Source organism: Lissotriton vulgaris, chromosome 6, assembly GCF_964263255.1.
Source record: "Lissotriton vulgaris chromosome 6, aLisVul1.2, whole genome shotgun sequence".
In the NCBI taxonomy this organism is placed as follows: domain Eukaryota; kingdom Metazoa; phylum Chordata; class Amphibia; order Caudata; family Salamandridae; genus Lissotriton; species Lissotriton vulgaris.
Genome location: NC_141694.1, coordinates 454,328,974 through 454,401,062, shown reverse-complemented (window position 1 = coordinate 454,401,062; position 72,089 = coordinate 454,328,974).

Here is a 72,089-nt window from a genome sequence, read left to right as displayed (position 1 = left end):
TTTAAATTGTCATAATATATGCATCAATCATTACTGCGATTAGAGTTCGCTTGAGCAGCCAAACCCTGGAATGTTAATCATCGCTCATAAAGTGTTATCCCTAACTGGCCGCAGTGAATCCTGAAATTTCAAAGGAAGCCCTCTTTGAATTTTTTAGGGCACTAATGAATCCTTGATCAACATACTTTACAACCACGCCCAACAATCTGAATGTAGACATAGAGTCAGTAATAGCAACAAATTCACACCAGGCTATAGAAAGGACAGTCTAAAAACTGTCTTGGCACTCTGACCTGGAAAAGATTTGGGATGGCCCTTACGCCCAATACAATATAAATTATTATGCAACACCAAAGAAACAGCCTTATTGAAAGAAAGCCTTAAATAGAAACTCCAGACATCTTTTACAATGCGCCAGATTAATGGTCCTGCCAGTAGGTGAGCATCAATACAACTGGCCAAATACCCAACTTCAATAGCCTGCAGGTTCTGTGACTATGGAATAGAATCTCTGTTGCATCTCCTATGTTGCTGGCCATAATTTTTAACCGCCTGCCGCAGTTTATTGAGGTTGATGTTTCTATATGTTGATATGGCAATCTATCATGATGAACTTGAGATTTTGTCTCCAAACCAGTCGCCTGATGCACTTAACACGTTTTGGCAAGTTTGTAAATTCTGTGTACATTCCTATGAAGAACTTCGATAAAACGGGCCCACTATAAATTTGCCTTTTAAACTGACAATCGTCAATGATTTTTTATCACTTTTATCATAATACTTTTATCTTTCTAGGCAGGTAAGTGTATTTTACTCATTATGTTCGATTTTACATTTGAGGATAATTTTAAGTACTGTCACTGTGTGCATAACAACCAACCTGCAGAACACAACTGCAAGAACAGGCAAAGTGAATGAAGCAAGAGGAGCATAATTCCAAAGCAAGGCTCCGGAAAATTAGGACAGAGTCATGAAATGAGCAAATCCAGAAGTAAGAAACTTGGAATGGGAAAAACAAAAAGGAAAGCTGAACCAGCAGACAGATCTGCGTAATTGGGAAAACTAGAAACAGACGGTAACAAGCATTTGCAATGCAATAGGTCTCACATTAGGAAAGTTTGAGCTATTGGTATTGTAAATGACAATTTTTTTATTTATGTGTTGGTTTTGAAAATAGCAAAATTAATAACTTTGTCAATACAATGCCAATAGTTATAACTTTCACAAATGTGACACCTATAGCATTTGTAATGCAATATGTGTTGTATTTACGTGACTTAGATATATTGATATTACAAAAAAAAGGCTTTTAATTTATTTTAATAATTAATACTGAAATAAATGTTATTGTAATTTATAACGGCAATAGCTTAAACCTTTGTAAATAACTTTTGTGAAGATTATGGTCAGTGTATTTTATTGTGAAGAAAATCCAAGAACAGAAGTTAAATAATATCATCATTTTGTGACATTTGTAATAAAGTTTGAAACATTGATAGAACATATTTGAACCAGTTGTTGTTGAATGGTTGCACAGATTGATACTGTGGTGGCGCCGAGTGATGTTGTGGTGGCGATGAGTGATGCTGTGGCGTTCAGTGATGCTGTGGTAGCGCATAGTGACGTTGTAGTGCCCCTGAGTGATGCTGTGGTGGTGCTGAGTGATGCTGTTGTGATGCGATAGATAGATAGAAGGAGTGCGATAGATAGATAGAGTGAGGGCAAAAGATAGATAAAGTGAAGGTGATAGATAGAGTGAGGGCGATAGATAGACAGATAGAGTGAGGGAGATAGATAGACAGAGTGAGGGCAATAGATAGATAGAGTGAGGGGGATAGATATAGTGAGGGCGATGGATACAGTGAGGGCGATAGATAGATAGATTGATAGAGTGAGGGGCAATAGATAGATAGATTGATAGGGTGAGGGTGATAGATAGATAGAGTGAGGGCGATAGAGTGATGGCGATGGATAGAGCGAGGCCGCTGGATAGATAGTGTGAAGGTGATAGATAGAGTGGGGGCGATAGATAGATAGATAGAGTGAGGGCGATACATAGATAGATAGATAGATAGATAGATAGATAGATAGATAGATAGATAGATAGATAGATAGATAGATAGAAGATAGATAGATAGGTAGATAGATAGATAGTTAGATAGATAGATAGATAGATAGATAGATAGATAGATAGATAGATAGATAGATAGATAGATAGATAGATAGATAGATAGATAGATAGATAGAGTAATTATGTGGTGTGCAATTATGTGGTAATGAGTGGTATTGGAGTGTATGTTGCGTTGAGCGCAGTGTAAATATGTAGCATAAAATTATGTGGCACTTAGTGGTATTTGGAGTGGATGTTGCATTGAGTGCAGTGTAATTATGTGGTATGTAATTATGTGGCACTGAGTGGTATTGTGTGGAGTGTGTGTTGCATTCAGGAGAGTGTAATTATGTGGTGTGTAACTATGTGGCACAGAGTGGTATTTGGAGTGTATGTTGCGTTGAGCGCAGTGTAATTATGTAGCATATAATTATGTGGCAGTGAGTGGTATTGTGTGGAGTGTATGTTGTATTCAGGAGAGTGTAATTGTTTGGTGTGTAATTATGTGGCACTGAGTGGTATTGTCGGGAGTGTATGTTGCATTGAGTGCAGTTTAATTATGTAGCATATACTTATGTGGCACTGAGTGGTATTGTGTGGAGTGTATGTTGTATTCAGGAGAGTGTAATTGTTTGGTGTGTAATTATGTGGCACTGAGTGGTATTGTCAGGAGTGTATGTTGCATTGAGTGCAGTTTAATTATGTAGCATATACTTGTGTGGCACTGAGTGGTATTGTGTGGAGTGTATGTTGTATTCAGGAGAGTGTAATTGTTTGGTGTGTAATTATATGGCACTGAGTGGTATTGTCGGGAGTGTATGTTGCATTGAGTGCAGTGTAATTATGTAGCATATACTTATGTGGCACTGAGTGGTATTGTGTGGAGTGTGTGTTGTATTCAGTAGAGTGTAATTATGTGGCACTGAGTGGTATTTGGAATGTATGTTGCATTGAGTGCAGTGCAATTATGTGGCGTGTAAATATGTGGCACTGAGTGGTATTTGAAGTGTATGTTGCATTGAGTGCCTGTGTAATTATGTGGAGTGTAACTATGTGGAAATTATTGGTATTTGGAGTGTATGTTGCATTGAGGGTGCAGTGTGTGATGGTGCAGAGTGTGAGGGTGCAGAGTGTGTGGCCTAAAGTAGTGTGAGGCAACAGTGCGCGTGACCTAAAGTAGTGTGAGGGCACAGTGTGTGTGGCCTAAAGTAGTGTGAGGGTGCAGTGTGTGTGGCCTAAAGTAGTGTGAGGGTGCAGTGTGCATGGCCTAAAGTAGTGTGAGGGAGCAGTGTGCGTGGCCTAAAGTAGTGTGAGGGTGCAGTGTGCGTGGCCTAAAGTAGTGTGAAGGTGCAGTGTGTGTGGACTAAAGTAGTATGTGGGCGTAGTGTGTGTGGACTAAAGTAGTGTGAGTGGCACACAGTGTGTGAGTGTGCAGTGTGTGAGTACGTAGTGTGTGTGGCCTAAAGTAGATTAGTGTGAGGGCACAGTGTGTGAGGGTGCAGTGTGTGAGTGCGCAGTGTGTGAAGGCACAGTGTGTGAGTGTGCAGTGTGCGAGGGCACAGTGTGTGAGGGTGCAGTGCGTGAGTGTGCAGTGTGTGAGAGTGCAGTGTGTGAGGGTGCAGTGTGTGAGGGCGCAGTGTGCGAGTGTGCAGTGTATCTAAGTGTCAGTATAATATACATGGTGCTCATGTAAAGCACTCCAATGCCTTCAGGTACACGAGTGAGGGCGCAGGACATGGCTGAAGCTGGGGCTGAGTAAAACAGAGCACGGAAAAGGTTGTGGTGGGTTAAAAAAAACATGGCGGCAAGCAGGTCGGGGCTATTGGGTTAACACAACGAATGCATGCCTATGTGTGTTTCTACGAAAAATAAAATGATAATAATGACGTCCTTATTATTTTATTTTTCCTGGGCTGAGAGCAATGTAGTGACGCTCCTATGCCTTAGCGGAGGAGCCGCCCTGCTTCCTATGAATTATGCGACATGACTAATTCTCTCAATTTGCTTTCTTCTCTTTCATGAAAGGGCAGCTACTGGGGAGTCCCTGCTGTTACTGGAAACCTCTAAATCACGCAACCTATTGTTACATGTGTGAAACCTCTGAATAAGAAGGGTTATCTACTCCCCTAACCCCACTATCTAAGTTTCTTCTGCCATGCACAGGAGGGTGCCCTATGAGTTGTGAATACCTCAAGCTAATCCAGTCATTTTAGTCAACAGCACATTGCATTCTAGGACCTGTAGTTTTATTGTCAATAATTTATTTAAGACATTTATAAAGCGCAGCTATCACCTTACGGGCATCCTGGCACTGTGGCTTCGCGAAGTGGCAGCACGAAAAGTGGCAGAGAGAGGTGTCCAGCAGGTTAAGCCTTTTGGAACAGCCAAGGTTTGACACCTTTCCTAAAAGGGAGAAGTTCCTCTGTTTAACGGATCTCCAAGGGCAGACTGTTCCAGAGTTTGGCAGCAGCAACTCCGAAAGATCTGCCCCCGGCCCTAGCCTTCTTAAATCTAGGAACTCTCACCAAACAAGCAGTTGCTGAGCGAAGTGCTCTGGTTGGGGTGTTCCAAGCAGATTTGGCTTGCAAAGAGCTGGGCCCAAGTCCATGCAGGGCTTTGAAGACAAGGCAGAGGGATTTAAAGGACACTCGCTGCCTAAGCGGGAGCTAGTGGAGTTCAGCCAGCGCCGCTGAGGCCGAAGACCTTCTAGGCCAGCCAAGACCCAGTTTGGCGGCAGCTGACTGAACTCTTTGAAGTCTGTCTAACAGCAGACCTGGTGAGTCGAGCAGGAGCGCGTTGCAATAGTCAAGGCGGCTTAAGATGGGACACCTAACTACCAAAGCCCGGGCCTGTAGGGGAAGTAGCGGTAGGATCTTTCGAAGGGACCTGATAAGGGCAATACAACTGGACACCGTTTTCGCAACCTGTGCTTCCATGCTCAATTTGTTATCCATAACAACAAGAAGGGGATGCCAGTACTGATACAAGTAACCATTTAGCAATTTAAGACACTCAACCTGAAGTAAAATTCAAGGCTTGGAGCTGATCAGTAGCTTTTATTATTTTGCTTAATGTTATCAAAGAACAATTGGTTCAAAATTAAACAGTATTACATGCTAGGTACAAAAAATGTGGGAAGGAAAAATCTATCATTCTATCAGGCATGTCACAAGCTTACAACAATCAATCATACAGGGACAGTGGGGGACATGGAAACTCATATATTACAGTGGACAGTATTTACAGTGAACAGACAAGCACAAGAATAGTGCAATAGGCCACAGTCTGCTAAATTTCTAAAAAGTTTAGTTATAGAATTATTTACATAAACTGTACATTCCTAACGCAAGTTTTAAATAATCACAATTTTTGATGCAGTCAACCAAAAAGATGAGTAAGGTAATGTACAACTAAGGGTGAAAAAGTGGCAAAACAATTCAGGTCAACTTGTCACCCAGGCAGACTTAAAGGTGGTGGAAGGCCTACGCGTTTCGAATCCTACAGGTGTACGAGGATTCTCATCAGGGCCTTTGGTTCTGGAGAAAGAAAAGAAAAAGAGTGATAGTAAGATCAAAGGGTTTGACCTCAAGTGTATTTAAAACGGATCATCATTAGAATCTACACTCAGTCCACACCCTCTCCTGTACAGCTTACCAAAACACGGTGTTATAACATCCGAATGTAGTTTTTCACAGCATATATACTGAAGGGGGTATTTTGTACCTGAAATGTCCGAAGCAGACTTGAATTACATAACGGACTTGGATGCGGTGGCAAAAAAAGGGATTAAGGGCTTTTAATATTACCTGCTACCGTGTTTACAGATGATGCTTTACCAGGTGCGGGGTCACTTTGGAAAGGCTGAAGGGTTCCTAAAAGATGGTGAACATGCGAGATTTTAGGGAGGGTTTGCTACAATTGTCACACCAACAGGTTATCTACAGGTGGCACTTCGCCTTACCTAATATTTTAAAATCTCTATTCTTATTTATAACCGATGTCCCTGTCCTTAGGGTAGCTGTCGCTTTATTTGAGACACTGTCGCCGTGGGAGTAGAAGTGAAGTTGAATCAGAGGCCTGCGAAACAGGAGAGGCAATGTTTCATTATTATAAGCAATTGCTTCAGGGATTAAACAGGGTCGACAGCGGCGCTGAAGCCTAATTCGGCAATTTGGGTTTGTCAACTCAGAAGTTTAATGGACCTGTAAGAAAGCACACGCGGCGCTTAACCTTGCGGTTATGAAGTAGAGACAGCCACTAGTTGCGTGCAGGAGGAAAAAAGGGAGAACTCAGCGGCTTACCGTGTTTTAAATTACGGCGGGCGTGGTCCGCTAACCGTGGTTGCAAACGTTCAAACCATTCTACGATCCGTCAACATTACACAGCATGCTGCAGAAAGGTGATTTAATCCTGCCAAGAAAGCAGAAGTTTCTAGATTAGTTAAGCAACATGGGGCTTTAACTGGCTCCTAACGTGAAGAGAGTAACTTCAAATACTCACTTTCAAAGGTTCAGGCTGGCGACCTTAGCGACGGCGAACGCGAACAAAGTGGTAACCTTCAAGCAAGGGCGCCTAAGCAGACTGAGCTGCTGGGGAACACCCTTAAATGCAGGTGATTATCAAGGCCACACCCACCAGGTGTGCTGGCCGGTTTAGAAAAAAGAGTGGGGGCAAGAATGAAAACCCGGACCGGAGTGGCCAATCCTTAGTCACTTTCAGACCTTAGTAATATGCATAGAATCTGCAGTATAGAAAGAGGCAGGAGGAGAGAGTTAAAGCTTGAATATCTCACTTAATTCATTTAAACCAGACACTGCAGTGTCGAATTTCAGTATCAAAAGGGCTTCCCGTTTTGACAAGGCAAGGTTCTGGTCACCACCTCGCGGATTTTTTTCCACTTTGGAAATTACAGTCCACTTCAAGTCACTAACAGTATGTTGCATACGTGTCCAGTGGAGCACCAGGGGTGCATTCTCAACACGCTTTTTGACTCTTGATTTGTGCTGCGAGATCCTTTGCCGGATCTCTTGGTTGGTTTTGCCTATATAAAGTAGGCGGCATGGGCATATGATACCGTAGACAACAAACTTGCTCTTGCAGTTACTGAATGATTCATGTTTCCAAAAAATTCCGTTGTGCTGGAACAATGAGCCCTCAATCGAGGATTCACAACAGAGGCAAATGCCACACTTATGGTGTCCAAGAATCGGGGGCATCCCCATCATTTGGCGCAATGTAGCTGGTTTGGATGTAGGCATATCGGCCCGAACTACATAGTTGGCAATGTTGTTTTCCTTTTTAAAGGCAAATAAAGGGGTGTCTACTAAGCTGTTATCCAAGTCTTTCACTAAATGCCAGTTTTGTTTTATGACTTTCTTCAATTGGTTGGCATTCGGGCAGTATGTCGTAACACAAACCTGTCTTTTTAATTCAGGTTTGGTCTTGCGTACTAGAGTGGTCTCACGCGGTGTCCATTGTGCTCGCCTCATACAGCTCTTCACGAGTTTTTTGGGGTAACCTCTTTCGCATAATTTAGATGTTAATTTCTCTGAATGTTTTTGAAAATCCTCTTTGAATGTGCAATTCCTACGAACTCGCAGGAACTGCCCATATGGCAGGTTCTCTTTTAGGTTCCTCGGATGGTTACTAGAAAACATGAGTGATTTATTTCTATCCGTGGGCTTGCTGTATAGGGTCGTGGCCAATTTCCCTTCAGAAGGGAAGACTTCCACATCTAGAAACGCAATCCTTTTGGTTGAGCTGGAAATGCTGAATTTTATATCAGCAGTTCTATTATTCAACCACTGGTAGAACTGGTCGAGGGTGTTACTATCACCTGTCCATGTCATGAAGACGTCGTCAATAAACCGGAGCCAAGCTCCGATGTATTGAGTGAAAGGGTTGTTCTGGTAGATATATGCCTCCTCGTACATAGCCATAAATAATACCGCCAATTCGGGCGCAAAGGGGCAGCCCATGGCTACTCCCTTGGTTTGGTAGTAGTACTCGCCATTAAAGCAGAAATAATTCTTCTTTAAGGCGAAAGCTGCCAGGTCGACAATGAATTTGGTGGGCACCTGCATGGGTCTTAGTCTGGAATCAAGGTAGTGTGTTAGAACTGCTATCGCCTCATCCTGAGGGATCTGGGTGTATAGAGCAGTTACGTCCAACGTAACAAGTATGTCTCTGTCTTCGCGAAACTCAATGTTTTCGAGTTTGTTAATGAAGTCAGTTGTGTCCTGGAGGTAGGACTTCACGCTGGTCATGAATTCTTTTAAGAAACAGTCTACATATTTGGCTGCCGGTTCTAATAACGAACCACACCCGGCGACAATAGGTCTGCCGGGGGGTTGATGTGGGTCCTTGTGTACCTTGGGCAGTACATAAAACAACGGCACCTTGGGATGTAAATTTTTAAGGTATTCAAGCTCTTTAGGTCCGACAAAGCCAAGATCAAAACCTTCTTGTATGATGGAAAAAAGTTGGTCTTGTAGTTCAGAGGTAGGATCTTTCTTTATTTTACGATAACAGCTGTTGTCAGCCAGCTGTCTCATAACTTCGGTAGTATAGTCGTTGATGTCCCATACTACGATTGCTCCGCCTTTGTCGGCTTGTTTTATTATGACTGTACTGTCATTTTTAAGGTTGTTCAGAGCTGTCATTTGTGCCTTAGGGGTGTTAAATTTAACGTATTTTCTTTCTTTTTCCATAGCTGATATCGCTGACAATACGCTTTTTTCGAATGTCAGAAGGTTTTTTGGGACTTTACTTGCAGGAGGACAAAAGGAGGATTTATTCCTAAGACCAGTCACCTCTAAAGACTGGGAACTGGGGGAATCTTTGAAGAACAGAGTCAGTCTTAGTTTCTGCAGAATTCAATAAATTCTGACTTCATTTTAACGAAGTCAGTTTTTTTGGAAGGGACAAATGATAGGCCTTTGGCCAACACGTTTTCCTCATCAGCTGTTAGAACTCTCTTAGATAGATTGAAAATAGGCGACATATCTAATTTTTGTAATGTTGTCGTCTGGTTTTCATTTCCCAAGGGGTGTGGACTGAGTGTAGATTCTAATGATGATCCGTTTTAAATACACTTGAGGTCAAACCCTTTGATCTTACTATCACTCTTTTTCTTTTCTTTCTCCAGAACCAAAGGCCCTGATGAGAATCCTCGTACACCTGTAGGATTCGAAACGCGTAGGCCTTCCACCACCTTTAAGTCTGCCTGGGTGACAAGTTGACCTGAATTGTTTTGCCACTTTTTCACCCTTAGTTGTACATTACCTTACTCATCTTTTTGGTTGACTGCATCAAAAATTGTGATTATTTAAAACTTGCGTTAGGAATGTACAGTTTATGTAAATAATTCTATAACTAAACTTTTTAGAAATTTAGCAGACTGTGGCCTATTGCACTATTCTTGTGCTTGTCTGTTCACTGTAAATACTGTCCACTGTAATATATGAGTTTCCATGTCCCCCACTGTCCCTGTATGATTGATTGTTGTAAGCTTGTGACATGCCTGATAGAATGATAGATTTTTCCTTCCCACATTTTTTGTACCTAGCATGTAATACTGTTTAATTTTGAACCAATTGTTCTTTGATAACATTAAGCAAAATAATAAAAGCTACTGATCAGCTCCAAGCCTTGAATTTTACTTCAGGTTGAGTGTCTTAAATTGCTAAATGGTTACTTGTATCAGTACTGGCATCCCCTTCTTGTTGTTATAGATACTGGCTCAGCCATACTGATTAGAGCCACCCCTTTGTAGTTTTCAATTTGTTATCCAGCATAACGCCCAGATTGCGAACAGTAGTGACCGGCTGAGTTTTTGTCACTGATTCTGGAGGTCAGAAATTAACCGGGAAAGGGCGAGGGATCCAACTTCCAGAACAAAACAATACCTCAGTTTTGCTAGCGTTGAACTGCAGTGAGTTGTTATGTAGCCAGCCAGCCGTAACTCACAGACAATCATGAAAAGTCTCCTCACCCTCCCAAGATAAGATGAGTTGAGTATCATCTGCGAAGTTGATAGCATTAATCCGATGAGATTTTATCAACGTAATCAGGGGTTTCAGATAAATGTTAAATAAGATCAGGCTGACTGCCGAACCTTGAGGCACCCCATGAGACACCGGAGAAAAAGCAGATTGAAACGGGGGAGGGACACCGCCTGCTTCCTATCAAGCAGGAAGGAGCGAAACCACCGCAGGGCACCACCACCCAGCCCGGCCTCACTCAGTCTTTCTAGGAGGATCACATGATTTACTGTGTCAAATGCGGCAGACAGGTCAAGCAGAATCAGAGCCACTGCTTGACCTCTGTCTGCACGCATTCCAAGATCCTCCATGGCAGTGAGTAGAGCTGTTTCGGTCCCGTGGGCTGGGCGAAAGCGAAATTGTATTTCATCCAGAAATTGATGATGCTCCAGATGTTTGGAAAGGCTTGAGCTCACCCAGCGTTCAGCAATTTTTGCAGGGAACGGTAACAAGGAGATAGGTCTATAGTTCTGTAGACATTCTGGATTCAGGGAGGTTTTTTTTAACAATGGAGATACTAGGGCCTGTTTCCAGGAGGCACGAACCGTGCCACTAGCCAATGGGTAGGAAAAAGTTTATCTCCATAGTCTTTCCAAATTTTATGAGGAACATGTGCACATGAACTCCAAAATGCCAAGATACACCTGCCCTGTCGGCTAAAAAACCTGATGGAGCTGGAGGAGTCACATCTGGCAATGGGACCACTTGGTAGCTGGGCATTCTAGGTGGGTGCTTGAGTGCTTAATTTGTACTGGTGTTTGCAGTGGTCAGCACTGGCAGCATTAGTAGAGAATTTAACTATGTGATATCCCTTAAAACATGATCAAACTACTGCTTGAACCTACAGTTTTAAGTGACTTGTAGGTAGTATCAGCTACAGTGGACTTGTGTCAATAATCAGGGGCCAGGGACTTTTTTTTATTTTTTACAAATGAAGCACTGTGCTTGGCACACATTCCGCCCATTCCCTGAGGCATCCTCGCCTATGCACGTGCTTCAATAATTCTAGCATCAGCCGACAAGGAGCAGGGAATCCATCTGCTGCAAGGGGTCAGAGCTCCATGCATAGAGTGGGGGGCTCTTCTTTGGACGTATATCCTTTCAGTAACATGAAACTGCCCCGCCTGCGGCGGAAACAGCCAGAGGAAAGCTTGAACAGTTGTGGTGACCTGACCTCTGATCTTTACAAGAAGGTGTGACTCTACCTGGCTGAAGTAGCTGCTTGCCCGGGCCTACTATAAACCACTCCTAACATGATGTTGGCTCCATTTCTCAATAAAAATTGTTTAAACAAAATAAAATGACATACCACTAGGTGTCAAAGTTGCCATTTCCTGTGAGTCCATCGGTATCAGTGGCGAGGGGGTGTGATTGTTTCTTTTTTTTGCCAGGGAATTGTACATTCTCACCTGGGCTACAAATTGACCAAGATGCCCAACCTGGTGGGGCACGAGCTGCATACGGACGCTGAGCTGCAGCTCACCACCTTCACGCCCCTCATCCAGTACGGATGATCCAGCCAGCTGCAGGTAGGTGCCGTGTGCCCACACGCGCATCTCCACCCTGTGCCCAGGAGCACATGGCACCTGCTGCTCGGGTGGGTTGAGCCTGTCACTGCTGGTGCCAATGTTGGAGAGAGGCAGGGCTCCTAATGAAGAGAAGCGAGAAACCCTGCATGCACTGGGGACATACATTCCTATATTTATTTATTTATTTATTTTTGATATTTCTAAAGCGCAAACAAAGGCCCGTGGGCGTCTCGGCGCTGAGTATCTGTAGTATTTAACCTGAGAGGAGAGAGCGGGATCTATTGATTAAAAAGCCAGGTCTTAAGTTGCTTACGAAAAGACCAGAGAGAAGGGCTGGCTTTGATCAAGTGGGGCAGAGTGTTCCACAGCTTTGGAGCTGACACCAGAAATCTTCTGTCACCCCATGAGACAGTTTTAGTGCGGGGAACCACAAGATCAATTAGACTTGAGGAACGTAATGTTCTGGACGGAAAATAGGGAATCAGATTGTGGACGAGATAGGCTGGTCTTAGATTATGCAAGGCCTTATACACAATGCATGAAGTCTTAAACTTTATTCTGTTTCTGATGGATAGCCAGTGTAACTCTCTGATGGTGTTCGAGGCAGATTGATGTTTGGGGATTTTTCCCAGAAGCCTGGCAGCTGAGTTCTGTATTATTTGCAATTTATTTAAGACTCCCTCTTGTGCATTGAGGAATAAAGCATTGCAGTAGTCCAAAGTGGACAGCACAAGGGAAGTGACCAGGGTTTTACCAGCTGTGTCTGGAAGAAAAGGGAGGGTTTTTTAATGAGTCTCAATTTGTAGAAGGCTGAGGAGGTGATCTGGTTGGCGTGTGGGTGAAAAGTAAGGCGGTCATCAAAAATGACACCCAGATTCCTCACCTTTCCAACAGGCTCGGGAGGGGGGCCTAGTGACGATGGCCACCAATTGGACGACCACTCAGGAGTTAGTGGTCCGAAGATGACTACTTCCGTCTTATCGGAGTTTAACTTTAAACAATTGGAGGCCATCCAACTCCCATACAGAAGTGGAAGATTGTTCTGTACCTCCTGCTGGGTGAATTTGAAATGAATATATACAATAACACTTCTATTGATGGTAATAATTTTTTCTACGTTCTTCCTGGTTTTAGGAAAAAGAGGCATAGAAAGATGACTTAAATTGTCCAAGGTCACATGACTTGAAGCAATAGGTAGCCGGGATTCGAACTCAGTTAGCGTTGTTTTACAGTTGACAGCGAAGTCGGCTAGATTAAAGAGAAGTGGCAAGACTATTTTTTTTTTTTGTTTTTCTCTATATGTATCTCTTGTGTTCAGTCTTTTTCACCATTGAAAAGTCTCTTGGAGTGTAAACAGTTCGGATCACCTGTTAGGTTTTCTCCTTATGTGTTTTTTTTGGTGGCGGCTAAGAACAGGTGTGCCCTTGCCAGGCTTGTGAAAATGATGCCCCCTGTAGTCTCTGGCTATTGTGGGGGGCTCATCTGCCGTCACCTCTCGGTGATTCACTGTTTTCTGGTACGTACACACAGAATGTGCCACGTGTGCCTAGGGGTTGTGGAAGGCGCCCTCCCCCCCTTAGTTGTCATTTTATTGAGTTTTGAACGAGGGTCCAGAGGGAGGTGACCCCTTGTGCGGCTCACCCACAGCTCCCTGCTCAGATCTTGGATGCACTGGGCTGGCATTCAGGGTACAACACGAGAACTCTGAGGGGAGAACCCATAGGTAACATCACCAGTGCGGAGAGAGTTTTAAGAATGGGGGTGCTGCCATCAATGTTAGTCCTGAAGCCGGAGGGGTTGTGAAAACTCCAAGCATTACACAAATCACAAGTGCAGGAAGCGAGCCACGCTTGTTCAGCCGGAGTGTGACAGGAAAGCAATATGTGCACAGTGGTGTATTTTTGAGCATATTGCCCGAAATACACTAAAGCATGGGACGGTAGTCCACTACTGTTACAGGGATCAGAGTTTACATTGAAAGGCACACTAAATATGCACCACACATGCCTAAATGGTGCAAAATACTTGTGTGGCACCGGGATACCTAGAGCACCTCACGACAACTCTTAGTGCCTGGCAGTGGACAGATGTGCACCTTCTAAGATCTGTGTGAACCTGGGCAGTAGGCAGGCTGCTCTGCACCCCTGCATGGGAAGTGGGCAGGGTGTGCAGTGCCGTGGCGCAGGGGGCAACAGGTGCTCTGCTTGAGTGCAGTGGACAGGGTGTCTTGTGTCATAGTGCAGTGAGCAGTGCTGTTTCTACGTGCAGCGGGCAGACAGGCGCGCTCTAGAGTCTGCGGTGCCCATCACTGCTCCACACAAAAACAAGGGGGCCAAGTAATTGGCTGATACGTGCCATTTGAAAACAGGGTAGCATTAAATAATAGAGTGGTTGAGGGCCTTAAAGTAGACAACTTAACATGGTTTGTTTGTGACATCAAAGTGTAACCTCTGATAACGTGATATAGAAAGCGCTTCCAGATGGTGGTCTAAAAAGATCGAAAAGGACTGCAGCAAGCACAGCCAGAGTCGCGTCCCCTCAGGCCCGCTGCGTCAGAGCCGGAAGTCTGACGGGGACTCTTTCCGTAAGATCAGGCTTCTCACTGATGAGCAGATTGGTTCACAAACTGATTACATGTATCACTATCTCTTATATCTTCTGGCGGGAATGCCGATTGAGCAACATTGGCTTTTCATGTTGACAAGAATAAGAAACGCGGGGGGACACTGCCGTATGTAGAACTTCTTGCACTGTTGTAGGCTTGGTTGTAGACTCCCAAGGCAGGCGGTGCGCATGTGAGAGCTGATGTGCATTTGGGGCAGAGCTATGTGCACTGTAGGATGGCAGTGCGTGGGTTTTGCAGGACACAGTTGATGGACACTGACAGAGTTGGGTGCATATACCAGCTTCGCCTGAGTCCCGCCACGGAAACCATCTCAAGTCTAGGAAATCTTCTGTTCAGTCCTATTCTTCTCCCACTAGGGGGCGCTAATGCTCCACAAGCCATCATCCAAATATGTCAAAATGCTGCAAGAAAAAGCAGCACTGAAAGTGGTCGCTTTCGCGATCGCTATTGTAACAAGTCTAAGCACCTGAAATATGGACGCCATTCCTGAAGCACTACACCTTTCTTGCCGTACTTATGCCGCAACATGGATCCCTCCCCCTCTTATCGCAACCAGAGTGTGCCATCGCCTTGTTACCACGGCAGTGGCTTCCTCCTTCCTACCTTCTTTTTGCATGCCTGCCATGGGCTGTTCTTTTTTTTTTAAGTTTGAAAAGCTTTATTGAGTTGAAGAAAACAATGTAAAACATCAGTACAACAGCACAAATAAAGAGCAATAGGAATTAAAATAATTGTGGAGAATAATGTGCCAATAAACAAGAAAGGCCCCAAAAGGGGAAAACGCTATACAAAGAAAAAATGCTTTTATAACTTTTCATTTTGTGGGGAAGGAAGAGAGAAAGAAAGAGGGAAGAAAGGGGAAAATGGGGGAATGGAAGGGGAACAGCAATAGAAAAATATATGGTAAGAGAAATAAAGAGGTATGAAATACAGAGAAGTTCACAGTAATAATAATAACAGTAATACTAAATATAACAATAACATGAGATCAAGAGGCACTTTTAGATAAAAAGTCTGTTAAAGGGGACCAAAGTAAATCACGTTTTATCAACAATGGAATAGAAGAAGCACATGCACGATCTAGTCTATGATGATGGCAGAGCAAATTCCACCAAGCATTATAAACCACGTTTGTAGTGTCTTTCCAATTAGTTGTTATAATTTGAAAAGCGATAGCTATGCAAAGATTAATAAATTTACGAGTATGGAGTGGGACATCCCAAACTGGGGCCAAACCACCGAGGAATACAGAAGAAATAACAAAGGGAACATTAGTAGATAAAATCTTATTAAGTGTAGACCAAATGTGGGACCACATAAGTTGGACCTTAGGACAAAGAAAAAACATGTGAACAAAGTCACCAGGAGTGCATGAACAGGACCAACACTTCTTAGTGTCTAACAATTTAAATTTAAACAAGTCACAGGGAGTATAAAATAATCTATTATAAAAAAAATAAAGGGTTTGTGTGGTACTAGCGGAACGAGAGGTGGAATGAAGTTTGGACCAAATAGAGTCCCAGGTAAGTGAGGGGAAAGTTTGATTGAGGTCCGATTCCCAGATAAGTTCAAGATTAGTTTTAGGCCTGTCAATAAGTGAGGGAGAAAGTAATTTATAAATAGCAGAGGCCTTAAGGGGAACCTTAAAGTTAGGTGGAGAGGCAAGGAGGGGAGGTGAAGAGGATGAAGGAGTGTTGTGTAGGATAACAGTGGATAGTTTCGGTAGAAGTTCATGAAAGTGTATGCAGTATTTGTTAGAGATACCGAAGGAGTCACGAAGTGCTGGAAAGGTTAATAAGGAATTGTCAGAAATAAGATTGTGGTAAGTGAGAATTCCTTTGTCAATCCATTCCTTCCAAAAGAGCGCACGGTCGCGTAATTTAAGAGATGTATTATACCAAAGTGGGGTATTCATATGAAGAGTAGATGGTACAGAGAATGAACGAAAAAGGGCTAGTGTTAAATGGCCGCCTCCCCCCGGGCGCTCCCATCCATAATGGGTGACACCCCACCTCTAGGGATCTTCTAATTCCTGCTCACCGATCATGACCTTACCGCCCGACCAAAAATAAATACGACAATCTAAGACTAAAGTGGAGAAAAAACAATTTATACTTAAGAAATTCAAAGTATAATCTCTACCGAGCATCCGGTGCAACTACTTTGTTGAATAAAACATGCTGAAAAGGAAAAATTATCAACTTTATTACACACCAAATTACCAACTTTTACTCAAAACAACCTGTAAGAAAACAATATCACGACACTCGACTTTATTCCAACAAATCGCTGTCATCAGGGGCTGGTGGGTGGGTCAAAAATGGCTCTTTGTTCCGTCTCGAGCTCATGTGCAACGGGGAGGTGCAGCTTCAGAGCACAGGAACAAGAGGATGCTTCTTTGGCTTGTCGCTCCTTTTATCCTTCTTTGGGCGGGCGTGGACCCACCTCCAATCCGCCTCCCGGGCGTGGCTAGCGGTGTTGGTGTCTAGGACAACCCCCTCTTGGGCGGGAAAAGGCACGCCACGGCTACGCCGCTTCGGGCATACCAGCCGAGTCTCGCCTCCCGCCCAAAATGGCTTCCCGGGGGGATTGGGGTACTCCACCATACGTTCGGGGGGACCGAGTGGTCGCCCCTTTCCATATGGCTGAGATACCCGCCACCCCCTCTCAACACAATCCCCAAGGATGGGAAGACGGAAACGGTTCTGAACTTTTGGAAGGCGGGAGGGAGTTACCCTCCCGGCCGTATTTATTAAAATATGAAACAAAATTAAAACGTTAAAATAACAGTTTCATATCATGTACAATTTCATTTACACATTACGATGTTCTTGGCTGACCTTAACACATCTCTAATACAAAGGTTCTCCTAGCCGATACTAAACATCCTGCAAATGCATTACTCAACATTGAAATTGTACATCCTAACATTACGGGCCAACGGCAAGGTCGTAACCGGTGTCAGATCCCCAATATCAGAACTCCCCCCTCACTTGTGAGGGGCGGTGGCACAGAGGACTGTACCTCTGTGCCAACTTCCAATTTCCCTTGTCTTAGCGGGGGGCCCCCTGTTAACTCGACGCCATCTTAGTGGTCGTCCGAGGACTCGTGTGAGGTGTCTAGAAGGTAGCGTAGACCCCCCTCCCACCCCACACACCTTACCACATCTGCCGTCGCAGATGTCCTGGCCCCGGGAAATTCCCAGGAGGGGCCCTAGCCCCTCCTCCCCAGGGAGGGGCCTATGGCCGCCTTCCCTTTCGGCGTCCCCATCCTTAGAGGGGACCGCCTCCCCGTTTGAGGGGCCAATGGCCGCCTCCCCCCGGGCGCTCCCATCCATAATGGGTGACGCCCCACCTCTAGGGATCTTCTAATTCCTGCTCACCGATCATGACCTTACCGCCACAGGCCGGATAGTTGACCGGCTATCCGGACCCCCCACAAAAACTCCTACTTAAAGGTCATGGCTGCCAACTCTTTAACCAAGCTACGAGGTCTCCTATGAGTAAAGTATTCTCCACCCGGGACAAATGGACTCCATCCTCTAGATACATATGATCCCCCCTGATACATCCATGCGGAATAGAATGCAATGTACTTGTACGGAACAATCTACCAAGTTTGTTATTCACCTTCTTCACTGAATGATTTACAGCAGCCACAGAATTAGCCCCCGCCACACTTTCCGTGGAATCGTATGGGACCATGCAATCGTGCACCCCGGAACCCTTCTCGCCAACGAACTCACTGTGGATAGTATCAACTCGAGAAGTACTCGTCGACCAGTGGTCACCAAATCATTGCCCCCAAGATGCAGTATGATTACAGATGGCAGTGACCTTGTCCGCCCTAACAAACCCTCCATAAAACTTTGGAACTGGTCAATACAGAGCCCGCCCCTTCCGTAGAAGGTCACCCTGTACCCGTATTCCCCAGCCATGTGAATCATGTCACCTGCTTTGAATACGTCTGCGGCACGCCTCACGTATGAGTGGCCCACGACCCACACCACTCTTTCCTCAGCCGGTGATCTTTGACCGCTGGTTCCCAGGTGTCGGGTCGACTGCACAGTCCGCCCCGCCTCGTAAGCTCGCGACACTGTAAACCAAACAAAACAAGAAGCGTGAGTGCATGACATAGGCTTCACAACATGTGCAACCGCACATACCTTTTATAACAATTTGAGGACCAACGCCCCAACTGTTTCACTTTTTCCACACTCAGACCCCTGGCTGTAGCCTCAGTAGCAGCCCCTATCCGGAAGGAATGGGTCCCAAACTCGCACGGGTTCAAGCCCGCCGCTGCGATTGCCATCGTTAGCACCCGCTGGAACTGAAACCTAGTCAGTGGGGTGGCGTCGGCGTGCCTCAGCAAGCTTACCCCCCATGATACCGCCCTCTGCGCCAAATACTCCTCAACGCATGCTACCGGGCACATGGGAGATCCTGGAATCCGCTGAACCACTACGCTGTCCCCGATCGCTTTCTGATCGGTCTTGGACCTGGCAAATGAGACTACCATTGTCTCCCCCTTAATTTGAATGTGCTCCCAGCACAGACCTCCCCCCGTATCCTGCTTGTTCCTCGCTACCAGCTCGCTTACCCGCATAGCCCCATGGAACGCTAATGCAAAAGCGGCCCGGAATAGCACTGTCTCTGATTGAGATGAACATGTCGCAGGGAGTACGGACAGTAACAGGGCCAACCTTTCCAGACCTATCGGGTGTCTCTCATCCACTCTGCAACCCTCACGGCGTTGCCACCCACGAAGCGCCTTCTGTACCAAGAAAGACGCCGTGGGGTCCTGTATGCCATGGGCCCGTGCCATGAAAGAAATGGCGGCCCGGTGCCTATTGGCAGTAGCCACTGATTTGCCTGCCTGATGTAATGATGGCAAAAAATTCAGGACATACTCCTCTTGGCCCCAAAGCTCCCCCCTAGCTGAACCCAAAAAGGACAAATAAGAACGGAACGCCCCTTCATAAGCCTTCCTTGTCCTGGGTGCTATACTCTCTCCCACGAGGTCTTGTAGTCCGGGGCACCGAGAGACCAGAGAGCTTCGGGAAAAGGTGCCGCCACCGGGTCCGCTGAGGGCAGAAAACCCAGAAGGCCTGCATACGGGAGCGAGAAAGCGCATCAGCTGCCTGATTTAACACCCCTGGCACATGTCTCGCCCTAAAGTGGACGTTTAGTCTCATACACAGCAGGACAATTTCCTTCAACAGTCTCAAGATCCATTTGCAGCGTGCTGCCTGACTATTGATACACTCAACCACGGTCATGTTGTCAGACCAGAACACCACAGAGCGATCACGAAACTCCTCAGGCCATGTTTTTAAGGCCACCAGAATAGGGAACAGTTCGAGAAACCCAATGTTACCTGTCAGCCCACTCTTGTGCCACCATGCCGGCCAGGTTTGTGCTGACCAATGATTACCCAAGATTGCGCCAAAGCCCACACTCCCTGCCGAGTCAGTCCACAACCCCAGTTCCACGGAGGAGACCTCTGGTTTGTTCCACACGACACGACCATTCAAATCCGCCAGAAATGCCAACCATATACGCATGTCCTGGCGGACCTCTGCCGAGAGCCTTGTGCGGTGGTGCCCTTCCTTAAGGCCGACCATGGCTTGAGCAATAGAGCGGGAAAAGGGGCGAGCCATCGGTATCACTCTAAGGACAAAATTCAGCTGAAAACAACACGAGAGATACCAAAAGTCTGCATACAGGAACCTAAATAGTGTTCACTCTGTAAAACAAAACCAACAGGTTAATGTGTAGGTCATAACAATCCTAATAGATGTGTGACCGCAGGAGAAGAGGAAGAGGAAAAACTAGAAAGATAGCCTTAAAGGTGCTAGAAAAATCCCCATCAGCCCGCTCAATAGCGGAGCATCGTCATCTGGGTAGTATGGTTGACAATTGTGGTATCCAGTGTGCCCTTCCTTAGGAACAACCTAAGGCTAGCAAAACTTGGACCATCATGTTGACCCTCAACCAATAGAGATGATCAAGTGCAGACTGAAAGGGTTAAGTTGCAGTGCTCAAAAAGTTGTAAAAAAGGAAAGGAAAAAAACTTTAAATCCAAGTGTTCTAAAAATACCTACCTTGATGTCATTAGAAAAACTTTATTGGGTCTGACCATCAAGGTGGTATGGTTAAAAGCAGAGTGAAAAATAGCATGCAAGGAATTGCTATTCACCATGAATCTTATTTGGTCGACATGTTTCAGCCTAGATAGGCTTTCTCCAGGACCTATGATGCACTACTGCAACATCAACTTACTGTGTCAAAGAAACTAATAAGTGGTTCCAACTCCTCAATATTAGAGAGTTGCGTGTCTTCTCCCAAATTGTAGGGAGGAATAACCTCACCTCACCTGGCACTGGCTCACAGTGAAGGAGGCCACGCACTCTCCAGGAGCGTGGCCTCCTTCACTGTGAGCCTTGATGGTCAGACCCAATAACGTTTTTCTAATGACATCAAGGTAGGTATTTTTAGAACACTTGGATCTAAAGTTTTTTTCCTTTCCTTTTTCACAACTTTTTGAGCACTGCAACTTAACCCTTTCAGTCTGCACTTGATCATCTCTATTGGTTGAGGATCAACATGATGGTCCAAGTTTTGCTAGCCTTAGGTTGTTCCTAAGGAAGGGCACACTGGATACCACAATTGTCAACCATACTACCCAGATGACGATGCTCCGCTATTGAGCGGGCTGATGGGGATTTTTCTAGCACCTTTAAGGCTATCTTTCTAGTTTTTCCTCTTCCTCTTCTCCTGTGGTCACACATCTATTAGGATTGTTATGACCTACACATTAACCTGTTGGTTTTGTTTTACAGAGTGAACACTATTTAGGTTCCTGTATGCAGACTTTTGGTATCTCTCGTGTTGTTTACTGCTAAGTTGGGGGACAAGGTACCAAAGTAGTCTATAAATACGATTCCCCTTAGGCCCTCTCCTACCTTGTGTGTTTTGACAAAATTCAGCTGACCCACAGCCTGCTGTAACTGATGCAAATTTACCTTTGTCTCGCTAATACATGTTTCAAGCGATGCCTTAAATTTCGTTACCTTTTCCTTAGGCAAACGGAAGCACCCCTCTTCGGAGTCGAGCTCTATTCCCAGAAACTCGAGCGAAGTTGCCGGGCCCACTGTCTTACCTGGTGCCAATGGCACGCCAAAGCGAGTGATGAGATCACAAAATTCATTCAAAGCCTGTGCACATTCCATGTCCCCGGCTGCCCCCAGAAATAGAAAGTCATCAAGATAATGCATAACATGTGTAAACCCTGTTGTTATTGTGAACGCCCATTGCAAAAAACTACTGAATTTCTCAAAATACGCACAAGAGATGGAGCAACCCATTGGCATACATTTATCCATGTAATAGCGTCCCTGAAACATGAAACCAAGGAGACACTGATCATCTGGGTGTACCGGGAGCAACCGGAACGCCGACTCAATGTCTGATTTGGCCATCAGCGCTCCGGGCCCCAGGCGATTCAACATGGCGACAGCCTCATCAAAAGATGCGTACCACACCGAACAAACTCCCGGGTCAATTGCATCGTTCACCGAAAGACCCCTTGGAGCTGACAAATTATGTATCAACCTGAATTCCCCTGGGTCCTTTTTGGGGACCACTCCCAGAGGCGAACAGACAAAATTAGCAACTGGCGGCATGTCATATGGTCCGGCAACCCGACCTCGGGTCACCTCCTTCCCAATCTTTGCTTGTACCACCGCCGTATTCTGCAGAACCGACAGTTGGTTCCTACATTGTGCTTTACCCTGAAACTCCCCCGCCGGGATGCGGAAACCATACGAAAAACCATCTCGCAACACAACAGCGGAGATATGATCCGGATATTCGTTCAGCCAAGGAATCAGTGCCATGATATCAATCGGGGTAGGGAGAGGCGCCCCTCGGACTATTTCAGACCTGTTTGGTGCCCCCTCTACTTCCGGTATCACCAGTTTTGGCTCTGCACATGGTCTCGGGGTGCGAGGACTGCCCACACCCTGAACATTCATGCCTAAACCTGCAAGATCCCTGCGGCCTAGTACATTTGCCTCTGTTAAAGCTCCAGCAGACCCCTTTTTTACCTGAGTTGCCATTATTCCTTGTGTGCTGATCATTGCTTGATCCCGCCCGTAAGGGCGCCCCAGATGAATGGCGGGAAAACTCGACCATGTTTCCCCCTAAAGATGGCGGCTTCGCCGTGCCTGACTTCTCCATTTTCTGCCAGGAAATGGAGTCGAAACAATCCCACGTCAGGGATGAGTCATGCTCCTTGGACTAACGAAATATGCTATCGTAACAAAACAATTGATTGCCACCATATGTTTCATAAAATTCCATGATACGTGTCTGATACACGGCTAATTCCACCAATAATTCGGGCCTACGTTCCCCCATAATTGCAGTGAACATTCCAAATGCTCTGCCCCAATTGCTTATCGATTCATCAACTCTGAAACCGGCCATCTTGGCGCGCCATACACTAGGATGCAGAAACTCTTTTTGATTTTTTACATGCTCAATCTCATAGTGATCGGTCAACAAGGAAAACATGTTCACATATTTATCAGCCCGTATCCTTTCTTTTACCTCAATCGGGATATGCTGAACAACTTTTTCCCTCCTTGAAGGTACCGATCCCTCCCCCGCAATCGGCAATGGCTGCTTACCTGAACCGGCCACTGTGACCGTAGTTCCTGCCGAACCAACGCCCGATACTGGTTGTTCCACGGGAGCCTGCAGGGAAACAAAAGGACACGGTGCCTTCGCAGCATCTTTCGATTGCCGCAACTGCTTCATTATCGCCCTGGCTTCATCAGCCGTGGCCCCCTCGTTCTCTTTGCCTAACCATGCCGCCAACAGGGCAGCCAGCTCAGGAGGCATATCCTCCCCGTTCACAGGAGTGACTGCCACAGGGATCGGTTGCCCCACGTCCGGGACCGGAGTCGGGGCCTCGATCTGGGTGACCGGGTGCGTAGGGGGTGCTTCGGGAACCGGGGTCTCCCCACCCGACGCTCCCTTCTTGGCCCTTCTACCTCTCCCGTTAGGGACCACTCCCGGCAATGCTGGTCCGATGACTCTCTTAGGTCCCCACGCACCATTCATTACCGCCATCTGCTTTTTCATATCTGCCATGTCCTTCATCAGCATACGAAGCATCTGATCTGTCCCGATCCTCTTTCCGACCTTCTTGCTAGGCATCATCCACGTATACTCCTCAAGGTCCTAGGCCAGGAAGCTCCGAACTCACTGAAAGAAGAAACACAAGATTAAATTCTCAAAAATGGCTCTTCGTTCCGTCTCGAGCTCACGTGCAACGGGGAGGTGCAGCTTCAGAGCACAGGAACAAGAGGATGCTTCTTTGGCTTGTCGCTCCTTTTATCCTTCTTTGGGCGGGCGTGGACCCACCTCCAATCCGCCTCCCGGGCGTGGCTAGCGGTGTTGGTGTCTAGGACAACCCCCTCTTGGGCGGGAAAAGGCGCGCCCCGGCTACGCCGCTTCGGGCATACCAGCCGAGGCTCGCCTCCCGCCCAAAATGGCTTCCCGGGGGGATCGGGGTACTCCACCATACGTTCGGGGGGACCGAGTGGTCGCCCCTTTCCAATAGAGTCCCAGGTAAGTGAGGGGAAAGTTTGATTGAGGTCCGATTCCCAGATAAGTTCAAGATTAGTTTTAGGCCTGTCAATAAGTGAGGGAGAAAGTAATTTATAAATAGCAGAGGCCTTAAGGGGAACCTGAAAGTTAGGTGGAGAGGTAAGGAGGGGAGGTGAAGAGGATGAAGGAGTGTTGTGTAGGATAACAGTGGATAGTTTGGGTAGAAGTTCATGAAAGTGTATGCAGTATTTGTTAGAGATACCGAAGGAGTCACGAAGTGCTGGAAAGGTTAATAAGGAATTGTCAGAAATAACATTGCGGTAAGTGAGAATTCCTTTGTCAATCCATTCCTTCCAAAAGAGCGCACGGTTGCGTAATTTAAGAGATTTATTATACCAAAGTGGGGTATTCATATGAAGAGTATATGGTACAGAGAATGAACGAAAAAGGGCGAGTGTTAAAGCTTTGGAGTGTTTGAAAATAGGAGAAAGTAGTTTACGAGGTGGTTGAGTGAGATTGGAGGCAGTAAGGAAGGAGAAGGGGTGAAGTTGAGCCAATTCCAGAGAGCTCCAAGCCGTAGTAGGAGGAGACGAGGTATCAAGAAAAGGCCAAATTTGCTTGAGAGTAAAAGCAGAATGAAAGCGTGAGATATTGGGGAAGTTGACACCACCAAGATGTTTAGGTTGTTGAAGACGGAGAAGAGAGACTCTAGCCTTACGCTTATTCCACAGGAATTTGGAAAAAAGACTATTGATAGACTTAAAAAAGAAATGGGGGAGAGAGATAGGAAGCATGGAGAGACAGAAGTTCACAATAGGAAGGAGCATCATTTTAATAGTGGAGAGACGACCCCACCAGGAAAGAAAAAGAGGGGACCAACATTCTATTAGAGAAGAGAGCTTTTTAAGGATATCGGAGTGATTAATTTTGATAGTTTCTCTAATAGTGTTAGCATATAAAACGCCAAGACATTTGATAGAGCCAGAGTTCCATTGGAAACCAGAACCCTGAAACATGTGAGGAAGACAGAATTTATTGAGGGGAAGGACTTCAGTTTTATCAATATTTAATTTATATCCAGAAACAGAGGAATAATCATGTAATAAAGAAAAGAAAGCGGGAAGGGCAACAACGGGGTTAGAAATGTAAAGCAAAATATCGTCTGCATAAGCAGTAAACTTAATCTCAACATCTTTATAAAGAAAGCCAGAATAGGAAGGGGATTGTCGAATTTTCTCAAGGAAGGGTTCGAGTGCCAGAATAAAGAGAAGGGGGGAAAGTGGACAGCCTTGTCTGGTTCCTCTATGAAGGGGAAAATAATCAGATTGCCTACCATTAATCCATATAGAAGTGGAAGGAGCAGAATAAAGCAACCGAACAAATTTAAGAAAAGTGGGACTGAAACCGTGCCAGCGAAGGGCGCCAAACATAAAATCCCAGTTGACACGGTCAAATGCCTTCTCGGCATCTAGAGTAATGGCAGCCAAGGGACTGTCCATTTTAGCAGAAAGATGAATGATATTAAGAAGGGTTCTAGAATTGTCTGTAATGGATCTTCCCTTAACAAAGCCGGATTGATGAATGTTGACCAAATGAGGGACAATGGAATTAATCCTTAAAGCCAGAATTTTCGCATACAATTTACAATCAGAATTAATGAGGGAGATGGGTCGGTAATTTTTACATAGGGAAGGGTCCTTATCTTTTTTGGGGAGAAGAACAAGCATAGCCTGCGAAAAAGAACCTTTAGATTCACCAGAGGAGAGAAAATGGTTAATTAACTGAAGAAAATGAGGAATCAAGATAGATTTAAATTGGAGAAAGAAACAAACAGTAAAGCCATCAGGGCCAGGTGTCTTATCTTTGGGGAGAAGAGAGAGAGCAGCAAGAATTTCCTTTTCTGAAAGCGGGGCATCAAGAGAAGAGAAATCCAACAAAGGATTGGAAGATTTAGGGACAGAGTTAAAGAAAGAGTCTAATTGCTCTGCAGATGGGGAAGACTCAGGAGTATAAAGAGAAGAATAAAATTGAACAAAGCAATCCAAAATGTTGGCATCAGAAGACTGGAGCGAGCCTTGTGAATCTTTAACCGAGACTATTTTCGATTTCTGTTTTTTAATTTTGAGATAATTTGCCAGAGCCCTACCAGCTTTATTGCGACCATCATATATCTTCGCATTAAATTGAAGAAGCTGATTGGAGGCCGATTCCCAGGAATGTTTATTAAATTGCAGTTTAGCGGAAAGGAGAGAGGACAGAGAATCAGGAGAGTCAGAAGTGTAATAAAGATGCTCTAGTTCTTTAATGCGTTTTAGATAGGAGGTAGCCTGGGATAGTGCTTTCTTGTTTTTACGTGAGACAAAGTCAATAATACAACCCCGAGCAGTGGCCTTGAAAGCATCCCAAAGAAAGTGAAAGTCAGAGGTGGAGTGCAAGTTGGTAATGAAAAAGTCATCCATGAAATGAGTGAAGTGTTCAATGAAAGTGGGATCAGGTAAAAGGGAGTTGTTAAAGCGCCATCTGCGGGCCTGAGGCGTGGGAGAGGGGTAATCCATATCTAAAATAACTGGGGCATGATCTGAGATGAGGATAGAGCCTATTTCTGAGTTGGTCATAAATTGGAAAGCATGGTGGGAGAGAAAAATATAAACAATACGGGAGAGGGAATTATGCACAGGAGAAAAAAAGGAAAAGTCCAGAGAGTCAGGGTGGGACAACCTCCATGAATCTATAAGGCCTCTGGAGGAGATGGCTTTGTGGAAGGACTTTTGCATTTTGTCGGGAATGTAGCGAGCTTGTGATTTGCGGTCCAAAAAAGGGTCCATCAATTGATTACAATCTCCCCCAACAATCAAATCTTCATTAGCATTAGAAGAGAGAAGGGAGGAGAAATCATTCCAAAAGGAAGAATCAATGCCATTCGGACCATAGACATTACAGAGAGAGAGATGAACATCATTAACAATGCAATCAAGGAGCAGCCACCTGCCATTAGTGTCAATAGTTTCATTTAGAATTTGAACAGACAACGCTTTATGAAATAAAATAACAACACCATTTTTGCGATTAATAGCAGGAGAGCAAAAAACATCCCCAACCCATTGTCTACGTAACATCGATAACTCTTGAGTAGAAAGATGGGTTTCTTGTAAAAAGGCAATTTGACATTTTAAACGAGCAAGATGAGATAAAACACGTTGTTTTTTGATAGGGTTACGAAGACCCTTAACATTCCAGGAAATGAGTCGGAAACTTTTCATAAGAGGAGATTAAAGGAAAGTAAAAAGAGAGAGTAATACAGGTAAAACGAGAGAATATATGGAGAAAATGTCAAGGAGAGATGGAAACTAGCTAGATGAAGTAAAAAGAAGAACGACGGAAGTAATAGAGGAGCCCAAGTAGAGAGAATAAAAGGAAAAAGGAGCAAGGCCATCATAGGAAGGTGAGATGAGAAGAGATAAAAATGGAGGAGAAAGGGAAGGAATGACTGACATCACAGTGCCAAAAGAAAGGATGAGAGGAGCAAAGTAGGGTGAATAAAGTTGAAAAAGCCGAATAGGGTAAAAAAGGAAAGGGAAGGAGAAGAAAGTGAAGCAAGAAGGAGGAAAGAGGGAGCCAAAAGCAACCCAAAAGAAGACAGCAAAAAGAAGGACGGCAAAAAGAACCAAGGTGGTTCTAGCCATACAGAACATGTAACAGAGAAAAACAATGAGGTGAGAGCGGGAGCAGCAATAAAAGACGACCAAAAAGAAGGGAATAAGTCGAAAACACAGTCCAAGGAACGAAAGAGAAAGAACCGAAGGAGAGAGGAAAAAATGCACGGAGAACCTGGGACTGAGTACGACATAAGAACAAGTGAAGGAGACTTACCAAACAGATATGCAGGAAAAAACAGCATACTGGGATGACGGAGACGTACGATAAAACAAAACAATTCAGAGGAGGACTTTCGAAACATCAGGAAACGCACCTAAGAAATAAAATTAAAAAAAAAAAAGTGAGGTGATGTGAGGAGAAACAAAAAGCCATAACAGACAATAAAAGAAACACAGAAAGGAAACAATAAAAGAAAAAAAAAAGTTAGGAGCTGCTTTGTTCCATGGAGTCCTCTCTGTGGGAGTGGCTGAATCTGCGGAGGTCAGCCGGGTCTTCGAAACTGTAGGACCGTTCCTTGTATGTAACCTTGAAAAAACAGGGATGAATCAAGCCGTATCTGGCGTTCATGGTTCGAAGTGTAGGCCGCAGATCCAGGAATTCCTTAGGACGCGCCGCTGTCTGTTTGGAGACATCCTGAGAGAAAAAAAGTTTATGGCCGGACCATATCAGTTGCTTGTGTTGTTTAGCTGAGTGAAGGATAGTCATAAGGTCAGAGTAGAGGAGAAAATAGGCGATGATACCACGAGGTTTCGATGAAGTGGAAGATGTTTTGGGACCCAGACGGTGCGCTCGTTGAATATTGGCATCCACATGTTTCGGCAGGCCAAGGATGGGTAAAACTTGTGTCTTCAGGAATAGAATGATGTCCGACCCTTCAGAATTTTCCGGAACACCATAAATACGAAGGTTGTTGCGTCTATTTCGATTTTCCAAATCCTCAGACGTCTTCTTGAGGACTTGAATCTCTTTGGTGAGGATATCCACCTTGGCAACAACATCTTGTTCGTCACTGATTTTCTGTTCAACTTCGGTGACACGTTTATCAAGGTTGGACCACTTATCGTCCAGCCTTTGCAATGTAGCAGTGGTGTCCGCTATGAAAGGGCGGATTAATTTGAGTTCCTCCATTAAATCCTCAAGGGTAACGGGAAGAGGAGATTTGGAGGGAGATGGTGGGTCCTTCTTGAGGCGTTTGCCCGCAGGAACAATGTCTTTGCGTGTAGCGGTAGCCACATTAGAGGTCTTAGAGGCGTATCCGTGCTCCATGATGTAAAAGCCTGAGAGAGGAACAGCTTGAGGTAAAGAAGGAGCGACGGAATATGGTGAAAGGCTGCAAAATCCTCTGAGAAAAACACAGAAACTGTGAAAAATTGAGACCACCTTCAAGCAGAGTCAAGCTGGATATCAACAGAGCGCAAAAATGAAGAAATTATGAGTGCGGAGGAAGCAGAAAAGCAACTGCGCACAGACAAGTCAAAAGTTGAGGAAAGAAAAAACTGCAGCAGAGGTTCAGCAAGCTGAGGAGAAGTAAAAAGGATTCAGAACGACATATTAGATGTCAAATAATCGTGGAAGCACTGCAAAATTGAAGGAGCACAGCAGGAGACAAGAAGCATCAGCATGTAGAAAAATAGAATCATTGGAGAGAAAAAAAAAAAAATGTTCACCAAAAAACGATGATGAAAAAAAAACAAAATGGCGTCCGTTTCCGAGGAAAAAACATTTATGCAAATTATAGCCTCAAAAAAATGAAGGCGGCGTACAGAAACATACCCAGTTGTGGGGGGGGGAGTTCCGACGCACAGATCAGCCGTTTTTGGCAAGAAATGCAGCCCAGAAGGGGTCCCTTTGTGTGAAAAGCGCCGCCGAAATCGCGGAGCTCAAGGGGGAGCGGCCATCTTGTTTGCCGCGTCGCGCGCCCTTGGGCTGTTCTCACTCTTTACACTCAGGCTTTGTAAATTGGAAGTTCGGGAGAGTCACACCTGTCGTGGGGCGGGACTTCCGCCCCACGACAGGCGTGACAGGAGCAGTGTTGATGGGGGGTCCCATGCCTGAGGGAGAGACCCGCGTGTGCCAGCAGACATAAGGAGGAGCATAGGTGGCGGCTGAGGCCGCCGATGCAACTGCGGGGCTCCCATGAGTGAGGGAAGCCCCGCGTGTGTCAGGTGATGCGGCAGAGTGACGGAGCCTGTAGCAGCCAGCGAGGAAAGAGCCCGGTGATTGGGGAGTGAGAGGTAGGGGTGTGCGTGTGTGTGTGCGCGGTGTGTGTGTGTGCGCGGTGTGTGTGTGTGTGTGTCTGTGTGTGCATGCGTGTGTGTGTGTGGCTGTGTGCGTCTGAGTGCGTGTGTGTGTGTGCAGCGTGATTGCGAGAGGCTGACTTGCTCTGGAACTGGCAATATCCCTTCTACCCCCAGGGTCCTCCACAATATTACCCAATGAACCCACCTTTTTTAGGCAGAGGCTGGGGCAGAGGAAGAGGGCGCAAGCGAGGAGGGCAAAAAGCTGTACAATGGCAAGATCAACTAACTGCACAGACAACAGTGGAAACCAGGAGCACAACCAGAGGCAGGAGAGTCTGATTGTGAATTTCTCTAACAAAACACTGAACACAATGGAGACAGAAATTCTTGAGAAAGGGTTAGGTTTTGTTCCTACTCCGACACCTGATAGCTTCACTGAAATGTGTGAAGTTAAACAACTTTTTAGGAAGGTACGTCTACGTTCCTTTTTTGCTGATAAACCTGACCAAGATAAAACTGACACAGGGTTACGTAAACCTTCCACCTTTACCCCGACTGACTCAATGGTTCCCCCTGAGATACTAGCTTTTGAAAGGGCGGTGCTTAGGAGTCTGGACAACAAACCCACTACCTCCTCTCACAAAAATCTGAGTACAGCTGAGAAACAAGCTGTCTTAGCACTGGGTAATGACACCAGTATAGTAATCAAACAGGCAGACAAGGGTGGGGCTACCGTTATCCAAAACAGTAGTGACTATGATATTAAATGCAAACGCCGACTTTCCAATATCACCCACTACAGACCACTCACTACAGACCCCACAAAGCGACTCAGTACTACGATCACAAGTCTAGTTTTAGAGGGTGAAACGAATGAGTGGATCTCTAAAAATGAAGCAGCATTCATGATTACTACAGACCCGGTTATCCCATACTTTTACACCCTCCCTAAAATTCATAAAGGGTTGTCACCAGTCCCTGGGAGGCCGATTGTGTCTGGCATTGGCTCACTGCTGAAGCCATTATCGAAATTGTGTGACTCTTTCCTCCAACCAGTGGTCAGAAAAATTCCATCTTTCTTACAAGACACCAGAGATGTCCTCCGCCTCGTCGAATAAATTGAGGGGAGGGATGGCGTTGACCTCCTTCTCACCATGGATGTCGAGGCGTTGTATACCAACATCCCCCAGCAAGCCACACTGGAAGCAGTGGAGTCTACCCTTCTACTAGAGGAATGGTCCTCTCCCACACCTGTGTCATTCATCATGGCGTGTGCTTCTCTAGCGTTGACGGAAATTTTCTTTCAATATGGAACACAACTGTACCACCATATCCAGAGGACTTCCATGGGTTCTACATTCGCTCCAAGCCTGGCATGTATTTACATGGCAACCTTTGAAGAAAGCATTATCAGGTCTGCACTCAATCCCTACCTCGATAACATCACTTTGTGGCGCAGGTATATTGACGATATCCTCATTCTTTGGAAGGGCGATCGTACAACCTGCGAAGCTTTCTGTTCCTGGGTTAATCTTCAGAACCTGTATCTAAAATTCACTGGTACCATCTCTGCAACTACCATCTCCTTTTTAGATCTATGCATCAATCACAATCCTACTGGTTTGAGTACGACTCTCTATTGTAAAAGTACTGACAGAAACAGTCTCTTAATGTACCAAAGCTACCATCCCCGTGCCCTGAGGGACAATCTCCCCTTTGGGCAATTCCTCAGGGTCAGGAGAAACTGCACAGCTAAAGCAGATTTCCAAAAGAAAGCAACGCTCTTGCAACACAGGCTACGGGATAGAGGATATCCTACTAGACTACTAAACAAATCCTGCAAAAGAGCACTGAACAACCCAAGAGAGAGCTTGCTAGAGTCACACCCCAAAACCAAAGATGATCAGATAACCTGTGTTACCTGCTTTACTCCAAACTCATCATTTCTAAAGAAGAACATAAATAAACACTGGTCCATAGTGAATTCAGGTGGCCTAGAAATCCCACGCCCCAGGTTTGCTTTTAAAAGAACTTCTAACCTAAAAGATGCCCTCATCCATACACGCCCAAAGAAAAACACCACTGATAACCAAAGAACATTGTGGAGACTCCCCCCATAGACATTTCCCTTGTGGCGGTTTTGCCGTATGTCCGCAGACATTACAGTGTAAGGAGGTTAGAATTTCAGACACATTTGTGTGGCAGCTCAGCAAGCACACAAATTGTAATAGCACCAGGTGTGTCTACATGATTACCTGCCCCTGTGGGAAAAACTACATAGGGATGACGATGAGGCACATCAAAGTGAGGATTATGGACCACAAAAGCAACATCAGGTGCTCCAAAACACACACCATACTGTACGAACATTACTCCCAAAACAACCATTCTGCAGAGAGTCTCACATGGCTGGTCCTGGAATCCCACCTAGCCATTTCCAAAATAGCACTGTTTAGGATTGAGCAGTGATGGGTCCATCGTCTCCAACTGGACTCGCTGGGGTTAAACGATTCTGTCCCTTGGGCATCCTTGAGTAGTTAAACTGTCTCGAGAATCAGCCAATTGTGTGCCTTCCATCCATCACACTACCTTACTAAGCAACCCGTGGTATAACATGCCACTTTTACCCCCTTGTTCCCCTGTACATTCCACTCTTTAACACAGGGTGTCGGCCAACCTGCCGGCCAGGTCTTGATAAGAATTTGTTTATTGAGTGGGTTCTCTACCAATGCCTTGCCCCTGCATACGCTAACCCTGCCACTTCCTCCCTTCAAAGATGGCCGCCACCTTTACCACACAGCCCGATGATTCGGTCCTTGCAGCTAACGCACATGTGCGGCTGATGATGGGGGCGGTACTCTTGCGGCAAAGTTGACTGGACGCATTGAGGCTGGTTACTTAAACGATGGGGCTCCCGAGGGTTCCGTTACCAGCTGCTCTGCGCCTTGATCAGACGCTGTCCGTGGGGTAGGTGCATCGGCCAGGACCGTATGCAGCCGAAGGTGAGGCTCTTTATCTACTCCAACCTTCGTTTGACACCCCGCCACCGGTGAGTTGGACGGCCAGAACTCGCGTTAATCTTAGAGTTCAGGTCCCTAGGTAACCATTTGTTGCCGTGCCGTGGTACCGTCTGCGGGACTGATTGGCTGCCGAGGTGTCTGCGCGGTGTCGGGCTGCCATGCTTCGTCGGGCTGCTGTTCTCTGCTGTCTTTTCAGCAGGAACGCAGCATGGGCGTTGCGGGCGCCTGGTCTCGTCGCACTCACACCCTAGGCATTTCACCAGCGGCCAGCCCTTACTAACCCACGGAACAGTGGTCCTTCTGTGATAATGTTACCACAGATGACCATTCATAAATTCCCCCCACTAGCTACCATACCTTTATCAGCCGGTCCCACGGGAGCAGACTGCGAGGTACCTCAGGGAATCTTCTGGGGTAAGCATCTCTAACCCGGTCTTTTCCATGCTTGCAGTACTTGTGCCTTCTTTGATATTACCGTTGCATGTTTTTGCATAAATCAGTTGGTTGTTTGATGCATTTATCAACTTGTTATGCTATCTGCTCGGATTTAATCCTTCACTTCGGTTTGTGTGTGTGTGTGTATGTACTGAACTTGTGCAAACCCTTCACATAGGAATATTGCACTCAAGCTGCTATCCCGTGAACTGTTTTCATTTCATTTTTACAGGTCACAATACTTCAGCAGGACCAATCGGCCTGCGCTCCGGTATTACCGACCATAGAAGGTTGTATACCATATTGCAAGTTTTATTTATCACTATTATAATTCTTTCACTGTGTGGTACTATCTACTGAGGTCCTGAAGAATTGCCTTTAAGGCAAGGAACATGTCGACCAAACTAGAGGGTAGTAGTTAATTTGCTTGGATAGTTCCAGGGCATTCATCTCCCCTCTCACCTTTTTTAACCAAGGGAGTCTACCACGAGAATAAATTAGTTTGTGGACTGACCCACCTTTTTTAACTTCACCTTTTCATGTCACGACCACACTACCCCGCCCTCTCACACGCATGCACCATATGGCCGGAAAAAAAGATCTCCGATAAAGAGCCCCGGTTTCGGGAGCCCGTCAGACATTGCAGCGCCAGTCTGACGAGGAACAGAACCCATATGATGAAGCATGACACCTACCTTGCTGGGTGTGTGAGGGTTTTAGTTCCAACAAGGGGATTCCCCCCTCTTTCTAGCACACACACCTCTACTCCGTCACTCTTCCCGGGGAACTTTGTACCCTCTTTGTGTTTGTGCCAGGTGATGCGGCAGAGTGACTGAGCCTGTAGCAGCCAGCGAGGAAAGAGCCCGGTGAGTGGGGAGTGAGAGGTAGGGGTGTGCGTGTGTGTGTGTGCGGCGTGTGTGTGTGTGTGTGTGTGTGGCTGTGTGCGTCTGAGTGCGTGTGTGTGTGTGTGTGCAGCGTGATTGCAAGAGGCTGACTTGCTCTGGAACTGGGACAGGAGATGTGCACGGCGCGTGGATGTACGTGCGTGCACACATGGTGAAATTGCGGACGGCCCTGCACGTGCCCATCCCCTGTCCCACATTCCCAGCAAGTGGATAACAATAAAGGTTTCGCTGGTCCAGCAGCGCTTCGCGCTGCTTACACCAGCTCGACCTAAAAAGGCACACTAACTAGAATAGGAGTGAAAGTAACCAGATAGATCAGGAAACACTGGAATGGAGGGCAAACAATCTGAATTCCAAGATGAACAAAACTGGAAAATAAGGACAGAACAAGTAACGCTGGATTACGGGTCAAAGGTAGCTAAGGAGTCCAGAAACAAGAGCAAAACAGGGACAGTTGAGCTGTAGCATCAATGTACGAGTAACAGGAACGAGGCGCTACAGAACAAGACAGAAACTATGGAAATAACTTGAAATGAAGATGTGCACCTGAAACTAGAAATACGCCTTCAAGCAGTTCGACAAGTCAGATTAACTTCCTGCGGAGCCTCAGCAGTAAGCTGATTGTAAGATCATGGAGCTCATAGTCGAGATATGGCTGGCAAATTAATGGAGGAGCACAGCAGCTGCAGGGAGAGAGACTTGCATGAGAAATTGGCTGGGGGCTGGGAATCAGAAGTTAAGCAACAGAGAAGCAGCAGTGAGACTGGGAGAAAACAAGGGGGCATATTATCAAGGGGGTTTATCTCCGCTTTTTTGGCTTTAAAAGCCAAGAAAGCGGAGATAAAATTATCTCCCTATTACCAAGCTGTCGCTAACACAAGTTAGCGACAGCTAGTAGGAGATAGCGACCATCTTGGGCCCCGCTTTGCATGTCAGTGATATTTATCACTAATGACATGCAAAGTGGGCGTGCCAAGATGTTAGCGACTGGAAACAGTCCCTAACATCGCTATCTCCTATTACCAACTTTTGGAGATATTCGCGCTAAGCGCGAATATCTCCAAAAGCTAACACCTGCCCTGAGCAGTTCTTAGCCATGTTATCCAATGGGAGGTGGATAACATGGCTAAGAGCATTTGCTCGATAATGCATGAATATCGCTGACTTTTCAGCGATATTCATGCATTGCGGCTGTTTTTTATCGCATTTGCGATAAACCTTGCTAATAGCAAGGTTTATCTGCGATAAAAATCGCCGATGTGCGGCGATAATGTTTGTCTCTAAACAAGTTAGAGACAAAAATTATCGCTAGTTGTTGGTAATATGCCCCAAGGATTCTAAAGAAAGCTGAAAGGGTCAGAAGGCAAACTAGGAGCAGAGTACAGACTGGAGCTGAGACAGAGGAAAGTTTGGAAAGGATATATGTAGGGGTCAGTGAATTCATGCCGGTTAGAAATCACGACTCCAAAGAGCTCCACCCAAAGAAGGACATGATCTTCACAAGTATTGAGGACAGAAAACAAATTGGAGGATAATATTTCAGAACAACGGCAGAAGGGTAAAATCTTTTAAAAAGTAAATTACATTTGTTTTCTCAATGGCAAATTAATCTCTTCTCAGTTTAGTTTATACACTGATTCCTTCACATCGGTTGGAAAAAGGCAGAAAAAGTCTTCAAGGTTCCATAAACATGTTACTGAGATATGTTACTGAGATATGGTACTGAGATTTGTTTCCCTGCAGCCTTAGGACTCATCATTATGCTCTCATGTCAGAACTTTTCCCTAAAATTATGATTGTAATTGCTTGATTTATTTTTATCTTAAAAATGACTGCTGTTCTGTACATTAATTTGCTTTCAGGAAGGGAACATGAAATGAGGGTTCAGCGATCCTGGAATCATTTTGATGTTGCTAATGTTATTAATAAAAGGACTGGTTCATTTTTTTTTGCGTTAGTTCCCACGTTTGTATACTAGCAAATGTTTCAATATTTTATCAGCTGAAATGTTTTATCTAGAATCAGTATATTGATTAGAAGAATGTTCTGTGTTCTGGTGAAACTGCTTTTGCGATCAAAATATTGTAGCGGTTTGTACTGTAGTCAATGAAATATTGAATTAGCAGTTTGAATTAAAAAAACGATATAGATTTATTTTTGCAATAAATTCTATCTGACCTTGGACACAATTTAAAGTACCATCAAGTACTGAGGATAACATAATTTTTGTTTAATAATGTTTTTATCAGTAAATGTGTTTTCTGAATGATCGCAAACGCTGTAAAGTAAGACCTGTTGGAAATCTAATATAAGTATAGAAACTGCCATGTCTGAAACCACAGTGGTAGCAGATCTCTTGCCCTTCCCTGTAAACTAACTTGCTTATACAAAATGGTAAGAATATTTTAAGCAGATCATTAATTTTGCAGAGGGGAGAGGGGTGAAAGCGGTAAAAGGTCGACATTACAAAAATGCTAAGAGAGGTGTAGTTTTCGCTCAGTTGCCCTTAGCATTTACACATTTTGTGCTATTTGCAGCATTGTCTTTTACTGAAAACTAGTTCTGTTTTGCAGCAGCAAAAATGATTCCAGTTTGTCCTCAAAGGCATCTCTCAAACGCACATTTTGCTCCCTCCTGATGTACAGTACCTGCCTTTTGATTTGCAGAATGCAAACTTTTTTAATAAACGAGGGACTAAGGGGTATGTTCACAAGAACGTGTGCTAAACATCTCCAAAAAATGTTAACACACCTTTGCACATTGCAGCCTATCACGGGAAAATAACCCTGTGTCACCGTGGAATTCAAAACACAGCGGTACCACGTGTTAGTCCGCCAAAAAGGCGGCCAATGTAAGCGATATAAACCATCGCAACGGAGATAAAAATACAAACCACAACACGTAAAAAGACGCGATGTGCCCAAACACGATAAAAAAACAGTGACAACCAGACAGAGGCCAGTAATACCCACGCATAATGCAGGAAAAAGCACAAGAACAGCATACAGAAAAAGCCACTAAAAAACAACTTAAACTGTGGAGTACCACGGATGAACCCCTCAATCCCCACGGAGGAACGCCTAGGAATACAGGGCCTGTGGAAGGTCAATGAGAAAAGGAAGAGGAAGACGGGGTTCAGTTGCCAGGAAAACCCAATTATTATTGTTATATGGGATTTCTAGAGCGCATAATCACCTACTGGTCTCTAAGTCCTATGCGAGTGAGCCCAATCTTGGCACATCATTCGGAGTGTGCATCCCAACTTGGCCTAGGATGTGCCCCAGGCTTCAGTAAAAAGGAGTGTTTTTAGTTTCTTTCTGAATGGGCGGAGGACGGGTTCCTTATGAAGGCTTGCCAGCAGCTTATCCCAAAGACGAGGAATCATTGTGGAAAAGGGTCTGCCCCCTTTGGAAGAGATATTAAAGTGGGGGCAAGCCAGCGAGCCAGCATCCGATGACCGGAGGGACCGCCCTGGCGCATAATTTAAACAGCGTTCCTTAATATATGCTGGGGCCTGACCATGGATGGCTTTGTGTGCTATGCATAGGCCTTTGAACCTGGTTCTTTGCTTGACCAGGAGCCAGTGTGGCTGCCTCAGTAGGGTGGTGGCGTGACTCGCCTTGGGAGCCTGAAAATCAGTCTGGCAGCATCATTCATGGTTACCTGGAGTTTTGTTAGCAGCTTCTCCGGGAGGCCAACATACAGAGTTTCCATAATCTAGATGTGAGATTATCATTGCTGACACTGCCATATGGAGTGCCATAAATGAGAGAAGGGAGAAAGTCTCCGTAGCAGTCTCAGCAGGCCCACACATGTTCCCACCACGGTAGAAGCCAGGTGGGACATGGAGAGCTTGGCGTCTATTTTTATGTCTAGACTCTTTATGACTGTGGCTGGCTTTGAAGTCGGACCAAGATCTTGTGGCCAGAAGGGTCACCCCGAGGGTTGATATCCGTGGTAATGGCCAATACCTCAGTTTTATCAGGGTTGATTTTGAGAGAATTGTCAGTCATCCAGTTGACGGTGTACTTCAAAATATTTTGCATCTGTACTTGGGCCCTGGGAGAGTTGTCGATCTGGATGATGATTTGGGTGCTGCCCGCATAATTAAAGACTTAGCACTCCATTCCGGTCAATGCAGCCACCAAGGGCTGGAGATAAGCATTGAAAAGAAGGGGGACTGCGCCGAACCCTGAGGAACACCGGACATTAGTTCCCCAGAAGCAGACACCTGGTCAGCCAGTTGAATCCTTTGGGATCGGCCAGACAGGAAGGACGCAATCCATTTAAATGCTAGCCCCTAGACACCTAGCTCCATAATCCACTACAAGAGTTGGCCATGATTGACCGTTTCGAATGCTGACATGTCTAGCAGGACCAGGGAGCATGGCTTCTTCTTATCGGCCATGAGTTCGTCCATCACTGCCAGCATTACCAGTTCTGTGCTGAGCCCTGAAACCTGCCTGTTTCATTTGAAATAGCTGATTTCTCTATGATGTGTGATAGGGTTTTCAGCACATGTTGTTCCAACACCTTTGTGAATGCATGTGAAGATAGCCGTTGCACACCTGTTTGTTGTAACTTCTTCAAGTTTATAAATTTGTTCCTTATTTCGCGTGCAGTCTGGGACTGTGCCTCACCTCATTGCGCGGATAATAGATTCAGAAAAGTGCAACATGACTGTGTCGCAAACCCATTCGCACAACATCAGAAAAATGTGTTACCAACTTTTCATTATAAATTCATTTTATTTGGAGGTTTTCATAATTTATCCATCTTGACTTCATTAATCACGAAAAAGCTGTCCAAAATATCCATAAGCTTCACACAAAATATTCCTGCCCATCCAGGCCTCTTATTACATTGCGTCAGGACATTTTCAATTCATGAATCGCAGCAAAAGAATTATTCCCAATGCATTTCGAGCACCTTTCTTGCTCTTCGTCAGGGGAAGCTGTTTCAATAAAATAAAAGTATCGTGATAGGGTCCGTCCAGCACTCTTGTTTTACACTTGCTTTCTCTGTAGTTTAATCTCTTTCGTTGTTGTGCACTGTTACCTTTAGTGTTTTAGTCTGGAAACACTTCTTAATTATATTGCGAAAAGTGAGACACCGGGGAGTCCCAATGTCTAAATGGTAACACTCTGCACACTTTCACATGAACCACTTGGTTCTCCTCAGGTATATATGTATGCCAAAATAATGATGTTCCATACTGTTTTCTTTGTTTCAATGATCTCTGTTTATTACTTCTTTAACATTCATTTAGATTCTTTCGTTTTCAGGACAATCTTAGTTATCATCTCCCATTTACCCAATGCATTTCGGGTCTAAGGTGACCCTTCTTCGGGGGTCTCTAGTGAAAAAATCAAGAAAAAGTTGCAATCAGCCCTTGAACTTAGGTACATTTATACATTAACATTTAATCCACTTCGTTGTCTAGTGTAAACAAACATCTACAGTTCACCAAATGACCTATTTTGACAATCGTTATCACTATTTACACCACAAGTCCTTGTTTGTATCAGCGCTAAAATGTCAAACACCAAAAACCATATTAGACCTATAGTAATGAAGTGCCATGAAAGAAAAGTGTAATAGCCACCATTTCGCTATAAACTAAATACTAAACCAAACGAAATTTACTCTAACAAACATTCTGCTCCTCTCTCACGTTTGTACTTACTGGGAAATGAAAAAATGAAAAGCGTCCCTCGCTTGCGTGTTCTCAACGAATCCGCTGCTACCTAACAGTCTGTGTATCTCTATTTAAAGCTCTCTATTCTCTGATTGGCTCAATTAACGATCACGTGATCGCGACATCGGACTGCTTAATAGTCCTTATTTTTTATTTAAACATGTGTTGGAAAACTCGCTAAAAAATTGCACAGCTATAAAAATATCTATTCGAGAGGAAGCTATATTATCGAACAAAAATTGAATCATGAATGATTCCGAATTATCTTCACTCAATATTTTTAACACAATGTTTTAACAGTGCAGTATTGTTCAACATTTTCTATTTGTTATTTGGCTGAGCTATCACATGGTGAAAACAATTATTGATGCAAATGATAAAGGAAAATCAAATAAAATCGACTTTGGTGTCGGCCATTTTGGGTAGGGAAGGTCTCATTGTCTTTGTCATGCAGGAAAATAAAATCGGCTTCACACAGTCTCTTTATAAAAAGCAGGATAATTCTATCCTGTCATTGAGTCCATTTGGTTGTAGGCTGCCCATTTTCTTTATCCAGAAGTATTCTGATCTTAGTCTTGATTTATGTGTGTCTCTTTCAGGGTGATGTTTGATGACTTCCAGTATTGTGAAACGTAATTGTGCTACATTGTGTCCTGCTTCAAGCCAATGTGCTGCCAGTGTGGATTTCAAATTTTTCAACCGAATATTACTTTTGTGTTCGGTTATTCTTACTTTAATTTTTCTCTCTGTCTGACCTATATACAATTTTCCACATGGACACTTGATTCCATAGATAACGTTCTTCGTATCACAGGTTCCTGAGTGTAACAAGGTCACCTTTTTGCCTGTCATTGGATGTGTGAATAACTGTCCTGTCATTACGTTGTTACAGTGAATGCAATTTTCGCACCTCTGCATGCCTTTGTGGTTGATTTCTTTTGGTACATTCTTCTTTTTTAGCAGTTCTTTTAAATTCTTGGATCTGTTGTATGCAAACGTTATCCTATCGGCAAACAGTGGTTCTAGATCCGGTTCCTATGCTATAAGTACCCAATGTTTTTTCATGATGTTAACTATTTTTGCTGATTGTAAAGAATGTTTTAGGACACATACTGTTTTCTTTGTATCTCCTCTTTCTTTAGTGACTAGTAGAGACTCTCTCTGCATATTCAAAACTTTGATTTTGGATTCTTCCAGTAGAGGTGTAGGATAGCCTCTTAGTTTGTATTTTTGGATCTGTTTGTCGATGGTGGAGAGCAAATCTTGTGGGTCAGATGTGATCCTTTTTTGGCGAATGAATTGGGATATTGGAAGATGTTTCTTTAACGAAAAATGATGGAAACTTTCATAGTGTAAGCCACTGTTTCTGTCCGTTTCTTTTGTGTGTACACTGGTTCTCAGCTTATTCTGTTCAAGATGAATTTTTACATCTAGAAACGCCAATTCTTTCTGGTCCATTTGATGAGTGAATTTGATCCGGTCATGTACACAGTTCAATCTCTGGATGTTATTGATCAGTGTTTCTTTTTCACCCTTCCATATTAGGAAGATATCATCGATGTATCTTTTAAAAACCATGAGTCCCGTTGACCAGTTTGTGTCCTGAATTATGTGGTCGTGTTCAAATTTGGCCATAAAGGTATTTGCGTAGGACGGTGCCCCCGCAAAACCCATAGATGTTCCACTGCATTGTTCATAGAAGTCGCCTTCCCAATTAAAATAGCTGTGTAGTAGAGCAAACTGTAATAGTTCAAGCATTAGAGTTTTTTCTCCTCCACGTATTTCATTGTTGAGTAAACACCATTCCATAGCTTCAATTCCCTCCCTATGAGGGATTGAGGTGTATAAGGCTGTCACATCTATAGAACATAACCATATCTCTTCATCATTTGGAATGTTTATTGTAGATAGCATGTTCAAAAATGCGGTGGTGTCCTTTATGTGTGTGCTCCATTTCTGGACTAGAGGCTGTAGGAACCAGTCTAGGTATTGACCCAGTGGTTCTGATAGTGATCCACAAGCTGAAACTATAGGTCTAAAAGGAGGTCTTATCGGGTCCTTATGCACCTTCGGGAGCATGTAAAATTGAGGTCTTCTAGGATGTTTAATCTGTAGGAATTGGTATGTTTTCACCGTGATCCATTTCATCTCTAAGGCTTTGTCTATAATGGTTTTAAGTGTCTTACCAAAAATTTCAGTCGGGTCTTGATCCAACTTATGGTAGATGTTTTCATCTTGCAGATGAGTTTGTACGCTTTCTTTGTAGTAGGTAGTGTTCATTACTACTATCGCTCCCCCTTTATCCGCCTTCATTATGGTGATGTCGCATCTCTCAAAGTTTGTAAAACTTGCCATTCTTTTCTGGAGAAGTTGGTGGTAACACCTCCTGAATACTTGATCTTTTGAATTTCAGTTGTTACAATCCGTTCATATGCATCAATAGTTTTGTGTGAAGTGGGAGCACAAAATGTGCTTTTGGGTTTGAATTCCTTTAGCTCCATGTCTGGTCTTTCATTTGGTGGTAGATTATTGAAGAAGTTTTTAAGTCTTAGATTCCGTAGGAATTTGTAAATTGATATTTCTGTTTCTTGGGCATTCGATTTGTATCTTGGAACAAACGTGAGACCTTTGTTTAATACTTTTGTTTGATCTTCAGTGAGTTTTTTATTGGATATATTGATGACTAAGTCGGTTTCGGTTTTTTTGATCTCAGTTCTCTCTCTGCTACTGTTTCTTTGACTTGTGTCTTTTCTTTTTCCTTTTCTTAAAAACTTCTTCAATAATCTACCACCAAATGAAGGTTACCACCAACTTCTCCAGAAAAGAATGGCAAGTTTTACAAACTATGAGAGATGCTAACGACATCACCATAATGAAGGCGGATAAAGGGGGAGCGATAGTAGTAATGAACACTACCTACTACAAAGAAAGCGTACAAACTCATCTGCAAGATGAAAACATCTACCATAAGTTGGATCAAGACCCGACTGAAATTTTTGGTAAGACACTTAAAACCATTCTAGACAAAGCCTTAGAGATGAAATGGATCACGGTGAAAACATACCAATTCCTACAGATTAAACATCCTAGAAGACCTCAATTTTACATGCTCCCGAAGGTGCATAAGGACCCGATAAGACCTCCTTTTAGACCTATAGTTTCAGCTTGTGGATCACTATCAGAACCACTGGGTCAATACCTAGACTGGTTCCTACAGCCTCTAGTCCAGAAATGGAGCACACACATAAAGGACACCACCGCATTTTTGAACATGCTATCTACAATAAACATTCCAAATGATGAAGAGATATGGTTATGTTCTATAGATGTGACAGCCTTATACACCTCAATCCCTCATAGGGAGGGAATTGAAGCTATGGAATGGTGTTTACTCAACAATGAAATACGTGGAGGAGAAAAAACTCTAATGCTTGAACTATTACAGTTTGCTCTACTACACAGCTATTTTAATTGGGAAGGCGACTTCTATGAACAATGCAGTGGAACATCTATGGGTTTTGCGGGGGCACCGTCCTACGCAAATACCTTTATGGCCAAATTTGAACACGACCACATAATTCAGGACACAAACTGGTCAACGGGACTTATGGTTTTTAAAAGATACATCGATGATATCTTCCTAATATGGAAGGGTGAAAAAGAAACACTGATCAATAACATCCAGAGATTGAACTGTGTACATGACCGGATCAAATTCACTCATCAAATGGACCAGAAAGAATTGGCGTTTCTAGATGTAAAAATTCATCTTGAACAGAATAAGCTGAGAACCAGTGTACACACAAAAGAAACGGACAGAAACAGTGGCTTACACTATGAAAGTTTCCATCATTTTTCGTTAAAGAAACATCTTCCAATATCCCAATTCATTCGCCAAAAAAGGATCACATCTGACCCACAAGATTTGCTCTCCACCATCGACAAACAGATCCAAAAATACAAACTAAGAGGCTATCCTACACCTCTACTGGAAGAATCCAAAATCAAAGTTTTGAATATGCAGAGAGAGTCTCTACTAGTCACTAAAGAAAGAGGAGATACAAAGAAAACAGTATGTGTCCTAAAACATTCTTTACAATCAGCAAAAATAGTTAACATCATGAAAAAACATTGGGTACTTATAGCAAAAGAACCGGATCTAGAACCACTGTTTGCCGATAGGATAACGTTTGCATACAACAGATCCAAGAATTTAAAAGAACTGCTAAAAAAGAAGAATGTACCAAAAGAAATCAACCACAAAGGCATGCAGAGGTGCGAAAATTGCATTCACTGTAACAACGTAATGACAGGACAGTTATTCACACATCCAATGACAGGCAAAAAGGTGACCTTGTTACACTCAGGAACCTGTGATACGAAGAACGTTATCTATGGAATCAAGTGTCCATGTGGAAAATTGTATATAGGTCAGACAGAGAGAAAAATTAAAGTAAGAATAACCGAACACAAAAGTAATATTCGGTTGAAAAATTTGAAATCCACACTGGCAGCACATTGGCTAGAAGCAGGACACAATGTAGCACAATTACGTTTCACAATACTGGAAGTCATCAAACATCACCCTGAAAGAGACACACATAAATCAAGACTAAGATCAGAATACTTCTGGATAAAGAAAATGGGCAGCCTACAACCAAATGGACTCAATGACAGGATAGAATTATCCTGCTTTTTATAAAGAGACTGTGTGAAGCCGATTTTATTTTCCTGCATGACAAAGACAATGAGACCTTCCCTACCCAAAATGGCCGACACCAAAGTCGATTTTATTTGATTTTCCTTTATCATTTGCATCAATAATTGTTTTCACCATGTGATAGCTCAGCCAAATAACAAATAGAAAATGTTGAACAATACTGCACTGTTAAAACATTGTGTTAAAAATATCGAGTGAAGATAATTCGGAATCATTCATGATTCAATTTTTGTTCGATAATATAGCTTCCTCTCGAATAGATATTTTTATAGCTGTGCAATTTTTTAGCAAGTTTTCCAACACATGTTTAAATAAAAAATAAGGACTATTAAGCAGTCCGATGTCGCGATCACGTGATCGTTAATTGAGCCAATCAGAGAATAGAGAGCTTTAAATAGAGATACACAGACTGTTAGGTAGCAGCGGATTCGTTGAGAACACGCAAGCGAGGGACGCTTTTCATTTTTTCATTTCCCAGTAAGTACAAACGTGAGAGAGGAGCAGAATGTTTGTTAGAGTAAATTTCGTTTGGTTTAGTATTTAGTTTATAGCGAAATGGTGGCTATTACACTTTTCTTTCATGGCGCTTCATTACTATAGGTCTAATATGGTTTTTGGTGTTTGACATTTTAGCGCTGATACAAACAAGGACTTGCACGGAGCTCCACAGTGCCCAGAAGCCTTGCACCGAGCACCACAGCGCCCAGAAGCCCTGCTCGAAGCACCACAGCGCCCAGAAGCCCTGCTTGGAGCACTACAGCGCCCAGAAGCCCTGCTCGGAGCACCACAGCGCCCAGAAGCCCTGCACGGTGCCCCACAGCGCCCTGAAGCCCTGCTCGGAGCACCACAGCACCCTGAAGCCCTGCACGGAGTTCTTTCATCTTAAGGATTTTTCACCATTGAAGATCGACCACGACAGCCTGCGTGGCGTATTCCCCTTCTTTGTACAGAGCCCCGTCGGGCCGTACTCCATGAATTGCCCCACCACCCCTCTCACCCCTTGTAGATGTCCTGATGAAGACCCCGAGAAAGGACTCAACATAGCCTGTAGATAGGGGTCGAAACGTCGATGGTTGTTTCTTTCCTTGGATTTCCAGCACATGCCCCCGATATTTCAGAATATTGTATGTGACCGTTGAATGTCATTCATTGAATAAGTTTCAATGTATGCCTTGAATCTAGGCTTTTGCATCATAATTGTCATAACGTTGATCGCAATATTGTAATTCATTTATTCCTTTTGGAACTGTGTTTACCTTCTTTGACCTGACACTACCCTGAGCACTACCCTTCCCTCCCTCTCTTTTTCCCCCCCTTTTTTTGGGGCTCAAATTTTATGTGATTGTATATTGCCACTGGCAACTACGTGGTGTTGTTTAATAAATTACAATACCTGTAAATTCCGTGTACAATTGATTCATTTTAAATATTCCTGGTGTATTTAGTTTACAATACACTTTCCTTGCGGGGACCCCCTTATATTTGTACCATATAGCGCCCAGGTCCCCGTGACTGCATGGGTTCAACCCCCCTTTTTGTAACGTCATTAAACCAGGGGGCCCCTGTGCCTTTGTTCCTCACTCTTTCCCTACGTGTGGGCGTGACCTTATCAATGGCATTCCTGAGTGAGAGGGACTCGCTTTCCTGGTCAAGGTTTCCATGTTGTGCCTTATTGCAGCTGAGTTATGCAGGGTCCCCACCAGGTCACATTCTTTTATTTTCCTCCACCCGCACACAACTTTCCACTCTGGGGGATTATCGCCATGGATAAGCCAGAACACCACACCAACTGTACGTCACAATCACTGTGTCATTGGCAACAAAGAGGCAAAGATGGCACATCACCTCGGACCATGTGAATGGTGTCGCATGGCAGAGTAGGACAATAGAAAAGCACAAGAGACCCTGGACTGATGTGAATGGCAAAACCAAGCGCCGTTTGTTCTTCGGGTGTGGCTGTGTGCGGGGCTACATTGCCTACTGCAGATAGTCGTCCGGCTTTACACCTGCAGGAGGCAGGGGTTAAATACCTGCTGCTACCGTGGCTTATTGCGTGGTTTTGACTTGCATTGCGGATCTGGCAGTTTGTTGTGAAAGTGGTGTTTTTTTGTGTGTTTTTGCACGGGAATGCCTATTCTGCATCTCATTAGGGTTAGTTGATGGTATCCACTGTGGCTTGTGAATGGGGTGTTAAATCTATCTCCACTTTTGATGCGTTGAGGTGGGGATAAATCAGAGAAAAATCCTTGTGAACATCCCCCTAAGTGTGCTGATTGAGTGGTAAAGCTGGCATTTCTTCCTGATTTAAATAGGCAAGTTATAATGGGTTTTATGCACCATGCAAAGATTTTGGCACACTGACATTTTTGTTGATGGGTCTACTATGACTTTTTTTCACAGGAGGTTCATGTCTCCTCTTTTCTACTTTCTTTCAGTTGTTTTCAAGTTCCATTTTTACTGTGAGTACATTTCTATATATGCTTTTTGTACTTTACACACCATTTTATATTTCATTGCGATCTCTATCTTTTCTTTATTTCAGCATAATTCTCGGGCTCTGTTATATCTAGAGTCATGATGATGATCCTGCTATATCAAAACATATACTGAAATCAAGGACCCGTATCTATATTGCTGATCAGCCAAGAATGGGCTGTGATATTCTTGTTTTAAGATACTCACTTTTGATCACTATTGTCACTCAGAGCATGCTTTTCACTTCCAACCACTGCACTGTTATACGATAATTGATTATTTGAAATAAATTCCCCTTTGGTCGGTAATATTGTTGCATTTAAGTGTCTAGGTGCCATTGTTTTGTATGACTGTGCTTAGGTAAGGTTCCTGACATCTCTCAGGCTCCCTTGTTATGTAGAAACATACATGTGCAATCGCTGGATTGCAAGTGTCACATTTGATTGTTCTTAGTGACCATTGTATGTGTTCTTTTCTGTTTTCCCCTCTCCTCATCATTCCTTTTAGTGTAAGATATAAACACACTTTGTCAGCTTTCATCTGAACTTATACCGAAGGCTATATTCAGAAGATTTTAAAAAGATCATAATTTTCTGACGGTAATTGCAAACAAAACAGGTGATGGACAGAATGTGGATCAATGTCACACATTCACCCCAGTCCAAAGATCTGGGCCCAAATCCATTGTTTTTTAGCTCAGACGTGGGTCCCAGAGCCTCCACACCACTGGAGTCCTCATGGGGCACAGGGTCAGAGCTGATTTGCATAAAGCCATTATCTGACCCAGGGTGGTGTGGAGTGCAAAAAACGATGGATTTAGGCCCAGATCCTTGTACTGGGGTGAATGTAAGACATTGATCTACATTCTGTCCATCAATTTGTTTTTTGTAATTTTCTCCCTGAGTGTACTGGGGTAGCTCAGACGTGGGTCCCAGAGCCTCCACACCACTGTAGTCAAGCTAGCCGGGCTGATGAGAGGTGTTACCTCGAAACCGGTCCGGTCCTCGGATGCTTGATTCCGGTCTGGGAAAGATATGGCTGTTGTAGTTCGGACTGGACTGTTCCCATGGGGCACAGGGTCAGAGCTGATTTGCATAAAGCCATTATCTGACCCAGGGTGGTGTGGAGTGCAAAAAACGATGGATTTAGGCCCAGATCTTTGTACTGGGGTGAATGTAAGACATTGATCTACATTCTGTCCATCAAATTGTTTTTTGTAATTTTCTCCCTGAGTGTACTGGGGTAGCTCAGACGTGGGTCCTAGAGCCTCCACACCACTGGAGTCAAGCTAGCCGGGCTGATGAGAGGTGTTACCTCGAAACCGGTCCGGTCCTCGGATGCTTGATTCCGGTCTGAGAAAGATATGGCTGTTGTAGTTCGGACTGGACTGTTCCCATGGGGCACAGGGTCAGAGCTGAATTGCATAAAGCCATTATCTGACCCAGGGTGGTGTGGAGTGCAAAAAACGATGGATTTAGGCCCAGATCCTTGTACTGGGGTGAATGTAAGACATTGATCTACATTCTGTCCATTAAATTGTTTTTTGTAATTTTCTCCCTGAGTGTACTGAGGTAGCTCAGACGTGGGTCCCAGAGCATCTACACCACTGGAGTCAAGCTAGCCGGGCTGATGAGAGGTGTTACCTCGAAACCGGTCCGGTCCTCGGATGCTTGATTCCGGTCTGGGAAAGATATGGCTGTTGTAGTTCGGACTGGACTGTTCCCATGGGGCACAGGGTCAGAGCTGATTGCATAAAGCCATTATCTGACCCAGGGTGGTGTGGAGTGCAAAAAACGATGGATTTAGGCCCTGATCCTTGTACTGGGGTGAATGTAAGACATTGATCTACATTCTGTCCATCAAATTGTTTTTTGTAATTTTCTCCCATAATTTTCTGACAGCACAAATGATTTTATGTGGAGAAGTGTGGCTCAATGATTAGAGCGGCAGACCCTGATGCAGAGGTCTAGCCTGGGACCAGGGTTCAATTCCCTGCCTCGGCGGATCTTGGGTTCGAAATTCCACGGACCTGATAACTCTTGCCTTGGTGCCTATTCCAATCATGCAGTGCAACTCTGGGCAATAGCTTGCTTAATCTCCACAACGGCCCCTACAACGCTAAGGATGCCTGGCCTCCACCTTGGGGGTGCCCAGGAGTGGACGCCTCACAGGGAAAGCCAGGATGGGTTCCACAGCGGTATTCGTTCAAGCGCCTTGAGACCCTTGCGGGTGACTAGTGCGCTATACACGTATCAATTTTTTCTATCACCTCCACAAACCTACCTGACACATTAGAAAAATGTCAAAAAAATCAAAATTCTACAGTTAATGATTAATATGATGAGAGAGAACTAAAAAGCAGATGGCATACCAGTTGGTCTTTCAGTAAGAAATATTCCAGGAGTTTTCAATGACGGCAAAAAAATGAGCAGGGATTTATTCATATCGGTATCACATGCTGTAGGACTGGAAGGTGCTTGGCATCAGTATGGCATTGGAACACCTCAAAAATATTCCTGAGGAATTCATGCAGCTAGAAATGCAGCTAAGTGAATCTGATATAATCTCAGATGCTAAGGCTACTCTGGAAAAGATTGATAAAACTATACAAGAATTCACCCGTATAGAACAAGAGAAAAAACAACCAAAATAAAAGGGGACATACAGAATTTTAGGATAGGGAGTCTTGACAGAGGACTATTACACCAAGCAAACCTATCAGAACACTTGGCCTACTCGACCTCAATGACGTTAGAATTGGCAACAAAAGTTTGTAACTTTCTGAGAGACCTCAGAAGACTCGGAAGACAATCTGACCCAGGGGAATGGAGCAGTGGTTCCTCAAATCAGAAAGACCAAGACCGCTTTTTAGAATAAGGGCAATCACATACAACAAACAGAGGGAGAGGAAGGGGGATGGGGATGGGGATGGGACAGAAGTGGTACAGTACACTGGGAGACTGAAGAACATGCCAGAAGTATTATCAGTGGGGTCCAGGTGTGACCAATTCACACTGCATGTCTATCTTCAATCTTTTGGCAACCACTCTAGGAATCAAATATTATATGATTGTTCAGCAGGGCACTCGCATTTGTTCCCACTGAGAGAGTTAATTAATTGGATCTACAGACTGATCTTGCGAGATTTTTTTAGGAGATTTAAACGCTGGGCATTCTTTGGAGATAGCAAGATCAAAAACCATATAGATGTGGTGGGCGTCCATCCACCATCCACTTTCTCCCCTCCAATCAGTGGCATTCCTGTTGAAATAATTACTTTCAAGAAACTTATTGTGAAGGGCATCCAAGCCTTACAAAAGAGAAAGGTCTTTACACCTTAAAATATTAGCAGACTGGAAAGCTTGGCACTAGAACTACTTAGACATGATACATCACTCAAAATCAAGCTTACAGACAAGGGGCTATATGTGGTCTTGAAAGAAAAGAACACAGAAATTCAATCAGGTATCACGAGATTAACATCAGATTTGAGAGAGAAAGGATATCTAAGCAAAAATGAATGTATTTTCTTAAGTGTTAAGAATCCACACACACCTGTTATATATACCTTACACAAGGTACACAAGAGCACTGATGCTCCTCCGGGGACATCTATTGGCTCTGGATGTGGCCTTAATATTGGAATATATTAATAAATATATTTTTCATTAAACCTTTTGCTCTATTGATTTCATGTTATATTTGAGACACTATGGATTTTATTATTCTCCAGTATTGAATCTTTCATAGATTAACATGCTTGTATCTTCTCGTGGGAGTCTCCCGGTAAAAGAATGACCATAGCAGTAAAAGAAAAACTGCATAGAAAAACCTATAGGGAACAACATTGTTTGGTAACCTAACATCATAATTATGTGGTACAAAACCCAGCCAATCAGCTGCCAGCCCTGACATCACACTCCCCAGCAGAGCCACCATACCTCAGATTTCCAACCGCATTCGTGTGAGAAGGAGTCTCCCTGAGCCTTCCTCATTTTTGTTCCTGAGTGAACTTTAGACCTGTCTATCTGCAAGTCTTTTCATCTGCATTGAAGGTACTGCTTCCCATCTTATATCTAAATGGCTGAAAGCTCTAAAAAGAGGTTTTTCAGGCCCTGCAGATCTTGTGGTAAGGCAGAACTTTTTCATCTAAAACTTTAAGGGACTGAGAGGCACGCTTACTGTTGTGGCTTCAGAAAAAGAATGCCACCTCAGAATCTGACTCAGAAGAGGATTCTAATACTCAATCTTCTAAAAAGCAGGAATTATCTACTTCTGAGGAGAAAGGGGAGTCTAAAAAGCAAAAGACTAAAGACAAGAAGGCGTCTTCCTCTTCTCTTCCTCATACGCCGCTAAAAAAGACTTGAGAGTCAAGGGTAGTGTCTTCAGCCCCGTCGATGAAGACTGGGGCGTTTCCGGTGCCTGTTTCTGTGAAAATGTTGATGACTAATACGTCCATGATAACAATCTCGACAACAACAGCTGCATCGACGTCAGTGACAAAAACAACGCTGTCGGAGAAAGGTTCGTCGACGACTCCGTCGACGGGAACACCATCATCGACGACACGGTCAACAGCACCGTCAACAACGACCTCGTCGACGATAATTCGGATTTCTTCGTCAACAACTCCGTCTACGGGAGCTCCGTTGACGGGAGCTCCGTCAACGACGACCTTTAAGTCACCAATGTCAAAATCTTTGATATCTATCAAGAAATCTACAGAATTTCCTACTTGGACAAAAATGTATCCTCTTCCTTCATCAAATCTGCTGGACTTACAAGAATCGGAGGATGAAGAGTTGCTGGGAGTATCTTATAGTCCCTCACAGCTACAAATTAAGAGCCAGGACACAGATGAAGAAGAGTGCCTGGGTTGAAGAGGATTTTTCTTTCAAAGACCGACTGGTATCTGACTCATAAAGATATGAATAGTTCCAACAGTCATACGAGTATAAAGAGGAAGAAGAAAGTCAGCCTGGGGTGAGGGAGGAGTCCATTTCTATGCCTGTTTCTCTAAAGACTGATTTATGACACATGATCAACAACTATTATTCTCGTTTTCCTGAAGCTAACGCTCCTGCCGCGGACTCTTCAGGCTGTTGTACTCAGGCTTCATTGTCCAACCTCCGCCTACGGTGTAAAAGTTGCGATCTCCCCCAATAATTACAATTAGGGATGATTTCCCAAAGAGTGATGGAGAAGACCAGCCAGAAGAAGGGTAGCTCCTTCAGGGGAATGCAGTAGGTATCGAATGGGATCAATATATCTTGCCTACAACACCGTCTCCATCGCTGTCACCAGCAAATTCTCCACCGCAGGACATTGGAGGATTCCACGACATCATGGAAAATGCCTCCAAGAGGTTTGAGCTTCCACTACCAGTGCAGGAAATAGAGTGTTTCCTATTTGACTTCAAAGAAGAATCATATCTGGGGCAAAGGTTTGAAGATAAAGAAAAATCAAGCCTCAGTTGCGCCCTCGGTGCCCAAAATAGAGAAGAAATATCGGGCCCCAGAGTCTTCTTCTGGATGCCTAATTGGACATCTGTGTCCAGAGTCCGTAGTGATGCAAGCGGCTCAGAGACAAGCCAAAAATCCAGTCTAGACTTCTGCAGCTCCTCCCGACAAGGAAGGAAGAAGGATGGATGGTGCAGGGAAGCGTTTTGCTGTGATGGCAGTGGCTTCCATTAGAGCGTCAAACGTCCGGCTCTGATCAGTCGCTACAATTGACAAATGTGGTCGGACCTTGCACCATTGTTAGCTCATCTTCCAGATGACAAAAAGGAAGATGCGGCCTCCATTTTACAAGATGGATCTAGAGCGGCCTCTGAATCCATCAATATTGCTATGGATATTTTGTTGGTGGCGTTTAGACAAATGCCAGGAGCAGTGGCACTCCGGAGACAAGGCTGGCTAAAGGCCACTTCATTCAGACCAAAAGTCCAGGCAAAAATTGTAGATATGCCTTTTGACGGAGAGAATCTATTTGGAAAGCATATAAATGATGCTCTCCAAGGAATCAAATCAGCACTAAGGGTCTTCACAAAGTGCATGGCACCGGTAGCAGCGCACCTGAGACTACAAGGCCACAAATTGTATCTGAACCTGGAAGACTGGCTCGTAAAAGGTGCATCATACCAGGACTCCCTGCACTCTCTACAATGCAACATGGATCTCTTCCATTGTCTGGGACTATGGATCAACTTAGAAAAGTTGTCTCTCATTCCATCACAATCCCTTCAATTTCTAGGAGCCATGCTTCACACAAAGGAAGCAAAGGCTTATGCTTCAGAGGAGCGTACTCAGAAAATCTTAAACCTGGTGTCACAATTGCAAACAAGAAGGTACACTTTAGGGAGAGTATTCAAGTCCTTATTGGGGATGATGTCTTTTTGTATCCCCTTGCTTCCCAATTGCCGATTGCACATGAAGCCTCACCAAGAGCTCCTCCACAAACAATGGGTGCAATCCCAAGGGTCCTTCAAAGATCGAATCACCATCACTCCTCAGATTCAGGCAGCCCTGTCATGGTGGAGGATCAGAAAACATTTGACAAAAGGTCTGCTCTTCGAACCTTAATGACCCAGATATGCCAAGACCTCGAAATAAAAGGACATTGGTCCGCCCACAAAGCTCAACTTCAAATCAACTTGTTGGAAGTAAAAGCAATGCTCTTGGGTTTACAGGCGTTCCTGCCCAGAATCCACGATTCGACGTACTAGTCAGGATGAACAGTACGACCACAATGTTTTATCTAATAATCTATTAAAACAAGGGGGTAAAAAGTCCAAGCTCCTATCGAAATAAGCTCAAGAGAATTGTAAATGGCTACTAAAACACAACATCTCTCTCCAAGTACAGCATGTTCCAGGAGTGCACAACACAAGGGCAGATATCCTGAGCAGATCAGACAGTGTTTCCCACGAGTGGGAATTAGCTCAAAGTCAACTTCTAGAGTGTTTCGTCTGTGGGGCACCCCATCTTTAGATCTGTTTGCAAGCCACTACAACTCGAAATGCTAGCACTTTGCAAGCAGGTTCCCTCAAGTGGGATCTTTGGGAAATGCACTGCATCTACGCTGGACAGGAATGTTCCTGTACACATTTCCTCCATTCCCTCTGATATCGAGAGTGTTACGGGAAATGAGATCTGAAATGTGCCACTTAATTCTGATAGCCCCGGCATGGTTGAGACAGGCCTGGTTCTCGGAGCTCCTCCAGGTGTCAGTGGCCCCCGGAATACAGTTTCCACTAATGCAGGACCTGATCTCTATCAACAATGGACAAATTCTCCATCCAAATTTGACATCGCTGAACTTGACAGCCTGGAACCTCAAGAACATGAATTCCAGTCTTTAAGTATTTCTCAGGAATGCTGGGATATACCTGCCCAATCTCGAGCAATTTCAACAAAAAAAACTTATACAGCAAAATGGAATAGATGTTGCCAGTGGTGCTCATCTCAAGCTCTGCATCCCTTTAATGCCTCTCCAGAGCAAATTCTCCTGTACCGTTTACATTAGGCCAAAGCAGGTCTCTCTCATACATCACTCAAGGTGCATCTGACAGCTATTTCAAGATATCACAGAGTACCAAACCATCCATCACTTTGGTCGCAAAGAGTGATAAAAGAATTTCTTAAAGGACTCTTCAGAGTGCTTCCTCCAGTTCAGCACACGCGAGTCCCTTGGCAGCTCAGTACGGTTCTGACGCAGCTCATGAAGAAACCGTTTGAGCCAGTGCATAACGCGGAATTACTGTTCATTTCTTGGAAAACGGCTTTACTATTAGCCCTCACATCAGCTGGGAGAGTCAGAGAGATTCAAGCTTTCTTTATTGCAGAACCATTTCTTCAATTCAGGCAAGATGAATTTATCCTCAGGAAAAATCCAAAATTCATTAGTAAGGTTCTTTCCATGTTTCATCTTAAAGAACCTGTAGTGTTGCCTACATTCTTTAAAGCCAGAACCTAAGATGGTGCTCTTCTCCGCGGCTAGGGACAGCCGCGCAACAATGTTCCACCATTGACCCCTCCGGTCCAAGAAGGCACACAGCACCCTCCCCTCCTCCGGCATGCGTGCCTTTCTGTCACACGCGCTTACATCCTTCTTGGTTCTGACTGAAACAGCAGCGGAGCATGGAGAGGCCGATGAGAGGAATGGTTCCTTTCTGTCAGGCGCACTCTCCTGGGGTGATCAAGCACGCGACACAGAACTTCTATCCTACTATAGGAATTACAAAAGCTGCAAAACAAATATAGGAAAATAGGAACCTACTAAATGGACAAAATAGAACTCACTACTTATGGGACTTCGAAGACCAGCATGTTATGATGTTGCCACACCCACTTAGGGCGTTGCTCATTGAATAAAAACGTGCAATGAATGGAGTAGTGAGATCTCCTCCTTCTTTTCCTATGCAGAGTCCTGATGAAGAGCCGTTCCCGCCTTGAAACGCGTCTACATGGAAATGATATGAAGAAGGATGTAAGCGTGTGTGACAGAAAGGCACGCATGCCGGAGGTGGGGAGAGTGCTGTGCACCTTCTTGGACCGGAGGGGTCATTGGTGGAACATTGTTGCACGGCTGTCCATAGCCCCGGAGAAGAGCACCATCTTCGGTTCTGGCTGAAACAGCAGCGGAGCATGGAGAGGTCGATGAGAGGAATGGTGCCTTTCTGTCAGGCGCACTCTCCTGGGGCGATCAAGCACGCGACACAGAACTTCTATCCTACTATAGGAATTACAAAAGCTGAAAAACAAATATAGGAAAATAGGAACCTACTAAATGGACAAAATAGAACTCACTACTTATGGGACTTCAAAGACCAGCATGCCCCTGGTAGTTATGATGTTGCCACACCCGCTTAGGGCGTTGTTCATTGAATAAAAACGTGCAATGAATGGAGTAGTGAGATCTTCTCCTTCTTTTCCTATGCAGAGTCCTGATGAAGAGGCGTTCCCGCCTTGAAGCGCGTCGACATGGAAATGATATGAAGAAGGATGTAAGTGCGTGTGACAGAAAGGCACACATGCCGGAGGTGGGGGTGGGGAGAGTGCTGTGTGCCTTCTTGGACCGGAGGAGTCATTGGTGGAACATATATATATATATATGGTAAACAGCCTTTACAACAAAACTTTTACAACGCACTACCATTACGACACAACCATTACAATGCAAACCATTACAACGCATTGCGCTGGGGGGCGCTCTAGGATAGGGAATAGATTTAATTTACTATCCAATACCTTCCCTACTATCCACGGAGACTGGAGTTGGAATAGTAAATTAAACTATTCACTATCCAGCACCCCAAAGCGCTATGCGTTGTAATGGTATGCGTTGTAAAAACTGCGTTGTAACGGCATGCGTGGTAAAAGCATGCGTTGTAACGTCATACATCCTATATATATATATATATATATATATATATATATATATTCACTGAAAAAACCATAGATTATAGACCATATATAGTTAGGGATTAGCATTTACAAAACCTTATTTTACTCACACAAAACCATTGAAATTCGCATATATAGTTAGTTGCACTAACTATACATCGCGCACCCGTAATCCACTGCTGATGATGTCACATATTACATCATTCATGACATGGGCAGTGACATCACTGATGACAACTCAAATGACATCACTGACAACATCACTGATGACATCATTCATGTGATAATACGATGAACCTCTTCAGACTCTAATATAACCTTAGATACACTTGTGGTAAACAGACACTTACAGATTGTCACTCATCCATGGAGTTACTCATACATCTAGTCAGTCATGCAAAGAATCAATCACTCCTCTATTTCCTCAACTATACAGTGATACACACCTTACTTATTAAAACATATTCTAACACATATTTACTCTCTTATACAATCACTGATACAAATTTTCAATGATCTATGCAGCCACTCACACATTCACTGGCTCTTATACACAGTCATTTATATATGTCAACTCTCACATGTACTTTGTTTTACATATGTACTTACTTTGACATGTAGCACTGAGATATCCATTCACTCACCAATACACTCATGCACACAGTCAACCATCCATACAGCTGTTTCCAAATGCAGTTTTGAACCCATACATCTAGTGAATCAACTGTTCACACATCTATGCACAGAGTCACACACCTCCCAGACACCCACACACACACACTCACTCTCCCATACAAATACTTGGGCAACCAATCAATAACCCATATAGTTACTCATATAGCTAATGATCAACATATGCAGCAGTTTACAGAACAACAGATATAATGATGCACAAATTAAGACAGTTTAGTCACTAACCCATGCACTCAGTGAGACACATTTATTCACTCTCTCATACAGTCAGTCATGCACCTACTAAATCCTTCATCCAGACACTTTTACATCCACTCATTCTTCAATATGTAAGACATATTTTAACTTTACAGAAACATAGTCACTGGATGTTGTCATCTGTGATGTCATTTGAGTTGTCATCAGTGATGTCATCAGTGATGTCACTGACCATGTCATGAATGATGTAATATGTGACATCATCAGCAGTGGATTGGGGGTGCGCGATATATAGTTAGTGCAACGAATGGAAAGGGGCGACCATTCGGTCCCCCCGAACGTATGGCGGAGTACCACGATCCCCCCGGGAAGCCATCTTGGGCGGGAGGCGAGTCTCGGCTGGTATGCCCGAAGCGGCCTAGCCGGGGCGCGCCTTTTTCCAGCCCTGGAGTGGGCTGGCCTAGACACTGACGCGGCCGGCCACGCCCTTGGGGCAGGCAGGGGCGGGTTTACGCCCGCCCTGAAGACGGATAAAAGGAGCAACAAGCCAAGAAAGCATCCTCTTGTTCCTGTGCTCTGAAGCTGCACCTCCTCGCTGCACGTGAGCTCGAGACGGAACGAAGAGCCAATTTTGAGCGTGGTAATCTTTCTTGTTTGTTTTACAGATACTCTGTTGGAGAATGCCCAAGAAAGCTGGAAAGCGAATGACTACCGACCAGATGCTGCGTGTTCTTATGAAAGAGGTGACCGACCTAAAGAGGCGAATGGCGGATAAAGACGAGGAAGGGGGACCGAAACGTCCTTTGGCAGGGGCAGCTCCGGGAGGAAAAGGCAAGAGGCCCAGAAGGGGAGCAGCTGGGGGAGACATCCCGGTTCCCTGTACCCCACTCGAAGAACCAACTCGGGTGCCGGCAGAGGGGAATCCGATTCCCGTTGTGGTCACCCCCGTGTCCGGGGAGGATATGCCGCCCGAGCTGGCAGCACAATTAGCAGCGTGGTTTGGTAAAGGTAGCGAGGGCGCCACGGCTGACGACGCGCGGGTGTTGATGAAGCAACTGCGTGAAACGAGGGAAGCGGCGAAGGCATCATCGCCGGCTGCGGCAGTAGAGAAACCACCTGGGACAGGTCCAGTCGCAGATACAGCTTCCGGTTCAGGTAAGCGGCCATTGCCGATTGCGAGGGATGAGTCTGCACCCTCACGTAGGGAAAAGTTGGGTCAACATGTCCCTCTGGCTATTAAAGAGAAGATATGGGCAGATGAGTATATAAACATCTTCTCGTTGCTTACCGATCATTATGAGATGGAGCATGTTAAGAGCCAGAAGGAGCTCATGCATCCGAGTGTTTGGCGCGCAAAGATGGCCGCCTTTAAGGTAAATGAAAACATTGGCACTTGGGGCAGAGCGTGGGGGATTTTTTACATCCATCATGGGTGAACGTAGGCCCGAGTTGCTGTCCGAATTGCCGATTTATCAGTCACGAATCATGGGGTATTCTGTATCACACGAGGGCAATCAATGGTTCTGTTACGATAATATTTTCAGAAAAGCGAAAGAACATGATAAAAACTTAACTTGGGATTGTTATGATTCTGTGTCTTGGTCCAAAATGGAAGATACTGGTATGTTGAAGTTGCCATTGGTAGGGGGTAGCGTGGGTGAATCCTCCCGCCAATATGCTGGGACGCCCTTTCGATCAGGTACGGGTAACGACTACCACTCGAGGCCGAACGGCAATGCAGGTAAAAGGGGGATTTGTTGGAACTTTAACAGGGGGAAATGTACGAGGCCCCAGGGATCATGCAAATTTAGGCACGAATGTGGGGGGTGTGGGCAATCATCCCATCCTGAGTCCATGTGCAGAGCCAAAACGGGTGATAACGGGGGTAGAGGAGGCGCCAAACAGGTCTGAAATAGTCCGAGGGGCGCCTTTACCTACTCCGATTGATACCATGGCAATGATTCCTTGGCTCAGCGAATACCCGGATCACGCTTCCGCTGGGGTGTTGCGGAACGGGTTTTCATATGGTTTCCGCATCCCAGTGGGGGAGTTTCAGGGTGTAGCGAAATGTAAAAACCAAATATCGGTCTTGCAACATACGACCGTGGTACAGGAGAAGATCGGGAAAGAGGTCACTCGAGGTCGAGTCGCCGGTCCATTTAATGTGCCACCAGTTGCTAACTTTGTTTGTTCCCCTTTAGGGGTGGTCCCCAAGAAGGACCCGGGTGAGTTTCGGCTGATACATAATTTATCAGCCCCACGTGGTCTTTCCGTAAACGATGCGATAGACCCGGAAGTGTGTTCGGTGCGGTACGCATCCTTTGATGAGGCCGTAGCCATATTGAATCGCCTGGGGCCCGGTGCGCTGATGGCAAAATCTGATATCGAGTCAGCGTTCCGGTTGCTCCCGGTACATCCAGACGACCAGCGTCTTCTTGGTTTCATGTTTCAGGGTCACTATTACATGGATAGGTGTATGCCAATGGGGTGCTCCATATCTTGTGCCTATTTTGAAAAGTTCAGTTGTTTCCTGCAATGGGTCTTCACAAAGAAGACGGGGTTTCAACATGTTATGCATTATCTTGATGACTTTTTGTTTCTGGGGGCAGCCGGGGATCCGGAATGTGGACAGGCTTTGACTGAATTTTGTGTCTTGATGAATCAATTTGGCGTGCCATTGGCACCAGGTAAGACTGTGGGTCCCTCGACTTGCCTCGAGTTTCTGGGGATCGAGCTCGACTCTGAAGAAGGTTGTTTTCGTTTACCAGGAGACAAAGTGTTAAGATTCAGGGCATGCCTGGAAACGTGTATAAGGGAGTCTAAGGTTAAGCTACATCAATTACAACAATTGGTGGGACAGTTGAATTTTGCCCTAAGAGTAATACCGATGGCCCGCCCCTTTTCCCGCTCGATCGCTCAAGCCATGGTCGGCCTGAAGGAGGGTCATCATCGCACGAGGCTCTCGGCAGAGGTTCGCCAGGACATGCGCATTTGGTTGGCATTTCTGGCGGATTTCAATGGTCGAATTGTCTGGAACAAACCGGCGGTGTCCTCTGAGGAGCTGGGGCTGTGGACAGATTCGGCAGGGAGCATTGGTTTTGGTGCCATATTCGGCACTCAGTGGTCGGCACAAAAATGGCCGTCATGGTGGCATGATGGTGGACTGACAAGTAACATTGCTTTTCTGGAACTTTTTCCCATTCTGGTGGCCCTGAAAACTTGGCACGAGGGGTTCAGAGATCACTCTGTGGTATTCTGGTCTGATAACATGACCGTGGTTGAGTGTATCAATAGCCAGGCAGCACGATGCAAATGGATTCTGAGATTGCTCAAGGAAATTGTATTACTGTGTATGCAATTGAATGTGCTATTTAAGGCAAGACATGTGCCGGGGGTGATGAACCAGGCGGCTGATGCGCTTTCTCGTTTTCGTATGCAGGCCTTCTGGGGTTTTCTGCCCACAGCGGACCCGGTGGCGGCACCCTTTCCCGAAGCTCTCTGGTCTCTCGGTGCCCCGAACTACGAAACCTCGTGGGAGAGAGTTTAGCACCCAGGACGAGGAAGGCATATGAAGGGGCGTTCCGTTCCTATTGGGCCTTTTTGGGGGCTGCTAGAGGGGAGCTTTGGGGCCAGGAGGAGTTGGTAGTGAAATTCCTGCTGTCTTTACATCAGGCAGGCAAATCAGTGGCTACGGCCCACAGGCATCGGGCCGCCATTTCCTTTGTGGCTAGGGCTCATGGGATCCAGGACCCGACAGCGTCTTTCGTTGTGCAGAAAGCGCTACGTGGGTGGCAACGCCTTGAGGGTCGCAGAGTAGATGAAAGGCGCCCGATAGGTTTGGATAGGTTGGCCCTGTTATTATCCGTACTCCCTGCAACGTGTTCATCCCAGTATGAAACAGTGTTATTCCGAGCCGCTTTTACGCTGGCATTCCATGGGGCTATGCGGGTAAGCGAACTAGTGGCAAGGAACAAGCAGGATGTGATGGGGGGACTGTGCCGAGAGCACGTTCAGGTCAGAGGGGAGACAATGACTGTCTCGTTTGTCAGGTCCAAGACCGATCAAGGTGCGATGGGGGACTGCATAATCATACAAAGGATTCCCGGGTCCTCCATGTGCCCGGTGAGTTGTGTAGAGGAATATTTAGCACAAAGGGTGGCATCATGGGGGGGGACCTTGTTGAGACACGCTGACGCCACCCCACTGACGAGGTTTCAGTTTCAGCGGGTGCTTGCGATGTCGATTGCCGCTGCGGGCTTGAACCCCGGCGAGTTTGGGACCCATTCCTTTCGGATAGGGGCTGCTACAGAGGCTACAGCCAGGGGTCTGAATGTCGAACAAGTTAAACGTGTGGGGCGTTGGTCCTCCAACTGTTATAAAAGGTATGTGCGGTTGCACATGTTGTGAAGCTGTAAAGTTGTACTCACGCTTCTTGTTTTTGTTTGGTTTTCAGTTGCGCAAGCCTACGAGGCGGGGCGGACTATGCAGTCGACCCAACACCGGGCCAGCGGTCAGACATCACCGGCTGTGAAAAAGGAGGTGTGGGTCGTGGGCCACTCATACGTGAGGCGTGCCGCGGACGTATTCAAAGCAGGTGACATGATTCACGTGGCTGGGGAATACGGGTACAGGGTGTCCTTCTACGGAAGGGGCGGACTCTGTATTGACCAGTTTCAATCATTTTTCGAGGGTTTGCTAGGGCGGACGAGGTCACCGCCGTCTATAGTCATAGTACATCTTGGGGGCAATGATTTGGTCACCACTGGTAGACGACTTCTTCTTGAGGCGATGCTTTCCACTGTAAGTTGGTTAGCGAGGAGAGTTCCAGGGTGCACAATTGCTTGGTCCCATATGATCCCACGAAAGGTATGGCGGGGGGCTATTTCTGTTTCTGCTCTGAATCATTCAGTAAGAAAAATTAATAACAAAGTGAGTAGATTGTTCCGTTCCAATACACTGCATTCTATTTCGCACAGTTGTATTAATGGTGACAGTATGTATTTGGGGGATGGTGTTCATTTGTCCCGGGTGGGGAACGAGTTACTCATAGGAGACTTGATAGCTTGGCTAAGGACTTTAAGACATGACCTTTAGGTAGGAGTGTTGTGGGGGGTCCGGATAGCCGGTCAACTATCCGGCCTGTGGCGGTAAGGTCATGATCGGTGAGCACTAATTGGAAGATCCCTATGAGTGGGCGTCACCCATTACGGATGGGAGCGCTCGAGGGAGGTGGCCATTGGCCCCTCCACGGGGAGGCGGTCCCTTCTAAGGATGGGCCGCCGAAAGGAAAGGAAAGGCGGTCAAGGCCCCTTCCTGGGTAGGAGGGGCTACAGCCCCCTCCTGGGGAATTTCCCGGGGCCAGGACATCTGCGACGGCAGATGTGGTAAGTTGTGTGGGGTTTGGGGGGGGGTCTACGCTACCTTCTAGATACCTCACACGAGTCCTCGGATGACCTTTAAGTGGCGTCGAGTTTATTGGGGCCCCCGTCAAGTCAAGGGAAATTGGTAGTTGCACTTGAGGTACACCTCTGTGCGGTCGCCCCTCACAAGTGAGGGGGATATTTCTGGTTTAGGGATCTTGACACCGGTTACGACCTTGCCGTTGGCCCTTAAACGTTAGGATGTACAATTTCAAAATTTCAAGTTAAATGTTTGTAGGATGTTAGTTCGGCTAGGAGAACCTTTGTATTAGAGAATATGTTAAGGTTAGCCAAACATCGCAATGTGGTAATGAAATTGTACATAATATGAAACTGTTATTTTAATGTTTTAATTTTGTTTCATATTTTAATAAATACGGCCGGGAGGGTCACTCCCTCCCGTCTTCCAAAAGTTCAGAACTGTCTCCGGTTTCCCATCCTTGGGGATTGTGTTGAGAGGGGGTGGCGGGTATCTCAGCCATATGGAAAGGGGCGACCATTCGGTCCCCCCGAACGTATGGCGGAGTACCACGATCCCCCCGGGAAGCCATCTTGGGCGGGAGGCGAGTCTCGGCTGGTATGCCCGAAGCGGCGTAGCCGGGGCGCGCCTTTTTCCCGCCCTGGAGTGGGCTGGCCTAGACACTGACGCGGCCGGCCACGCCCTTGGGGCAGGCAGGGGCGGGTTTACGCCCGCCCTGAAGACGGATAAAAGGAGCAACAAGCCAAGAAAGCATCCTCTTGTTCCTGTGCTCTGAAGCTGCACCTCCTCGCTGCACGTGAGCTCGAGACGGAACGAAGAGCCAATTTTGACCCACCCACCAGCCCCTGAGGACAGCAAGTGGTTTTTGAATAAAGTTTGATGTGGTAACTCTAATTTTTTGTTTGCAGGTTGGGATTATTATCGTGATATCTTTGAATATGCAATAAAGAATGGTTAATTTGTCGTATGTTTTGCAAATAAAGTAATCCTGCTCTAGTGTTGATCAGTAAACATGCTTTTAATAAAGTTGTTGTTGTTACTGTCTTTTAAGTAATTTAGTCATTTAGTAATTTAGTTAGAATTGTCGTATTTATTTTGGTCGGGCGGTAAGGTCATGATCGGTGAGCACTAATTGGAAGATCCCTATGAGTGGGCATCACCCATTACGGATGGGAGCGCTCGAGGGAGGTGGCCATTGGCCCCTCCACGGGGAGGCGGTCCCTTCTAAGGATGGGCCGCCGAAAGGAAAGGAAAGGCGGTCAAGGCCCCTTCCTGGGTAGGAGGGGCTACAGCCCCCTCCTGGGGAATTTCCCGGGGCCAGGACATCTGCGACGGCAGATGTGGTAAGTTGTGTGGGGTTTGGGGGGGGGTCTACGCTACCTTCTAGATACCTCACACGAGTCCTCGGACGACCTTTAAGTGGCGTCGAGTTTATTGGGGCCCCCGTCAAGTCAAGGGAAATTGGTAGTTGCACTTGAGGTACACCTCTGTGCGGTCGCCCCTCACAAGTGAGGGGGATATTTCTGGTTTAGGGATCTTGACACCGGTTACGACCTTGCCGTTGGCCCTTAAACGTTAGGATGTACAATTTCAAAATTTCAAGTTAAATGTTTTGTAGGATGTTAGTTCGGCTAGGAGAACCTTTGTATTAGAGAATATGTTAAGGTTAGCCAAACATCGCAATGTGGTAATGAAATTGTACATAATATGAAACTGTTATTTTAATGTTTTAATTTTGTTTCATATTTTAATAAATACGGCCGGGAGGGTCACTCCCTCCCGTCTTCCAAAAGTTCAGAACTGTCTCCGGTTTCCCATCCTTGGGGATTGTGTTGAGAGGGGGTGGCGGGTATCTCAGCCATACTATATATGCGAATTTCAATGGTTTTGTGTGAGTAAAATAAGGTTTTGTAAATGCTAATCCCTAACTATATATGGTCTATAACCTATGGTTTATTCAGTGAATTTTTAAGGTTTTGTAAATGCTAATTCCTAACTATATATAGTCTATAACCTATGGTTTTTTCAGTGAATTTCAATGGTTTTTTAATAGCAAATATCAAAAGTTGTAAAATGTATTCTTATTTTAATTCAAAAATATATTTTATATGTTTGTAATATAATTTTTTTATGTATATATTTTTTTTAATTATTTTTTTTTGTTTCGCTACCGGTCCGTGCACCGGGTAGCTTCCCGTTAGCTCAATTTGGTGCCGCGACCCGCTCCGCGAACCGGGAAACGTTCCGTTAGTGCAACTGCCGCGCAAGAAAACAACATCGTGACGCGTCGCGTAAACGAGACGTATCGCATTGCCGCGTAATGCGTCTTATGACACGCTGCGTTAGCGCACCCGGAAGTGCTCCGGAGCGCGAACCGAGGCGTGAAGTTCAGCGCCCTGGAAGCGCTTCGGGTGCGTAGCGGGACGCGTAACGTAAGCATAACAGGTCATGTGACTTGTTCATAAAACTTTTCATTGGTTCATTTTACTTTTGGTTTCCTAATGATGTAAGGCTATGTCATATGACCTAAAAATAACACTTTTCATTGGTTTAGAACATTTCTTTTCCCAAATGATGAAAGCCCCACCTTTTTTCCTCACTCTGACTTTCATTTTTATGAGAGAAAGACCTACTTTGGAAATTTGCAAAAATGGCAAATGTTGTAGCTGCAGCTGCTGGAGCCCCTCCACCACCACCACCACCACCAAAAAAGGATGGACCACCTCCTAAGGTCCTCATTAATTAAGAGGAAGAAGAAGAGGAAGAAGAGGAAGATCAGCAAGTGAGAAGGCCATTTTTGCAAGAAGAACCAAGGAGGTCCCATTTCAAAGTAAACTTCATCTGGCAATTCTTTACATATCCCCAGGGCCAAAAAAAAGTGAATGCCCGTTATGTCACTTGTTTAATCTGTAACAATGAACTATCCAGAGGAACAGATTAAAAATACAGCTATGGAAATTACACCATGCATCGCCACATGGAGAGGTGGCATCCTATTAATTACAGTGCTGCACAGGTACGTGACCTACAAGAAAACCCCCCTCCTGTGGCCAGTACATCAGCTAAACAGACAGTAACGGGACCAGAGGCGAGGGAGACGGTCCCAAACATACAGATGAACTTTGGTAACATGAAACATACCTGTATTTTTTGCGGCAAGTTAATTTCCTATGGGGGAAAAAAGTATAACTCTCATAAACACAGCTTATGAAAATCATAAATGTTCAAAACGGCCCCAAAAGTACATTATCTTTTTTTTGTTGCTCCTGTTGAGCCCTTCATAATGACTGTTTTTCGTTTCCCCCCTCAAAAAATCAAAAAATATATAAAACCGTTCTTAAAATACAAAAAAAGATAAAAAATGTTCATAAAAATAATAAAAGAAAAATAAAAACATCAACAACAATAAAAAAAGTTCTTTTCAGAACTACCTCCCATTTATAAAAAAATTCTAGAATGTTTAGCACTCTGGCAACCTCTTTTTTCAAAAAGTTTGCTTCCTGGTTCGCGCCCCGGTACGCGAACCGGAAGCGAAACGTAAAAAAAAATTTAAAAAAAAGGAAGAGTGAGTATAAGGGAAGAAGACAGAGAGAATAAAGTTAAAAGATAGCTAGAGGGAGTAACACAGAGATACTGTATAATAGATAATAGAAAAGGAATGAGGGAAGTAGCAAAGGCAGGAAACTGAGGGTTAAAGAAATGAAGCAGTGGAACTAATAAAAGTTAAATGTGATAGAGATGTAACGGAATGAGTACTAAACACTTATCTTATAATTGTCGTTAACTTAGTCACTTGTTATTTTTATACTTTCAATCCTTAAATGAAAGAACAAAAATTTTAAAATTGATAGAAGGTAGTAAAAGATGAGCGAGCATGAGACAAGATGAGTACATATTAAAAATCACAATTCAAAGTACAGAATTAATTATACATATTAAATGGTTTATTTTTGCTGTTCTCAGAATATATCAAATTTCACTAAAAACAGTGAGTTGAAGGTATTCATCATATAACAGCAGGGAAAAAAAAACACAATCAAAATGATTGTGTTTAAAAAACCCATATAATATAACCAATCAGAAATCAGAACTCCTCAAAAGTAACTTACTTTCCATGACGTCAAAGGATGTCCTATGAACAGCTTATACTCTGTTGTGCTGTTATTATTTTCTGCCCGCCACTTTCTGAAAGATAAGCTCCATCGTTTTAACAAAAATGTGACATACAAAGCAATTTAAAACAGCACACTAAATTACAGCAACACCTAAAATCATTATAGTCCAGTTACCTACCCTAAATTCTCACTTCTGAAAACAAGTCAAAAGGCAACATTGCTTCATAGTCAAATAGTAATCATTGCCGAAAGACCAGCCTTTTTTACATTTCAAATACGCTGTGTAATATCCTGATGTTGTCAAAGGACCATCTTATCATATAATAGCTGCAGTTACAAATGTTCTTCCTGAAATCGACAACACGTTGTGTAGCCAAAACATTTTTAATTAGACTTGACAACTTATTTACATCCGGTTTATATAGTTGGAATTGTAAAATGACATTTCACCCATAGGTTTCTATAAATAATGTGGACAGCATTGCAGACTTACATTACCTCTACTCCTTGTTTTGATCTGCTGCTTGAATTAGCTTATTAAAACAAACAATTTTCGCTCTGTGCTACACTTATCCACAAGTATATATAGTGTCGGAGCCATTAGAACCTCTTGAAATTCCTCAGAACAAATCCCGAGATTCCTTCCCTAAAATATTGGTTGTAAGAACACCAGGTAAGAATTTTTAAGGTGAAAAGGCAATCTTTTTTTGAAAGTTAAAACAGAATCTTTGCAGAATGACCAGCCGTTTCCAGACTTCAAATAAGTTGTGTAATGTCCTGATGTTGTTGAAGGACCCTCATGATATATAATTGCTGCAGTTAGAAAAGTCCTTCCTGATATTGACAACTGAGAAGCCACAACATTTTTAATTAAAGTTGTCAATTTTGTTCCATCAGGCCTACATCGTTGGAACATTAAAATGGCATACTGGCCATATCTTCGTATAAATAATGTGGACAGCATTGCAGACTTACATTGGCTACACTCCATGTGTTGATCGGCTGCTTTTACTAGCTTATTAAAGGATACTGATTTACTGTCTGGCAAAGTTAAATATATAAATCTTTCTGAGTCTACACTAGTAGTACTTGATAACGTACAATTCTCGCAGTCATGCTGCCATTGATAAGAAAGGCCAAACAGATGATCTACATCTACACCTTCATCTTGCAATACATTAAACATATACATTAAAAACCCCTGACAATCTTGCTGAATATTTTGAGAGAATTGTGTTTGACCTGAACATTTGTCTAACAGATTTCGAATTTCAGACACACTTTCTACTCTTGTTCTATCAGCGCTACATTTCTCTAACACAGAATTCAACAAACAGCAAAAACTTTGATCCGAATTTATCACAATCTGTTCTTTTAAAGTTTCCAGAGAAAAGACAACATTAACCACTACATTAGCATAGCAGTTGACATCAGAACTATTTTCAAATTGAAAACCAACAACATCTTCAACAGAATCCATTTTCTTTCTGCTTACAATTCTGGGTTCATCGACTTTTGGTCTTTTTGCTACAACCTCCCTACTATTAGTGATATTTCTTTGTTTCCGGCTTACCACACGTTTCTCAAACAAAGGATATTGAGGCAAAAGTGGCGCATACTCTCTTCTTAACCTATTGTATTCCTTAACACAATCTAGATCCGCACAAATGTTTGTGACATCACACTCAATCAAGTACAAACCCGATAACGTTCTGACTCGTGACAATGCTACATAAGCCATACCCTCTTTGAACACAGAACTGCCAATATTCACTAAAGCACTGTCTACACTTAAACCTTGTGATTCATGGATTGTCACCGCATATGCCAAGCAAACAGGAAATTGCTTACGGCGAACATATAAGTCTTTTACAAGCAAAAACCTAGCTGTGCAACGACCAATTAGCTGTACTTCCTCAATGCCATCAAATTTAATTTTTAAAAATACAATTCCGTCTCTATTTCTGTATTTCTCAAAATCAACAACATTACCCATTGATCCATTTACCAGACCTCTTTCAACATGTAAATTCCTTCTCAAAATAATACGGCAATTTAAGCACACATTCAGAGTCTTTTCAAAACCAGCAGTTTTAGATATAGTCTTCTCTAATGAATCCAATTTAGATTTCAAATTCTCAAACAAAACAATTGTTGCACCCATATGCTCTATTCTGTCAATAGCTACCAAATTCTCAATCTCTTGGTTTTCTAAATTAAACATTTTGTTGTTGAAGATGGAACATTCTGCAAGAGTTGGCATCAAACATATTCCCGATTTCTTCTGAGTAATTTTATGAATAATATTCTCTGGCAGAACGTCTTCTTCTGGATACAAATTTGACAGTAATCGTGCATGTAAAGCTTCTTTCCCACGCTCAGTCACTTTCCCGATTCTAACATCTTGTAGAATATTCTTGTAATCTTCATCCTTCGCCTGATGCATATTTTCACGCAGTCCAGCATAATTGAAGTTTAACCATATGTTAACGTTGCCAATGCTTCCTAGGCACTTCCTGGTATCTTCATGCGTAAGCAGTTTAAACACTGGTTGTCCTTTCACTGGTGTCACCTGCAGAAGATGGCTGTAGCGGCTGACTAGCGTTCCGTGTGTCTACGATCTACCCGCTTCCACTTTCTTGGGTTGACAGGGCAAAAATGTTCCGTTACTTGTAGCCCCTGTGTGTTCTTAAAAACGTAACGCAATTTTTGGGGTCTGCATACTCTGGGGACAGGGCAAAAATGTTCCGTTACTTGTAGCCCCTGTGTGTTCTTAAAAACGTAACGCAATTTTTGGGGTCTGCATACTCTGGGGATGTGAGTTTTCACTTTGGAGAATTATCTGCAGGTCCATGTTGATACGCCCCCATGTGGTATAACTGTGGCAAACGTACACGATATACATATATGTATTATGGGCCATTATATGACACTCCTCCCACTGGGATTTGGATTTTTATTAAGCACCATTATTGCACAAATCTTGGAAACAGCATTTCCTGCATAGGACCATTTATGTGTGAACTTGCTCCTTCACACACGGTGTTCCCTAAATTAGCATGATAGTAATACCTGTCTTATTAGGATTACATATGTTATAGGTGTTAGCAACATGACCATTACTCCAGTAACTTTCCTGCAGATTAGTAGTTAATGATGTATTGCTAATCAATATCTTGGATTAATGAAAATTATTGTGTGGGGGCGTGTTTTACATGTATGTTTATATAGAACTCCCCCTCCTTTCTTTTTACAGCATTTATGGTGGCAGCTTATTATGGTCTGCGCATGTGCTGTTCTTTGGATGCCAGAAATTTTACACTAATCTTGTGAGTAATTTTACAATAATGGTTCGTGAGGAATCCGAATCGCCGCTTGTTATGTCCATATAGATAGTATTGTCTTTGTGACTAGCTTATACAATATGGCTTACCAACAACCAGTTTTTTTTAATATTAACTTTGACGTACACTGATTGAAATTCTTCTTGTCTTCTTTTTGACGTAGTTGAACATCACCCTCTTGGACTAATTGTGTTTTTTACGTATAAACCCTTGACGTGTTTAAAAACATTATCCGGATATCGAAATTTTGATATAGGGTAAGGAGTTTTTGGTGTCCCTTGAACTGATTAGGGTCTGACCTTTGGACCTTTTCTCATATACTAAATTAATCTTTTGTACCATTTTCAGCATCCGTACTGTTCTGATCAAACTATTTCATTGACGTCATTTCGTCGCCTCAAGACCTGACTAACATCCCTGGTGAGAACATCCTTTTGTATAGTGTCAACTCTGGCCCGGTCACTGGTACATGGGTGCATGTACATATTTTCCATATGGGATAACTTTTCGGAATGGGATCTTGTAGGGGCTACCCCTCCTTGCTTTCCTCCTTTTTCTTCTTTCCTTACTTGGGTTTCATTCAATGGCTATTCTTAATTGCCTTACCTGAGGCACTTTACATTTGGTCACATTTGGTTCTGGTTACCAATGTCTTATACAAATCCTCGAGCTGCACCATTTTTGTGATTGTATATTTGATTTTAATGCAAGATGTCTCCTAAAAATATAGGATTAATGTTGTGACTTTAGTTTAGTTCTGCCATCTCGTCTCGTCAAAAGTGTAATTTCAATGTATTTTTTAACCTTGTATGTGTTTTTGTTGTAAATGTTATATTAGTATGTGTCATTAACATTGGTGTATTTCTGTGTTGCTTTCAGCCCTGACGAAGCTCCCATGGTTGGGGAGCGAAACGCGTTGGCTGTCTTATAAATGAAAAAATAAAAGAATCTATTTTTGATACTACGTGGTCCTGGTCTACTTCATCCCTGGTGCTGCCTCCGTTCTGTTTCTTAAGTCTTTGTCTGGATGTCCAGTAGGACCAAACCGCAGCAGGTCCTGGAGGTTATCAGCACAACATTAAATTGGACATTAGAGGGACATCGGAAAATAGAGGTGCTGGCTGCAAGATCCGCTGCGGAACTTTTTTCTTTGGTATTCCTTAACACAATCTAGATCCGCACAAATGTTTGTGACATCACACTCAATCAAGTACAAACCCGATAACGTTCTGACTCGTGACAATGCTACATAAGCCATACCCTCTTTGAACACAGAACTGCCAATATTCACTAAAGCACTGTCTACACTTAAACCTTGTGATTCATGGATTGTCACCGCATATGCCAAGCAAACAGGAAATTGCTTACGGCGAACATATAAGTCTTTTACAAGCAAAAACCTAGCTGTGCAACAACCAATTAGCTGTACTTCCTCAATGCCATCAAATTTAATTTTTAAAAATACAATTCCATCTCTATTTCTGTATTTCTCAAAATCAACAACATTACCCATTGATCCATTTACCAGACCTCTTTCAACATGTAAATTCCTTCTCAAAATAATACGGCAATTTAAGCACACATTCAGAGTCTTTTCAAAACCAGCAGTTTTAGATATAGTCTTCTCTAATGAATCCAATTTAGATTTCAAATTCTCAAACAAAACAATTGTTGCACCCATATGCTCTATTCTGTCAATAGCTACCAAATTCACAATCTCTTGGTTTTCTAAATTCAACATTTTGTTGTTGAAGATGGAACATTCTGCAAGAGTTGGCATCAAACATATTCCCGATTTCTTCTGAGTAATTTTATGAATAATATTCTCTGGCAGAACGTCTTCTTCTGGATACAAATTTGA